At 32.3% G+C, this 51,087-nt stretch overlaps 5 protein-coding genes and 1 non-coding gene across 11 annotated transcripts; 4 read left to right on the top strand and 2 right to left on the bottom strand.

The window, feature by feature from the left end:
- The first annotated feature begins 19,369 nt into the window (after positions 1 to 19,369).
- LOC133705452 (U-box domain-containing protein 6-like) lies at positions 19,370 to 24,188 on the top strand. Of its 2 annotated transcripts, none has more exons than XM_062130662.1 (6): positions 19,370 to 19,566; positions 20,377 to 20,471; positions 20,902 to 21,087; positions 21,211 to 21,318; positions 21,665 to 22,857; positions 23,205 to 24,188. In XM_062130662.1, exons 2-6 carry the CDS (start codon positions 20,421 to 20,423, stop codon positions 23,992 to 23,994), a joined length of 2,328 nt encoding a protein of 775 aa, XP_061986646.1. In that variant the 5' UTR covers positions 19,370 to 19,566; positions 20,377 to 20,420; the 3' UTR covers positions 23,995 to 24,188. The 2 variants fall into 2 exon arrangements, with proteins under 2 accessions (XP_061986646.1, XP_061986647.1); XM_062130663.1 differs by lacking the exon at positions 19,370 to 19,566 and adding an exon at positions 19,582 to 20,224.
- Positions 24,189 to 26,080: 1,892 nt separating this feature from the next.
- Positions 26,081 to 26,153, top strand: TRNAK-CUU (transfer RNA lysine (anticodon CUU)). Its single transcript has one exon. It is a non-coding gene; the product is annotated as a tRNA-Lys (tRNA).
- A 274-nt stretch (positions 26,154 to 26,427) lies between these two features.
- LOC133705211 (AAA-ATPase At2g18190-like) lies at positions 26,428 to 33,044 on the bottom strand. Its single transcript, XM_062130345.1, has 5 exons — positions 33,039 to 33,044; positions 31,813 to 32,876; positions 31,644 to 31,697; positions 27,169 to 28,264; positions 26,428 to 27,085 (listed from the first exon to the last, which is right to left on the bottom strand). The coding sequence occupies exons 1-5, from the start codon at positions 33,042 to 33,044 to the stop codon at positions 26,567 to 26,569; spliced, it is 2,739 nt and encodes a 912-aa protein (XP_061986329.1). The 3' UTR covers positions 26,428 to 26,566.
- Positions 33,045 to 34,465: 1,421 nt separating this feature from the next.
- Positions 34,466 to 37,637, top strand: LOC133705426 (OVARIAN TUMOR DOMAIN-containing deubiquitinating enzyme 4-like). Of its 2 annotated transcripts, none has more exons than XM_062130621.1 (6): positions 34,466 to 34,643; positions 35,468 to 35,589; positions 35,984 to 36,024; positions 36,336 to 36,434; positions 36,842 to 37,006; positions 37,489 to 37,637. In XM_062130621.1, exons 1-6 carry the CDS (start codon positions 34,595 to 34,597, stop codon positions 37,502 to 37,504), a joined length of 492 nt encoding a protein of 163 aa, XP_061986605.1. In that variant the 5' UTR covers positions 34,466 to 34,594; the 3' UTR covers positions 37,505 to 37,637. The 2 variants fall into 2 exon arrangements, with proteins under 2 accessions (XP_061986605.1, XP_061986606.1); XM_062130622.1 differs by lacking the exon at positions 34,466 to 34,643 and adding an exon at positions 34,652 to 34,901.
- A 1,033-nt stretch (positions 37,638 to 38,670) lies between these two features.
- On the bottom strand, positions 38,671 to 45,419 carry LOC133705425 (uncharacterized). Of its 4 annotated transcripts, none has more exons than XM_062130620.1 (9): positions 44,849 to 45,419; positions 43,295 to 44,051; positions 41,749 to 42,950; positions 41,193 to 41,406; positions 40,839 to 41,045; positions 40,224 to 40,397; positions 39,499 to 39,693; positions 39,266 to 39,379; positions 38,671 to 39,154 (listed from the first exon to the last, which is right to left on the bottom strand). In XM_062130620.1, exons 2-9 carry the CDS (start codon positions 43,970 to 43,972, stop codon positions 38,825 to 38,827), a joined length of 3,114 nt encoding a protein of 1,037 aa, XP_061986604.1. In that variant the 5' UTR covers positions 43,973 to 44,051; positions 44,849 to 45,419; the 3' UTR covers positions 38,671 to 38,824. The 4 variants fall into 4 exon arrangements, with proteins under 4 accessions (XP_061986604.1, XP_061986601.1, XP_061986603.1 ...); XM_062130617.1 differs by having other exon boundaries at positions 41,145 to 41,406; positions 44,849 to 45,418; XM_062130619.1 differs by lacking the exon at positions 44,849 to 45,419 and adding an exon at positions 44,636 to 44,793 and having other exon boundaries at positions 41,145 to 41,406.
- A 3,334-nt stretch (positions 45,420 to 48,753) lies between these two features.
- On the top strand, positions 48,754 to 50,811 carry LOC133704768 (GDP-mannose transporter GONST3-like). Its single transcript, XM_062129734.1, has 2 exons — positions 48,754 to 48,895; positions 49,307 to 50,811. The coding sequence occupies exon 2, from the start codon at positions 49,318 to 49,320 to the stop codon at positions 50,416 to 50,418; it is 1,101 nt and encodes a 366-aa protein (XP_061985718.1). The 5' UTR covers positions 48,754 to 48,895; positions 49,307 to 49,317; the 3' UTR covers positions 50,419 to 50,811.
- The last annotated feature ends 276 nt before the right edge of the window (positions 50,812 to 51,087 follow it).

The raw sequence follows: 51,087 nt of genomic DNA, 5'->3' as shown, positions 1-51,087 counted from the left end.
CCGTTCCATTTTTTATTAAGTTTCACTCCACCAAATTATAAAACTCTTCCATTTTTGTTGCAACTTCCATTTATCTTTAAAGTAATTTATTAAAATTTATTTGTAGAATTTTTAGTTTGCATGTATGTTTAAGTGTTTTACTTGTTTTATGATGATAATTTTGTTGTTTTAATATATAATTTGTATTTTAAGATTTGTTTGTGATTTGGAGGAAGTAAATTTATTTTTTTAAGTGTATGTTAAAATTGAAAAAATAATAAGTGAGTTAATTTTTGTAAATGTACTAATTATTTTTTGTTAATTTTATGGTTATGTTGGAAATATGAGGAAAATTGATTTGATATGGAATTAATACTAATTAAAAGAAATTAATTTATGATTAAAAAAGAATTGATAATTAGTTGGATCACAATTAATTTTAGTCGGTCATAAATTTTGTAGAAAATTTATAAAAAAAAAATTAATATATAATTGACAGCAATTAGATATATATCATTACTAGTTCATGAAATTAGGCCCCGTTTGTTTGCAGGAAAGTAGTTTTTTTTTGGAAAGTGAATTCCGGGAAAGTATTTTTCGATGTTTGGTAGTGTAATGGAAAATAAGTTGGAAAATATTTTCCAGTGTTTGGTTATGTTATGGAAAATGAGCTGGAAAATAACTTATTAATGTTTTATTTTTTTAAATTTATTAAAATAATGAGGAACAAATCTTACAAATTAAAAAGTTGAATGAGAATGAAATTGAAAAAAAATATAATTTCATAAATTATCTCAAATAAAATAAATAATAATCAAAATAATAGAGATCAAATCTAAAAAATTAAAAAAAATGAAAGGTGAAGAAATTAAAATAATAATAATTAACATTTCATAAATTATTTCAAATAAAATAAGTAAAAATCAAAAGAATGAGGACCAAATTTGATAGATAAAAATTTCAATAAAAAAATGATAAGAAAAAAGCAAATAGCAATTATAAAAATAAGGACCAAAATTAATATAAAAATTAAATTTTAAGAGATGAAATTGAAAAATAAATATTCAAAACAAATTATATATAGCAATCAAAAGTTTGAGGATCAAATTTAATATAATCAGTAAATAATGACATTTCTAAATTTTTCACAACTTCCAGAAAGTGTTTTCCGCCCAAATTTTTCAGGAAAACACTTTCCTGAAAACCAAGCCAAATTTTCCTTTAACTAGAAAGTTTTTTCCGTTGACCAACTTTTTCAATGGCAAACAAACACAGGAAAGTTTGGAAAGCGGTTTCCCGGAAACCACTTTCCGGAAAACAAACACAGCCAAAAGGAAAAACACTTTCCTAGAAATCAAACCAAATTTTTCTTTGACTGGAAAGTGTTTTCTGTTGACCGAAAAGTGTTTCCGTTGACCAGAAAGTGTTTTCTATTGACCGGAAAGTGTTTTTCGTTGACCAACTTTCCTAATGGCAAACAAACACAAAAAAGTTTAGAAAGTGATTTCCTAAAAAATAAATTTCGAGAAACAAACATGGCCTTAGAGTGAAAGAAGAATGATTTAAAGAGCCACCACAAAATGAATGTGCCCCTGTACATGTGGGGAAACCCAAGGGGATTAGCATGATAGTAAATTAAACTTTTAACTTGGTGTGGACAAGGGCGAAAAGAACCTTCATTGCTTATGGTCACAATGAAGTGGGGAAACTGCTGGCTCTACGGCGAAGGGAGGCTAAAAAAACATGTTTTATTTTTATTATTTTGATTTTAATTTTTTTAGGATTTTCATTTAAAAGAACTACCATAATCTAGTATCTTTGTGCTAGGTCAAGTGATAAATCCGAGTATATATAGATCTAATAAATTATCAAATAATATATTTTTGGACCAGCTAAATGTTAAGCCAAATTATAAATAGATTTGATGAACTACCAAACTTGATACCATTGAGCTCAAACAAGCGTTGAGTCAACACGCGTATAAATATATTTTTTCTTTTATAAAATCAGAGATATTTTTATTTATGATGAAATCAAAGATATTTTTTCTTTTATAAAATCAGAGATATTTTTCTCTTTAAAAAAAATTAAATGCTATTGGAGAAAGAAGATTTTTTAGTCAACTTTCAATAAAAAAAAATAAGAAGAACGGTTTATTAAGACTCATTAGATCCTTAAAAAAATAAGTTATTAATTTTGATTTTCGACTACATATTTATTTTCTTACTTGAGTATTGAAGAGTCTTTAAATTCACTAAAAAAAACCTTTTACAGATACAAGTCGCTGGCCACTTCAGCTATTTATTGTTAAACTGACTAGCTTGGGGGTTTAAAGAAGATCAGTTCAATAGCCAAAGCAGACCAGAAAAGATTAGTTTAGTGACCCAGACCAAAAGCTGACCTGGGCAGGAAACTGCCTAGCGTCTTGTCGCGTGAATGGTGTCTTAAATCAGACATGAATTTTCATAGTTGCTTGTTTGACAAGTTACTCTTTCTAAAAGCCGTGAAGTGATCTAAATTTTTTCAAAATCAACGAATTAGATTATTAAAACTAAAAAATTAACTAATTATTCAAAATATAAATCCTATCTTCGAGTAACTTTGCATTCTATAAGAAATCGTAAGAAGTGATTGGCTGATTGCTTTTAAATGATGAATTTAAAACACTATCGATTGTTAACCCAAAACCCTTTCTTTTATCGCACTAGACAGTGTACTCTTACAATCGCCCCCCCCCCCCGAAACATATGGAGCTCCATGCATAAAACTAGACAATATAAAAAACTAACCATGTTTGGGTGTGTTAGGGAATTTCAACACCCCATGGCGGACCGGTGGTGTACTGATAGTTGCTCAGAAAGGAGAGGAAGCACATTGACACAATATTTTACATGGTTCGGCAAAACGCCTACATCCACGGGAGAGAGTCCATATTATTTAGGGATAGAGAAAGGATACAATAAATACATGAAGGATGATCACTCAACTCCCAGCTCACACACTCTGCTGCATATGGCAGCAGGGCTGCTGCCCATGGCAGCAGCTCCTCTTTCTCTTCACTTCACGTTTTTCCCTCACTCTCACAACTCTCACAATTTACTCTTCACAAGACATGCCTATTTATAGGCAAGTATGGTGGCTCCTCTTCTTCAACAATAGCAGCTGCACATGAGTTGATATATTTGTCAATGATAGGTGCAACTACCATTGATAATGGCAACTCTCTCTTCTTAGGGTAGGCTGCATGAGTCATTGCCTATTAATTGCAAATCCCAACAGGGTGTGCATGATTTGAAACATATGCAGAATTTGAGGCCGGAGAAGATTACAATATTGGAGAAAGCATTGGAGCTCCGAAAATGCAGAATTTATTAAAAGAAAAAAATATATTATTAGAAATACCGAACAGAATATTTCATTAATAATGAAATTATTCAATGTCAACAGAATTGCCAGCAAAATAAAAAAAATCTCAACGAATAAATTTGCAATGACAATACCATTCTGTTGTCTATTCCATCGATATTAAAAAATACCACGAAATCTTCATCACTATATTGAAGAAATATTATGTTGATATCTTCCAATTCTCCAGGTGGATAAGGAGAATTAAAATTAGCAAAGCATACAGATTATTAATAACGACAAAAAAGTGTCAATTTTTTAAAAAATAATAAAGAATTTTAATTTAATATTTTTAAAAAATAAACACATTCTCAAGGCACAATTGAAATCGCGATACATACATGCTTTTATTAGGTTTGGGGACGAGAAAAAGTGGGAGCAGACAAGTTTACATGCAAAAGAACCCCTCGTCTCAACTTTAAAATTAAAGCAGTCAACGCACCTCCTAACCCTATTAACGATGTCGGGCGAGGAAGGAGGGATCTGCATGAGCACCATGCATCACTTAAAATGATACGACGTCTCTTTTATCATTTAATTCCCCTTTTCCTCTCTAATTAACTCCATCATCATTACCGGTTGGTGGTGGTTCTTGATCGCCGACTAAAAAGGTTTTTCACATGTCCTTGTGCTCTCGACTCCAATTTTTTTATATATTAATTTCTACAAGTGGCTTGTCTATATATATATATATATATATATATATATATATATATATATATATATATATAGACAAGCCACTTGTGATAATTCTTATAAATAAAAAAATATATTGGGGTGACAATAAATTAAAAAAAATGACTTATTAATTATCCTAATTAGTGGCATCGTCAAAATCAATATAAATCCCCAAACAATATACTTAAAAAAACATCTTCAAAGTTTTAAGAAAAAAATAAATATCGGGAATTTATCCAAATTTATCTGGGGTTAGTAAGTTTGAATTTGCATTGCTTGATAATACACACAGATCTATGTTATTCTGCAGGAAGAATTTATTAGATACACACTCTTGACATAATACTCCCTTTCTCGAAGAACAATTAATTGCACTAGAAAAAACCTATATATTGCCATTGGCTTTTAGGTTAAAAAATTGTATTCCTTCTAGATATGCATGTAATTGGGGTTAGCTTTGATTATGATATTTGCTCTGTAAATCTAATGTGTGTTTGTATTGGACTAGCGAGTAAGAATATTTATTTTATCATCACAAAAGCATGTTAAATAAAAAATATTCAACAAAAACATGAAGTTTATACGTGTTTAAAATTATAAAGATGAAAAAATTAACATGATTGATGACAAACATTAATTAATTAACATGATTAATGAAAAACATTAATTTCAACACAGAAATAATAATAAAATACTAGAATGCATACTAAGCATATATTCATACTTGTAATTAATATAGAACAAGAAACTTTAGCATGCATACTAATTAATACTAAAATTAATCATGCTTAAATTAAAATAAAAATGATACTTACTTAATAAAAAGTTTTAAAATAATAAATTTTTTGTTGCTGTCAAATATAAATATGAAATGAGGTGAGAAAGAGGATACAAAATCTGAAAAATTCAAATCAGAGAAACCATTCCTTTACCCTCTTTTCTTAATGAATTTTAGAAGTTTGAAGAATTAATAAAAATTAACTATCATTATTATCTATTTTTAATTAGTTATCCTAAATCAAGAATTAAATCTATAAAAAAAATAAGGATACTTTACCTAGAAAACTGATTTAATCAAAAACAAATTTCCAGCACATGCCTGGTATGAACATGAAACTAGTCGCGAGGAACATAATTAATTAATCAGATCATAAGCATAATTTCAAGATCATGAGTGTGGATGCCATTGATTGCTTTAAAATATGAATTAGGAACTTGGCTAAACGAGAGAGTGGTTCGAAAGTGTAGGGCCAGCATCATGTACATGACCGAAAGCTGAGACCATGTCTTGGTTCCAGGGAGCATGGATAGCGAATGCATTAGTCTTCGAATCAAAATTGAATTTGCGTCTTTAAGTATCTAATTAACGTGCAGCTCCATAATTCCACGCACGATGCTTGGAGGGGCTCAAAAGCATTGACCAAATAAAGCACATAATTTGCGTTCGGAAGGGAAGACTCGCTCATTATTATTTGAGCTCGAGATAGGAAGTTTTTGGAAAGGGAGATGGATAAATATGATACCATAAAAGCTCCTTCTCCTCCAAGCTTAATTAGCTCGGATGATGGAAATGCTTTCCGCATATCATTTTAGATTCGAGTATAATGATAAAATTGTGAAAAAGTTTATCAGTGCAAATAACCTGGCTAGTCAAGATCAAATCGAATGAAGATTTATATATCCTTACGTTAAATTAAGAAGAAGAAAAACTACTAACCCCTCGTTGTTTCTTTCTTCTGGTTGCGTGGTGTGTGTGTGTAACTTGAAAACAAGGTTTTAAATGTTTGATACTTGTTAATCTCGTGGTTTTGTTAATCTAATTTATTTTTTTATTCAATGTAGCTGGTGATTATGTTTGCAAAAAAATTCTCTTCGGTGAATTTAGAGGCTTTCTAATATTTAAATAAATATATTTTCAAGAGAATAATATAATGACATTTCAAAGAGAGACTATAAAAATAAATATATAATGAAGATTGAAAACCTCTTTTCCAAGGATTTCAATGGGTTTTTATAACTCATCCTCTCTTTTGTAAAAGAAAAACAATATACCTGACTTGATCAGAGAAAAAATATATATGACTTGATCAAAGAGAAAAATCTATGTACAACTAGGCTCAACGTACGGCTGAACCTAGAAGAGTTGGGTCTGGCAAATCACCAAACTCGTACATGATTGAGCTCAACGCTTGGCCGAGCCCAAGAAAATTGGGTTTCACAAATCACTAGACCCATGTATGACTAGGCTCGGCACTTGACTAAGTTAAGGAAAGTTAGACCTGACAAATCACGATACACATTCATGCTTAAACCCAACGCTTACCTAAACCCATGAGACAGTTATAGACAAGATATTTAATCTTGTAATATGAGACATTTAACTGGTTATGTTTGCTAAATTTTGTTTATTACAATATTTTTTTTACTTAATCAAACAATAATAGAAATAGACAAACACATTAAATTGATTGCATAAAATAAAAGGAAAAAAAATATTATGCAATGCTACACGTATTGAAAATATTATATGAAAATAAACATTTTTATTTTAAAAAATATAGTTCATCTATACAAAAGATTAAAAAAAAATTATTAATGACTCAGAAAATTTTCTTTAAAAATTAAATGCATAACAAAAAAATAATTTTCATTTAAATGATACTCTCCAAACAAAATAAAAGAGAGAATGGGTAATAATCTAAATATAAATTATTTTTTTTTGATAAAATATAAAAAGAACCATTCATTTAAAAAAAATAAAAAATAAAAGGAAAACAAAAAAGACACGTCTGGCAAGCTAGACCAACCCTCTTGATCCATTTTGTTAGGGCTCGCATAACTAGGCCTTTTTTTTGTTGCACCTGGGGTGGACAATATCTTGTCCGCCCCAATTCTTTTTGAAAAACAACATTTGACGACGCGTCGTCTACTCTCGTCTAAATTTTGATTATTACGGTGCCCAGAAAATTAAAGCTCAAGTTTTTTTTACCTAAAAACCTCATTTGCAACCCATTTTAACCCAAAACAGCTTAAAAATCATGATAAATATATCAATAGCCTAAAAAAACCGATTAAATTAAAATTAAATCGATTAAATCATGAACTAGAGGTGAGCAAAAAAATTAAAAAATCGATTAAATCGAGAAAACTGGAAAAAAAATAATTGAAAAAACCGAATCGTGAAAAAAACTGATGTCGACCAGCCCAGAAACACTAGTAAGGACCCATTACATGTTCCAAATGGTCCAATGACTCGGTCCAAAACAAAAGCATTGAAAGAGGCATTGAATGTATTGGTTTTGAATGTTTCAACAAAGTCAGAATTGAAAGGTCCATTAGAGTATCAAGAGGAGACCCTAGTACATCTTATCCATGTGCAAGAGAGGTCGAACACAACCTTATTTGTGCCATGAGGTGAGGACAGGAAAGGAAACAAAAGAATCCTTCTACAACTTGGAAACAATATGGGTGGCTACCTTTTCCTTTTGTTTCTAGGATTAAGGGGCTACATGGAAGGTTATAAATAAGCCTTGAATCAGTTCTATAATATTTTACTTCCTTCTCTTCTTCTCATGACAGAACATGAATTTAATATCATTGGCTTTGTTTTGTTCTGTTAGCTACAACCCAAGGCTTGTTTGGATTAAGTTATGGCTTTCCAATTTAGGGTTTTGGGTTAGTTTTGAGTGGATCTCATTTAAGTCCACATAAGGGGTCCATTAGGGTTAATTTTTCAAGAACTATTTAAACTCATGTAAGCCAAAATTTCGGCAGCTTTGATGATAATTACTTTGAAATTTTTCAGTTTTAACGTGTGGGAGTGATTCTTACATTCTTCAGTTCTTGAACGAACTGAATCTGACTTATCGAAGATTAATTAGCTTTGTGGCGTCATTTTACTCAATCCAATAGTGTTGGTGCCTTGGGGCAGGTTTTCATTGTGTCACATTCCTATCAGACCTATTTCGGCTTTCCGAGATCAAATCTCAATCTTGATTGTGGGTTGCGTGATCACGAGGTTCGCATCAAAAACCGATAAGAATTTTAAAAAAACCAACCGGTTCGGTTTGGTTTTGGTTTTATAAGCTTGAAACTGAAAAAACTGAACCCAAACAAAAAAAAAAGCGAGTCAGACCGAGAAAACCGAGTCAAACTGATTTGAATCGTTTTTTGTTCTAAAAAAACAAAATAGATCAGTTTGAACCAGTTTTAGTTTTGTTTTTTTTTTAATTCGGTTTGGTTACTTTTTTTTTATAAAAACCGAACTAAAACAAAAAAGATTACCCCTACTATGAACTTTCCTCATAAAAGAAACAATTTGATACAAGTATCATTTGTTTTGGTGGCCTAAATTGATGTCAACAACATGTTTCTTTCTCTACCGTCGAAATTCAACGACCTTTCTTTCTTCCTTGTTAATCAGGGACTAAAAATAACAAAAATAAACTTTTATACCAAAATTAAATTTGAAAAATATGGAGGTACCAAAATTATATAATCCGTGTTATTTTTTAAGTTCAATGATCAAAGTGTATCTTTTACAAAACTTATAGCGCATCACCTATGTTCGATACCATTTTCATTCAAGTCACTTTTTTTTTAGTTTCAAACTTTTATAAGAGATTAAAATCAAATGGTTTTTAATTAGAACTAAATCATAAAAAAAAAATTATAGCGCATCAAAAATTATTTAATCCGTGTTATTTTTTAAGTTCAATGATCAAAGTGTATTTTTTATAAAACTTATAGCGCATCATCTATGTTCGATATCATTTTCATTCAAGTCACTTTTTTTTTTAGTTTCAAACTTTTATAAGAGATTAAAATCAAATGGTTTTTAATTAGAAAAAAAAATTAAAGATCAAATTTTAAAAGTAAAATTTTGTTGCATAATACATCTATAAAAATATATAAAAGGATGAATAGTAATATTATGCATGTTCTTCCGCCAGGGAAGGAAAAAGGTTAATTTATAATTGCGAAAGCACAAGTTTTTCGCAAAATAAAAAAAAAATAGTGATTAATGGAGAGCAAAAGAAATCTAATTTGTACCATCCAAATCCTTTTTTTCAATTTAGTAACGTGTTAACCTCTAACGTTCCTCCGCCATGGATATACGCGAGATCTGATGGCCCCCTCCATGATTTTCTTTTTTGGAGGCGAGATGAGTGCTCGACGACTCGAGGCAATGACATAAGTCAAAGTTTGTGGGCTGTAGTGTTGACTCGGGCCTCTCTGTTATTGCTGGCTGGCCGGGATTTTTTAGATTAATTTTTTTTATTGATTTGATGTTTTGATATAAAAATAAATTAAAAAAATATTATTATAATATAATTTAAAAAAATCCCCAACAATATCAAAGACTTCCTGAAAGCGGCACATTGTTATGTTAGGCAAGAGTGGCAAGTATGGATCCACTTCTTTACCGGAAAAAAAGGTATCAATGGATTTCTTTTGGTAGAAATAATTGAGTGTGCCCTGAAAGTTTTTTTTATTTAAAAAGTCTTTGAGGTTAAATAATAATTATTTTTTAAAGTATTTTTTATATGAAAATATATTAAAATAATAATATTTTATTTTAAAAAAATTATTTTTGATATTTGAATTAAGAGTTTATACCGTAAGATTTATCTTATCTTATCAATTATTAGAATTTTTTATCTTGAATAAATCATGAATTATTCTAAGATATTATTTAAAATTTTATTGAAAAGTTACACCAGCTTGATATCAACCTATTAAAATAATATAAAAAATAAAAAAAATAAAAATTCAAAAATTTTAAAAACATTTCAAAACACACACGGAAGCAAACTTACCATTCCCATTACTCGTTAATCGGGACAAAAATATCCTCATGTCAACGACAGATGTCGTGCTCCAAGAGAGAGCCAGGCATGGCATTCAATTTTTCCCCCGATCGTGCTGAATTAAGCGGGCGTGGAGCATAGAATCAATTGCTAGCCGTGTGTAGTCAAAAGGAGTGATGTGAAGGAGACCCGATCGATGTAAGCGAGGCCAGTGATCCTCAGCCAGCAGAAGACTTATTTACAATCACAGGTCTTGCATGGAAGGTAAAGATGCAAAAGGCTGCCACTCGATTGGTTGTTAGATGCCTGGCTTCAGAGGTAAGATGGAACAAAATCTATCCCTTATCCATGTGACTCGAATTAGGATATTTAGAATTGTGGTTGTGATTATAATTATTTTTTAAAAAAATTAATTTAAAAATATATAAAAATATTAATTTTAAGTAAAAAAAATAAAAAAAATAATTTTTTTAAAAAATACTTTTAAAATAAAAAACAAACAGGATCTAATAGACTCAATGATAAGAAGTTGCTTAGGGGAAAAAAATCACAATTCTTGGCGGTAATTGTTTTTAAAATGTTTAATAATTATATTAGAATAGATTTATGTAGAAATAGCATTAAAAAACAAGTGATATTTAAAAAAAGCCAGATTTGATATAGATTTAAATTTATAAACATGCAAGATAAAAATTTATAACAAATATGTTTTTAACACAAATACAATAATAAAATCTTAATAGATGTGATTTGTGTGTGCCTGTATATATTTTAAATTTATAATTGATATCAATTTTAATAAAAATATTTAAGTTTAAATTAAACAAAGAAGGATAGAATTAAAACATTAAAGAAAAAAAACACTAAAAAAAAGGCAAGTGTATACATAAAAAAATAAATCATGAAAAACTCTTTGTTCCTCATTTTTTTATAATTAATTTTTAAAATTAAAAGGTTAGATAATTAATTATGATAATAATCAAAATTAATTTTTATTATTATAAATTTTTAATTAAATAACACAAATCAAGAATTAAATATCAACTGGCCATCGTGGAGCGAAATCTTTTTTTTTTTTTTGGAAACAAAAAAAAAATCTAGATCGTTTATTGAAATCAAGAAAAAGACACATCACTTATTATGAGTTGACGCAAATTTTGTACTAAAAAACAAATAAAAAAAATTGTCAGCGGGGATCATGCAATCGGATAACAAATTCTCAGTTGAATATCCTTTTATATATGGTAAAAGTTTTTAGCTGCTTGGTTTTGTACTGATGTGGTAATTGGTTTTTGTTTGGTTCGGTTTTTTAAGATAAAATCAGTTTAAATTGGTTTGGGTTGGTTTTTTTTGGTTTGGTTTAATTTTTTCCGGTTTTATTTCAGTTTAGGTTCAGTTCGGTTTTTTCAGTTTTAATATTATAAAACCAAAACCAAACCAAATCAGTTAATTTTTTTAAAATTTTCATCAATTTTTTATCGCGATTTGATTTTTCAATTTTTATTTTATTTTCTCAATTTAATCAGTTTTTTTATTTTTTTTACTCACCTCTAGTTTTGCTTTTGCATGGAGACTCAAAACTCTCTATTCAAATCTTAATTATAAAAAAATTATAATTTATAAGTTTTTTAAAATTATATATTTTTTTAAACTACAATATCAAAAACTATCACAAAATTAAATAGACACTTGCCCTTGTTTTTATGCCCTCTGTAACATCATTTAGAGTTTCAATCGTATGAAATAATTATTTCTTTTACAAATTTTTTAGCAAGAGCTAAAATTATATAAAAAAATAGCTTGTTTATATAAATATTATCTTATATGCTTGCGTTGTGCTGCATGCGACATAAATTATTTTAAACATAAAAAAATATACAAATCTTGTAAAATACAGTTGTTTCGAGTCTTTTTCAATGAAAAATAAATCTTTGTATTATTAGTGTATCATCTGTTTATCTTAATTAGTATAATGCTTTTATCTAGAATTATTTTTTATGTTTTTTAGAAAATATAATTATTAAAACAAGTTAACAAAAGAACATCAAAATAATATATTTATATTTTGTGCGATAGAAAGTTAAACAAAATTATAAATATAATAAAATTATATTTGGAATATATTTAAAAAAATTAATAATAAACACTCATTTCAACTGAATTTTCATGAATAATGTTTTTTGTTATTATTATTACTACTTTCAGATTATATACATAATAAATTCAAAAAAATTATTAATATTAAAAAAAAAACTACAATGGCATCTAAAAACCATATAAAAGCTGACGAGTAAGTAAATCTATTAAATATTCTTTTGGTGTGTAAAAAAACAAAGAAAAAAAACAGAGAAAAGAAAAGCAAAGGGTCAAGCCTCGCGCAACATCCACTTTTAGCAAACCATAAATCAAGTATGGGTATCAGCACAAAATAAATGTATTAAAATGATTTTTTTTATTTTAAAATATATTAAAATAATATATTTTTTATTTTTTAAAAATTATTTTTGATATTAGTGTAATAAAAAATATTAAAAAACAAAAAATATATTAATTTGAAGTAAAAAAAATCAAATGAGACATTAAAATATATTTTTATGAGGTTAGGAGGTGTTTAGAGTTGTTTTTTAAGTGTATTTTATTTTAAAATATATTAATATATATTTTTTATTTTTTAAAATATATTTTTAACATTATCACATTAAAATGATATAAAAAAAATCAGAAAAATAAATTTAATTTTAAAATAAATAAATTTTTAAAAAACTTAATTGAAACTTGTCCTAAATGAATACGGAGTGTTTTCCAAACGAGACATTTGAGGCTGGGATGGAGGAAATTATATTCCTAATTTCTCGTGGTATTTTCATTTTCTATTGAAAATGCTTACATCCAGAATAAATATTTTCAGCTCACTATGACAATCGGGACAAATATTTTGTTGTCTGGTAACCAATTTGGATCCAGAACATGAAATATTTAATTAACGACCAATCAAAAGTCGGTCTGCCAAGCAAAAAAAAAAAAGGCAGACAAGCAGGAATCTGGCGCGTTCAATGTGATCGTTCCTGACAAAAAGGCGTCGTGTCTGTTTTTGTTTTTTAACGGCGAGTGGAGTACGTAATGGATTTTGAGGAATCCCGTTTAAATAATGTTATACAACTAATTTTATTTTTCTTGTCAATACTTAAAAAAAAATACATTTAAAGGTAACTAGTAGGATTTTATTAATTATTATCAGGGTCTATTTTAAATAAAAAAATTAAATATAACTAGGAGAAAAAAATTCTAAATGGAGATGCATATACTATTTTTCACAGATCATGAGCTTTATATTTTTTATTGTCAATGTTCAGACCCTTTGGTCAATTATAAGAATATAATTTCTTACAAGTCTTTTTTTATTATTATTAACGTGACAAGTCTTCCAGTCCTTGATACTGTAACTTTGACTGGTCAAGAGTAAAAGAATCAAGGCTATTCAGCCCTACAGTTATATACTTGCGTGTCTAGTTGAATCTCTATTTCTGGAAAATATTAAATTAATATTTTTTATATTATAAAACAAAAAAAAAACGTGTTTTTTCCTGTAATCAACATTTACCTGTTTTTCATGAGGTTGCGTGCTTTTTTTTCTTAAAAAATAAAATTACCGTAGATTTTTACTTTGGGAGTTGGATTAACAGTCACTTATTAACTCTGTGAGTCCAGCAAAACCAAAGGAAGTCTTGGTCACGGTTTATGGAAAGATAACACGAGCGCATCGCCTTACTATATATATAAAAAAGTCATCTAAATACTAACTGATTTTTTTTGTTAATTAAAAATATACAGTGCCATTTATTCGGTATTATAAAAATCCAGGTCATTTTTTTTAACATGCACGTCCATGTCATTAAATACAGCTGTCATTCCACGTATCATTTTTTAGCATGCACGTCCATGTCATTAAATACAGCTGTCATTCCACGTGAGTTAAAATAAACCGCATCAAGGTGATTTAAAAAAAAAAAAAAAAACAGCCAATGAGGAGACGAATGCTTCCAAGAAGCAATTTATTTTATTTCGTGCTGTGGGCAAGATTTGAAGTTTGTCTCTTTGGTATTTTGTTTCTCGGTGCCACTCTTAGATGGCATTTCTAGTAAATTCTTAATTTATAAGTTAAAAGAGTTATTTTTTTAATCTGAAATATCAACATTATTTTTTATAAATAAATAATAATACTATCATTTCAAAAATAAAAAAGGGCAGCTTGCATAAGAGCGTGTTTGGCAGTGTGGTTGCGGGTGCTTTTCAAATAACTTTTCATGCCAAAATGCATGCCAACGATATTTTTCATTTTTTAAAAATTATTTTTGACATCAGCACATCAAAACGATCCAAAACGTACAAATCATATTAAATTTTAACAAAAAAAAAATTCAAATTTTTTAGGAACGCGGCCGCGTTCCCAAACGGTGCCTAAAGAAGTCAGTGGGAGTGTCGTTAGTAACCAGATGAGTGGCAATAGCAGCGCCCGTCGTGAGATATTTTTCACCGTTGATTAGGGAGAAAACTACAAAGAATTCCCTGAAATGCGGGTATGGGTGGCGAGGAGTTATTAGCTTGTTGGAATCGATGGTGGAAAACATGGCCACGGTGGTGGGCCCCGCAATTTTCACAACTTTCTGATTCCGTGCTTCTGTGATGGAGACATCCGCTGACAAGTGCCAATCAAGTTAGAGGATTGTTATCTACGAGAATACCCCCTCCCTCCTCCTTTCTATTTTTCAAGCCTTTCCCTCTCGCAAGCTAAATTGTCCTCGCCGGATTAGGAGGCAAACCGTCGCCTCTCCTCTTGCCAGCACCGAGCCAGGAAACTAGTGGTGGAGGAGTTGAGATTTGAGCATGTGAACTAGGATCTGGGTGGGCACATTGTTAGAAGACAAAACCAGTCAGATTCGTTGCCTCAGTGGCACAATGGACTCTGTCCGTCTGTCGTTACAATTATTGACTGGTGAAGCGGGCATGGACAATCTGTGTCCATAAAATGAGCATATGCAATTTTTGTAATTTGGTAACCAGATTCTGTGTTGAAGTCACCTCTTGTCGGTGCTTGAATTTGATAGCTAAGGTTTCATGTGATGTCATGTTTTTTCCCGTTTTTGTTCGTTTTAGCTAAGGTTGATTCCTTCTATAACAGAGAAAAATAGTGGATATATACAACGCTTAGGTGGCGCTTCCTTAATGTCCAGAATTGAAAAGAAACGGATAATAAAGACAAAAATATATTTAGTTAAAAAAATAAATATAAAAATAGGAGAACAAATATGTTTTTTTTGATAATTTTAAAATAAATTTTTATATTTTTAAAATAAGAGGCATAGGAAGACATGTCTCTCTAATTTCTAAATAATATTTTTATATTTTTTATTCTTAAAATATTATTGTAAAAAACTCTGGGTTCCAAAATTATTCAACTAGAATATATAAAAATAAAAATAATTATTAATATGGTTTTAAAACCCAACTCAATGGTCGATTCAGAGCAAAGTTCGGGTCTCTGGTTAAGGTCATGGTCATTGGACAAGTTGACATAAGTTAGCGTGATAATAAAAATGATCATTGTTATAGCTTTAAAACTCAGTTTAGGGGTTAATCCAGTGCAAGGCCCAAGTCACGAGCGAGGTTGATTGTTGACCCAAGTCAATGTAAAGATAAAAGTGGTTATTATCATATTTTTAAAATCCAACTCGTGGGTTGACCTGGTGCAAGGCACGAGTTACGTGCCAGGAGGGTCAACATGAAATAAAAATGGTTATTATCATGGTTTTAAAATTTGATTCGAGAATTAACCGGGGCAACGGATCAGGAGGGTTAACCCATATTAAAACGAGCCAATATAAAGATAAAAATGATTGTTATCATGATTTTAAAACCCGACTCGAGAATTAACCCGAGGAAAGGTTCATGTCACGGGTCAGAAGGATCAACCTAGCTGACCCGAAAAAAAACCATAGCAGCCTAGTTTTAATCATTTTTTTTCAAAAAAATTCAATGCATTTTTTACCTGTGTTTGGTCGGGTTATGTCGAGTCAATTCTTACTTTATTGTTTTTTTAAACTCAGACCAGTTTAGGGCCCGGGTTAACCAATCAAGTAAGTTCTGGCTTTATAATTAGTATTATCATGATATTATTAATTTCAACACTCGATATAAATTAAAGCAAAAAAAATATCTTATTATTTTTTAAAAATATATAAGTCTGACAACAATACATATTACGAGTAAAATAAACTTTTCATATTTTATTATGTCTTGTCTATTATAACCAAATAAAATATATAAACAATCACTTTGTTTTATGTATTGTTACCACACATAATTTTATCTGTCTTTTTTCAGTCTTGTCTCATTTGTTTCCACAATCTCTATCTTTTTTGTCCCGGTATAGGAAATAAACGCTTTTTTATTGTATATTTTGTATTGTGAAGTATTTTGCTTTTTAAAAATATTTTTCATTTAAAAATATTTAAAAATATATTTTCTAAATTTTTTATATTAAAATCATTAAAAAAACATTGTAAAAAATATATTAATTTGATTTTTTTAAGAAAAATATAATTTTAAAAAGCAACTAAAAATAAAAGATGTGATGCTTCTAAACGATACCTTACTCGTATAATTTGATTTGAATGACCATGTAAAACGATTATTCGTGTCGTTGCTGAAGAATAGCTTGCTTTAGAAAAATCTATTTAAGTTAATGTTTAATCTTAGAGGTCAATTGCCTAGAAACCATGGGACTTGTTCAAGTGGTGTTGTAAGAATCTTTTTCTAACCTTGAATGTTCAAATTTTCAAAAAAATTTATATATTATATATGAAAAAAAAAGAGTATTTCAAACTTAATCAATTTCGTAGATGACAAGATAAAAGGATAATATAAATTATCTTATTATAAACAAAATTCAGGGCCGGTTGGAATTATGTTCCAAGCAGTTTTTCTAGAATATTAAAATTTTTGTTTTGCTTATAATTAATTTTTTATGTTTTTTTATTTTAATGTTTTGATATAAAAAATACATTTTTTAAAAATAATCTCTACAACATTCTAAAAAATCCTAAAATATGTAATTTGAAATGCAGTCAAGTGCAAGTAATTTGTTTTTTGGCCATCACTCATAAACTTTTTAAAATTTACATGACAGTTTGCATCCAAATCGAGAATTTATCAAGTCAAATACTTTCAACATTATGAAATTTACACATGACACTTATTGTGTATTTGGTAATGTGTTATATGTTTTTTTTTTTTAAATATATTTAAATATTTTTTATATTAATATATTTAAGTAAATGTTTAATCTTAAATGATAGTCACTTGTTTGTTTAAACAACAATATAAATTATATAATGGAAACTCACATAACAATTTAAGTTATTAGATTAAGATGGTTCTTTAACATGATACTAGAGTCTTGATAATCAAATGATTATGGGTTCAAATCTCATTGTCCTTATTTATTTGATAAAAATTAAACATAAGGTAAAATGAATATATGTAAATTTCAAGTCTAAATAGCTTTCACTTGAAAGAATGTGTTAGAGAATAATATAAAATATATTTTAAAATTTTAAGTAATAGTTTAAGTTATTTGATTGAGATGATTTTTTTTTTTAAAAAAATTATTTTACTTATAAACCATGGGACTTGTTCAAATGGTGTTGTCAGAACCTTCTCCCAACCTTGGATATTTTGCTTCCTAACGAGTGATGATACTTAGAGCATGTTTGATAGTGTAGTAGTGGTTGCTTTTCAAATAGCTTTTTATGCTGAAATACATGTCAATGTTGTTTTTTTATTTTTTAAAAATTATTTTTGACATCAGCACATCAAAACGATCCAAAAAGTACAAACCGCACTCAATTTTAACAAAAACAAAAAAAAATTGAAATTTAGTTAAATATAGATTCAACCGCATAGTCAAACAGGCTTTTATAGTGAGATATTATTAAATGTCATTTTCTTTTATCTTCCATGTACGAGAAAAAAAAAGTATTTTCAAATTTAATCAATTTCATACATGACAAGGCAATAGGATCATATAAATTATTTTATTATAAATAAAATTTAAGGGTTGTTTGGAATTGTATTTGTTTTATAAAAATTTATTTATTTTTGTTTATAATTATAATTTTTTATATTTTTAATATGTTGATATAAAAAATAATTTTTATAAAATAATAAAAAATATTATTTTAATATGTTTTTAAATAAAAAATATTTTAATCAATAAAGAGTAGCTTCGCAATTTTTATTAAAAAAAGCTACAGCGACAATTAATGAGTGGAAAAAGATTAATTAAGTTTAGCTTAGTTTCGTTATTGGTTGTCAGTGACGATAAGCAATCTCAATAAGACACGTGTTGGCCAATGAAGACAAATAATCAAATACAAGCATAGTACAGGGGAAGACAGCTGTGCCAATGAGACGTGTCTTATTGATTACCACCAATCATTCAAAACTAAAGTTCACCCTGCAGTGAACAATTTGAATAATGTCGATACTGTACGGCATAAATGAGATATTTGCAAATTTACTAGCTTCATGGTCTGCGCAGATTTATCCCAGTAAATTCAGATTTATATTTGTTCCGAGATTTTTTTTTAAAAGTTCAAATTAAATTCTTTTTATTATTTAAAAAAATTAATCTATATTTTGATCAAATTAATTAAAATTATAACGGATATAATTAAATAAACTATCACTTTACAACTACTATAATTAAATAAACTTTAAATTTAAAAAGTAACTGCAAATATTGATCAAAGTTTTTTTTAAAAAATTAATTTTTATATTTAAAAATTATTTTAATATGTTGATGTTAAAAATAAAAAATATTATATTAATATATTTTTAAATAAAAAATATTTAAAAAATAACTTTCACCGCAATCTCAATAATTTCTATCCATGCTATCACCTTTTCAAAATCTTACTATTTTCTTACCCTTACGAAAGACCGACTTCTCATTGCGAAATGTTTCTGAGCCTCAGGATTGAAAAGGTAAAAAGAAAAAATAAGAAATCGATTGATGAATAGTAAACGACAGTCGGTAGCTGCCTGTGGCTGTTGAAGGAAGGAAAGCACCCAAGGGGGAGGGAGTGATGCGTAATTGCATACAAGAAATAGTCGTAAGAAAAAAAAAAGGACAATATGGTAATCCGAAGCATTTATGACAGATCTGCTAACCGACAAACAAGGAGGTCGGCAGTTGTCGGCCGGCGAACGTGGGAGTCGACATAATGAGCGGCGAAAATTCAAACCACACCCCTCCATTTTTCCCTTCCCCAATTTCAAAAACAAAATTAACTAACTTTAATCTAATTTATCTCACTTAATTATTATTAATACTGTTAACCATTAAGTATTATTTTTCATAGTCACAGACAGTTACTATTTTATTTTATCACATTAGTACATTATTATTTATTTCTTTACCATTGACGCCCTCTAGAACCAGAATATAAAATTAAAAAATCGTTTCATTTCCTTCATCTACCCTTCATAACACAACCGATTTGAGCTCCAACTCTAACGAGATGGGATTGTATAGATCATCATAGAAACTCTACCGATAACCTTCTGTCCCGTTACTTGTTTTTTTTGTAAATGCTCTTTTATAAGGCCTCCCTGACTCGCCCAGATTCTCCCGGTATGCATCTTCATCTTTTTGTTTTTTAAACCAAACCCTTAGTTTGAGCTGTTTGTTAGTTGCTATTACTTCCCTTTTTGGATTTCTTCTGGTTTGTGCAAATCGTGTTTCAATAAGTTGTTTTGTCGTTGCTACAATTGGTGGGTGTTTTTTTTTTATTGCCTTTTTTAGAAAATGAAAAGAGATTATGATGTTCATTCTGTGTTTCTTATCCTGGTAAAGGATCTCAGAGTCATTCTCGACACCAACCTTTCTTTTCTTTTTAATTTTTTCGATTCCGATTTCATGTAATTTGGAGGCAACGTTTTTGTTTTCTCCTTTAGCTTCTCTATGCAATAATGTCTAAATCAATTTATGTTTGTTCTTTCTAAATTCTCTTCTTCTGCTTTATAACTTTTTTTTCCCTGTTTTTGAGGTTTGGTGAAATGTGTTAATCAAATGGCGTCGTTAGTTTTTTCCCTTTATAGAATGATGCTAGATGCGTCAATTATTATTATTATTATTATTTGTTTTTTTTTTTACAAAAATTGAATGTTCTCTTCTGTTCATTTTCATAATGCTGTGTTTTCGTGTTTGGTTGCTGAGCGGTGTTGAGATTAGAAGAAAATCTATTCGAATTTTGCAATTAGTTGGCATTTTATTGTCTTCAAGCTAGATGGTATTTTTTTGGCATTTTTTTCTTTCCCAAAAAAATAGGAGCATAAGTTTTGGCTTCTTATTCTATTTAATGAAGCTTAATTGAGTTTGTTTGATTTGGAAAATTAGGAGGCTTTGTTTTGTGTTCACTAATGTGTTTTGTTCATGTTTCAGTTGATATAAATTTGTACTGTAATTTTCCACGGTGGATGTGAATTATGGATATTACCGAGGTTGAAGAAAATTTGTTTGCAGCAAGTGAAGCCAAGGTACGAATTTGGTATTCTCTCGTAAGAAAGTATTTGGATTTGGTGTTTTTGTGTACTAAGCTTTAGAAATCCCCAATACCATCTAGGCTAGGCAGCCTATTTATCTGTTTCTTTATAAATTTTTTTCGATTCCAATCATTTTCTGATATGCATATGAAAAGTGAATGCCTGTTGCCTGATTGGCTAGTAGACTTGGGTTTGGAGTTGATGTGCTTCTGGTGCTTGCTATTTCTCTCATTTTGCTGAAAGTTATTTTCTTTGATATTTTTTTCCCGGTCATTTGGGGTGTCTTTTTTACTACATAAATATTTAAAATGTTCATATTCCTAACTGTTTTTTAGCCCATGAAAGCAGGTTTGCTTTAAGGTCTTCAAAGGCTAGCGTATTCACGAACAGTAACTAAATTGATGATATCTCTATCTGTTTTCAGCTTCATGGAGAAATGTGCAAGGAACTCTCTGTAGTTTATTGCAAAATCTCTTCCATTTTCCCTTCCTTGGAAGCGGCAAGACCTAGGAGTAAATCTGGCATTCAAGCATTATGTTTGTTGCATATAGCCCTTGAGAAAGCCAAGAACGTTCTCAAGCATTGCTCAGAATGCAGTAAACTTTACCTGGTAAGATAGCCCTTTTTTATAGATGCACTGAAATTTGCTTGCCTTCTCCATTTTTGTTTTTCTGGTTTTATTTATTGGTTTTTGTGATATCTTTTTTCTGATGGAATTGATTTTATGATACAGGCTATAACTGGGGATTCCGTCCTTTTAAAATTTGAAAAGGCAAGATCTGCTCTTGTAGATAGTCTTAGGCGTGTTGAAGATATTGTTCCACAATCAATTGGATGCCAGGTAGTAATTTCCTTCTGAAGTCTATTTTTGATAAGCCAATGTGAAAATGATATCATCAATAAATTGGCATGTCTAAACAAATTGAAAACAGAAATGAAGTATCAGAAGTGTGATTGCAGAAACTTCTTATATTCGTATCCTTGCTGTATATAAAAAAGAAGTCGATCATTTCTATATATTAACATGTCATCTGTAATGATTATATTAACATATCATGGCGCAATTATATTGAATTAACCAAAATGTAACCTGGCATTATTTTGTGGCCTTTTTCTTCCCTTGTTTCTTGTGCCTGCATAGTTTAGAAGCATTTTTTGATCCCCTTTGTTATTTGAAATCTTGTCAGATTTTGGAGATTGTGAGCGAGCTTGAGGGTACTGAATTCTCACTTGATCCATTGGAGAAGCAAGTGGGTGATGAGATAATTGCATTGCTTCAGCAGGGGAGAAAATTTGATGATAGTAATGACAATAACGAGCTAGAATCATTTCATCAGGCTGCTACTAAACTTGGTATTACCTCTTCTAGAGCAGCTCTTACAGAGAGAAGGGCTCTTAAAAAACTCATAGAAAGAGCTCGTGTGGAGGAAGACAAGCGAAAAGAGTCAATTGTGGCCTATCTCTTACATCTCATGAAAAAATACTCCAAGTTATTTAGAAGTGAACTTACAGATGACAATGATTCACAGGGTTCAGCACCTTGTTCGCCAACTGTTCAGGGTTCTCTTGAAGATGGAGGCCCTGGTGGCAATGGCCATGCCTTTGAGCGACAGCTATCAAAGCTTAGTTCGTTCAATTTCAAACCAACCTATAGGAAATCTGGGCAAATGCCTCTTCCACCCGAAGAATTGAGGTGTCCTATATCATTGCACCTGATGTATGATCCAGTCATCATTGCTTCTGGACAAACGTATGAAAGGATCTGCATTGAGAAATGGTTCAGTGATGGGCATGAAACCTGTCCAAAGACTCAACAAAAGCTTTCTCATCGCTGCTTGACTCCTAATTATTGTGTAAAGGGTCTCGTTGCTAGTTGGTGTGAACAGAATGGAGTCCCAGCACCTGATGGTCCCCCTGAGTCTCTTGACCTCAACTATTGGAGGCTGGCAATGTCCCAGTTTGACTCGTCCAATTCAAGAAGATCAGTGGAGAGTGTCAGATCTGGAAAGTTGAAAGGGGTCAAGGTAGTTCCTCTGGAGGAAAGTGGTCCCATTGAGGAGGCTGAAGAAAAAAATGAAAAATTGTCATCGCAACAGGAAGATTCCATGCCAGAAGATGCCTTCGGGGACAATATATTTGAAATATATAAGAATTTCCTGGCCATTTTGAATGGTGATGAAGAGTTGAAGAAGAAGTGCAAGATAGTAGAACAAGTGAGGCTTCTGTTGAAGGATGATGAGGAGGCCAGGATTTTTATGGGGGCCAACGGGTTTGTCGAAGCACTATTGCAGTTTCTAGAGTCAGCTGTGCGTGCCAGGAGTCCAATGGCCGAGGAAGCTGGAGCGATGGCTCTTTTCAACCTTACTGTCAACAATAACAGGTGTGTGGATTCTCTAAATATCAAATTAACATGTAATAGTAGTGGTAGTACTATGAAATATTCAATTCATTTAGGTGTTAGAATCATTATTAGAAACAAGAGGTGTTAGAAATTTAGAATGCTTATCTTTTATAAAACTGACTGGAATGGAGTTTAGGATGTAGAGATAAAGTGAGTGACACATGCTTTGTCTCAATGGAACTGTTATGGATCTTCTTGTTGATGGAGGAAATCCTGCTAGAAAGAAGAAGTTAGGTTCTTGAATCATTTTCCATAGATCTGTGAAGTGTGAAGATGTGCCAAGAACTTTAGCATAACTGATTTCCTTTTCAACTATTCCATTCCAGAAATAATGAAATGATGTTGGCTGCTGGTGCTATCCCATTGTTGGAGGTTATGATTTCCAACCCTGACTCTGATGGATCAGCAACAGCCCTCTATCTAAATCTCTCCTGCCTTGATGAAGCGAAGTCCATTATTGGCTCAAGTCAGGCCGTCCCTTTTTTAGTCCAAATCCTTAAAGGTGAAACTGGAGTCCAATGCAAGCTCGATGCCCTTCATGCTCTCTATAACCTCTCCTCCCGATCCACCAATATTTCGAATCTCCTCACAGCTGGCATCATCAGTGGCCTCCAATCCCTTCTTGCAGTACCTGGTGATCATGCATGGATAGAAAAATCCATAGCAGTTTTGATAAACTTAGCTTCTAGTCAATCAGCAAAAGATGAAATGCTATCTGCCCCTGGCCTTATTAGTGGGCTGGCAACGATTTTAGACACTGTTGAACCCATAGAGCAGGAGCAAGCTGTTGCTTGCCTTTACCTTCTTTGCAATGGAAGTGAGAAGGGTAGTGAATTGGTCCTACAAGAAGGAGTGATACCTGCGCTGGTCTCAATCTCAGTGAATGGGACCACAAGAGGGAAAGAGAAAGCACAGAAACTTCTGATGCTGTTTCGGGAGCAGCGGCAGCGAGATCAACCATCTGCTGAGGTGTGCTTTCAGCGAACCGAAAGTAGTTCCAAGTCCATGCCGGCTCCTGAATCAAAGCCGCAATGTAAACCTGTCTCAAGAAGAAAGATGGGGAAAGCTATAAGCTTCTTTTGGAAGAGCAAGAGCTACTCAGTTTACCAGTGTTAAGTTGGTGTTGTAAATTTCTGCTGTATCTTGTCTTTCTTTTGTCCCTGGGGCGTTCTTTGTTTTTGTTTTCATAGAGAAGAAGAGATGTACATGCCCTTGTAAGCTGTGGGTTTTGTTTTTTCATTCGCCATCCTCTTCTCTTTGGAATTCATGTACCATATATGGAAATTATAGTGGAAGCCTTGCTAGATTAACCTTGCAGTAAAACAACTTGTGGTTTTTTTTTTTTTTTTTAAATGTTAGAAAGTGTTATAGCAACTATAAAGTGTTTTTTATTCAAAAATAATTTAAATAATATTTTTTTATAATTTATTTTTAATATTAACATATTAAAACAATTTAAAAATAAAAAAATATATTTTTTTTAAATTCCATTTTTAGCTCGGGAGGCTTCATGCCTTTAATTTTTGAAAGGCAAAAAAAAATCGCATATCACCTACATTATTTAATATTATAGGACATGTGAACTAAATAATTCTACCAGTTCACCGTATTTCATCAGAGGAAGGTTCAAACTAGTATAGTAGCTAGTCTTTCACTGCGTGTTAGATTATACATTTTTTTAAACTAAAGAGAATATTAAGGGTATAAATATTTTTTCTGAAATATTATTAAATTTAATCAAACAGTTTAGTTTTAAAACTTGTTGATTTGGCTTTTACTTAACTTAAATTTTGAATTAAACTATATAGAAGTTGATTCAAAATAAATAATTAAATTTAATAGATTAAATAACTAGTAGAAACATGATATAGCTTTTAAATAATTTTTAAGAGGAATTTTTTTAAATATTAAAATGAAATCAAATTGAATCGACTTCGACCACCTTGTAACCTAGATCATGAATTTTAATGATTTTAATAACTTTGTTATTTTTGTAAATTATTTTTACTTAATTTTATGATAAAATTAGATGCTTGCAAAATCGAGTACCACCTAAAAAAATGTTTATTTGAGATTACGATAACCCTGTAAAAATAAAAAAAAAATAATCACGAATTCTATTTCCTAAGCAATTCAATATTGAAAAAGAATGGAATGAAATAAAAAAAACAATAAGAAAAATTAAAGGACCACAAACTAAAAAAACAAACATATATATGTTTGATGGATAAACCGACTAAATCCGTGAATCACGTAACCCGGATCAGCACAAAAAACTTGCAAATTGGGTAACAAACTACATTGGGATTAATAACTTTTTTTTTCTAAACTATTTTTTATTTAAATATATGATAACAAAAATAGATGATTGCAAAATCGAGCGTCACACCAATACTGAGACATTTTCTATAACTATGATAACCTCATAAAGAGAAATAAAGCAAATTATGAAACTCAATTCTTAATCAGCCCAATATCAAAAGATAAAATCAAAAAAAATAAATTTTTAAAAAAGTTAAACTCGTTAAACCTGTCAACAGGCCCATAGACTTTCTAAAATTTAATAATATGTTTTTTTTTCTAGAACTATTTTTTTCACTATATGATAAAAAGATAAATAGACGATCACATAATCGAGTTTAATTAGTAAAAGAAAAACCACCTCTAAACTTGCGAATCGAGACAATTAGAGTTATTTTGCCAAACTTGTAAATCGGGTTATTGGCTTCATAAAGTTTAATATCCTAGTTTTTTTTTAAAAAATATTTTTTATTTAACTACTTTTTTTAAAAATAAATCATACCGTGATATTAAGATATTTTTCTGATACCAACCCGATAATAAGATTTTTTGATACTATGGTAACCATATAAAAAAAAAACTAAAATAAATTATTAAATCTAAATTCATATAAACACATCATATTAAGGACTAAATTTAAAAAAAGTCAAAATACACAAATAAAAATAATTAAAAAAACACTATAAATTATAATCTACAGCTAATAAATATATAAATATAAAAATCAATATTTTTCCACACCTTTTAGCTTTATACTTAATTAATATACTTAATAAGAATTCCTTCTGGTCACTCATCAAAGTTAAAAAGTCTCGAGCAAATTAATGTTGGATTTTTTTATATCAAGTTTATTTTAATAATATATATATTACATTAGTATTTCCGACCTTGACAACAACGAGCCCGTCTAGCTCAGTTGGTAGAGCGCAAGGCTCTTAACCTTGTGGTCGTGGGTTCGAGCCCCACGGTGGGCGTTTTAACTTTTATCCCCTCATCTTTTCCTCTTTTGCTGCTTCTGCATTAATTGTACATCATTTTCCAACCCTCTCCACGTCCTTTCCAACCAATCCTCGTATTTTTGCAGATGACTTGGACTTGAACTAAACTCTCTTTCAGCTTAAGCTCTCAGTCACACAGATACACGCCATAAACCACATATTACTGGGTCAATGTTCTATATATATTCGCAGTTTGGCACCTTCAAGATCAAGAAACTTCTTGGTGAACCGAGGCTTGAAAAGAAATCAATGGAGGGAAAATTGTTTCATACTTTTTATTAATATATTTGAGAATATGCACTTCATACAGTAAGCTATTCAAGAACAAGAGACGCAATAGGATTTATTTTACTTCATAGAATCAAGATAGAACACCTTTAAGTTATCCTCTATTGCTTTCTCCCTTTCGCTCTTCTAGCCATCTTCCTCTTATTTCTCTTGACTTTCCTCTTCTCACACTTCTCCTCCATTTCCTGGCTTTCATTTTTCTTGTCATTTTCTTCCTGATTTTCATCCCCTACCTTTTGTTCTTCGACACCAGATTGTTTTCTTTTCATTCCTTTTTTACTTTCTAGAAATCCAATGATCCCTGTAAGCGCAGTATCAACATCTTCATTCTTCATGAGCTCCTCTGCAACTTCTGCTGGAGTCACTTCCACTTCCATTATCAACTCCTCAATCTGACTGAAAAGGCTGTGGTTCTTAACGTTGAGGTAGTTAGAAGCAAGAATCTTGAATCCACAAGGAGTGCAGTAGGACATGTGGATGTGCATGTCCATACGGCCTGGTCTCAGCAGTGCAGGATCTAGTTTGTCTTTGTAGTTGGTTGTGAACACAATTATCCTCTCATCTCCACAGCTTGACCATAAACCATCGACGAAGTTAAGCAGTCCAGACAAAGTTAATTGCTACAAGAGAAAAATTCTTAAGGACCACCAACAATATGCTAAATAATTTTAGCGTAGAAGAGAAGCAAACATAATGAACTCACCTGGCTCTCACCCTGGATGTACGCTCCATGTTGTCGGTCCTGGAACTCAATACTACAATCAATGTCCTCAATAACAATTATCGATCGATTTGTTGTACTAGTTAGCAATGACCTCAGATCTGAATTGCCACGCAAACTTGCAAGTTCCAGGTCGTAGATATCAAACTTGAGGTAGTTAGCCATGGCTGCTATCAAGCTGGACTTGCCAGTGCCAGGAGGACCATACAACAAGTATCCACGTTTCCATGGTTTTCCTACTCTTAGGTAAAAATCCTTTCGCTTCACAAATCTGTCAAGGTCATCCATTATCTCCTTCTTGAGTACCGGGTCCATTGCTAATGTGTCGAAAGTGGACGGATGGCGAAGGCTGACACCTTGGTAATTTCCAAGTGCTTGCAGCTTGAGCAACCTGTTCTCATTCTTAATGGCTTTGGATCTTTCGAGTACATAGGGGAGGAAAGTGTTCAAAACCTTTTCGTTGTGATTCTTGTGGAAGCTCAGCAGTATTGTTTTATGCTCCGTTTTTTCTGCTGATTGGGACCAGGTTTCAACATCTACAACCGTTTGTTGGGTTTCAGTAGACGCGAATTCCCAAGCTAGCTCAACTCCTTCGAATGTGTCGTTAATCTGTTGGCCTTTGTTGATCGTGACAGAAAGGCCTTTGTTCCCTGGATCCTTGAAAACCTTAAGCTGTCCGATAGAGCGAGTGACTCTTGTGCTCAAGTAGACCTCAGAAGCCTCGTACATTTCATTGATGGAGAAACCATTGTATTCATTGACGATGAGAGTCAAACGAGAAGAGTCATCTCCAAAAAGGCGTCCGAGACTTGATGATATTCTTTCTTGCAGTTTTTGGGGGATTAATTGGTTAATCACGGCCTGAACTTCATTGAACACAGACCGGACAAGCATTGCAGACGCAGCAAAAGCAGTGTATGTTGATAAAACTGATGTTGTTGAAGGCATGCTTGGTAGAGAGTACATGTTTGATATCAAAGAAATTACTGCAAGTCGGTGACTTGGGATGAATGGAGATTTCTTGGCATCGGTTTTTATACTGCAAAAATGAGTGAATATAGCTTCTAGTTGAAGCCGCCTGATGAGAAGAAAAGGTCCAAATTAAATCTTTAATAATAGAAAGCTTGCACCGAAATTTTCACAAAAAAAGGAAAGAAATTCAGTCACAGCAAAATCGTATATCATACAATCTCCAGTCTATGGTCAGTGTCCGAAAAGGTCACATCAAATACATTGAGAGGCAATCTTCTCGAGCAATTCTTACAGAGTGGGTGAGCTGTCTGGCGGTCAATGACTTGGACCGTTCAAGTCATGGAAAGGAAGTTATTTGTTTTGAAAAAGTGGTTATTTTTTAAAATAATTTTGTTTGGAAATATATTAATATAATATATTTTATTTATTTTTTAAATTTTATTTTTCATATTATTTTAAAAAATTAAAAATACAAAGAATTAATAATTTAAAAGTATTTTTTTTAAACACATTCACACCACATAAATAAAAGCTGCAGTGGCTCTTTGGTCGAACGATCTGTTTCATCACAGAAATTCAGCTGGAATAATTAATGGGAACATCTCTTTGGACGTGGTTGTGAATCAAACTTTGTTGACTTTAAAGGTATTTTTATTTTTTTGTGTTTTAAAAATATTTAATTTTTTTAAAAAATTAATATTTATTTAATGTTTTCAATTTATTTTGATATGTAATTTTAAAAATATTTTTTAAAAATAAAATAATATTATTTTGATATATTATAAAAAATACTTTAAAAAATAACCTTTATATACTCTTAAACATTCTATAAATAAGCACTGAGTAATTAACTTCGGTCAAGTGACCATTGCTATTATAAAAAAAATTAATCAAAACAGACTATATGGTTCGGAGGATTTTTTTTTTTGATTTGTTTGAAAAGCAATTTTAAAAAGAATTATTTTATTATTTATTTTTTCACTTTAAATTATTTTTTTAATTTTCATATCATTTTAATGTTCTAATATTAAAAATAAATTTTAAAAAATAAAAAAATTATTTTATCATTAAAATAAATTTTCAAGATCTTAATTATTTTCATATCATTTTGATATATTAATGTTTAAAATAAATTTTAAAAAATAAAAAATATTATTTTAATATTTTTATAAAAAAAACTTTTAAATTAAATATTAAATAGATTACAAATATTAAAAAAAAGAAAATCCATGGAGATAGTTAGGTTATATTCAATTTTGGTTAAGTCAATCACATAATCGATTGATTTGCTTAGTCATTAAAATTTAATTGGATTAATATAAAAATCAGGTTAAAAGAAAACCTCACCTCAACTATATTCTAGATTGACGCGTTATTAAATCTAATGTAAAGTTGAGCGGCTTTAATAATTATGTAATGAATGGGAAATGTATATGTAATTTCTATGAAAATGTTATACAAATTTTCATATTGTTTCTCACACTATTACCCTAAATGCCTGTTTGTTTACGCAATAATTTTTGCTTTTAAAATAAATCGCACATGTTGAATGTTTAGTAATGATAAAAAATACATTTTACTATTCATATGGGACCTATACAAATTGTTTTTAAACTGTAAGTTTACATAAAGCTGCTTTTCACAAATATGCGGACAATAAAAAGTGAAACTCTACTGTTCACGTGAACAATAGAGTTACTCTTTATTGTTATGGTCGGATCGGGTCCTGTTCAAAGCTAAATGCATTGAATCGGGTCTGACTCAGTTAAAAAAAATTCAATTTTTATTTTTAATTGTGTTTTATTCGAAAAATTAGAAAGAGATCATTTGATGACGTAACATTTGTAGAATTTGATCGCAATTTCAATTTTGTTATTGATGATATTTTACCTGATGTTGTGCGTTTACGAAACCAAGAAAACTGTAGTCATTGACTGATGGATTTCGTACGTGATGAAATTGTAGATAGTTTAATGGAACAATAAAAAATATTTGATATAAATATTACTTATTTCATGATATAATAGCAGTAGTTAAATCTAAAATATTTAAATTAAAAACTATTAATATATATATAAAACATCAATTTAAAAAACATTCTTTTAACAAAACACATTAAACTACTTTTTATTCAACCTCAATTTCAACCACAGTTTTAACCCAGCATATATAAATACCAAACCAACCTCAATTAAAAGTATTTTTTGTAAAATAATTTTTTTCAAACCACACCATAAAAACTACCGCAATACCAAAAACACTAGAGGGTTTGGGAGTGTGACTGTTGTTGCTTTTCAAATAATTTTTCGTGTCGAAATGTATTAAAATGATGTTTTTTTTTTATTTTTTTAAAATTATTTTTAAGATGAGCACGTCAAAACGATCCAAAACATACAAAAAAAAAATAATTTTTTTTAATTTTTTTTTAATTTTTTAAGAACGCCAAACAGACTATAACTCTTGGTGCACACTTCTGGTAGAGGTACTTGCACTCATTATTAAAATTTTCATCATGGATTCCCCAGAACACCTATTCATTTCAAAGCCAAAGCCAAAACTCAAGTGCAAAACAAGGTATTAAAAATCCAAATAACTTAGAAATATAATTTTTTTCTTGAATAACAATTAATTAATAAGTTTTAATAATATTATTTATTTTTTAAAGTTAAGTTAAGATAATTAATAACTTGTATTTTATTTTTTATAAATTAAAATAACTTGTAATTAGTATCTACAAAAAATTTCATTTGGTGGAGTTATGCCAAGCCCAGGCTCGAGGTCATGACAGTGTGTTAAGCCTAATCACTCGGAAGCTTGACAGTGTGTTAAACCCAGTCATGCAGGAGTTTAAATCACTCATGGCTCATAATTTTTTTTGTTAGATAAAATGAGTGAAATATAATTCATAGTATAATTTAAAATATCACAACGAGAAAGTTGCTCTTTAATTTTTTTTCTTTATAAAAAGACAAAACTCATGAATTATAAATAAACCATGAGACCTTTAAAATAAAGGTTTACAATCTTCATTCTCTATTATTGCATATATATTTTCAGAGTATATCTCTTTAAAATATTATTGTATTTTTTTTCTATAAAAAATACTAATTTAAATATTAGAGAATCCTTATTTATATATAAGAAAATTTGTTGCAAGTATACTAGACGCAAGCTATTTTAACTTACAAAAAATCAAATACAAGTTATTAATCACTTTGATTAAAAATAAATAAATGAGATTGTTAGAATTAATAATTAATAATTGAATCACTAATTATTCAACCCAAAAATCTTATTCCTACGATATTTAAATTTTTGGGACTTCATGAAATACAATGCCCCGAAGTCCTGCACTCTAATAGACCACAAACTCATCGTCTCATCCGCAATTTATCATGTACAAAAATATACTGCAGCTTTTACGATAGCCTAGCACAGGGCAGAACCTACAAATAACAAAATATATGCAGCATTCATGAACGAACTTTAATGCTGACTCTTCAGCAATGTCCTCAGACCAAGAGATTGAAATTCCCCACCTTTTCATATTCAATTGGCTCAAATGGAAAATTACATAAGCTTCCTTTACCATTGGTATGAAGTAGAACATTTACAGCAGCTTTCGTTGCCGTTTTCTCTAGATTTTATATGTGCCAAGCAGATTCGAATAGTGCTAAAATTGGATCTTCCTTGCTGATGCTTGTCAGCTTTTTATTTGCCAGCAAACTGATTAGATTACCTTCAATGACCGCAGTATTATCCCCTCCTTCTCCAGCTGCTTCCTTGCTAGCCCTCGCTTCTTCTGTCTCCTCCTCAGCAATACATTCTTTCTGTTTCATGCTCTCATTTGTCTCACCTTTAGTGCTAGTTTCTTCACCGCTAACAGTGGATTGGATCATCTGCTTTGTACTACTAGTTTCTTCACTGCTAATAGTGGATTGGATCATCTGCTTTGTGCTCTCGTCTGAGTTCTGTATGCTTTCTCCTGTCCCCTTCTCTAGTGCATCCTTATTTGTGGATTTCACAACTTTTTCCAGTGCATCCTTGTATGTGCATCTCACAACTTTCGGACTACCTGTCTGAGATTCCGATCCTGATGTTGCAGATATGGGACAGAAACATACCTTTGTTTCATTTCCATCGTGATTTTGGAACTCTATTGCGTTACTATCTTCTTCTTGAACAATTGTCTGTTCAATACTGTTGTTGTTACAGTTTATATCGACCACGATCTCCTTTTCTTTTGTAGTTTCTGATCCCCAATGAGTCAGGATAGATAACCAAAAGTTCAGCCAACAGATAGCACATGACAGTGCCCAATCTAGAAATGGAATTTGGTGGATTAATATGGGAAACTTGTTAACAGCAGTATCAAATTTTGCTGGAAGGGTTTCTACAATTTGGACGAGCTTGTCAACCTTGTTGAACACATATCTTGATGGTGGGAAAATACCCTCAGCCTTTCTTTCAAGGGCTAATATTATATGATCGTCCACAAAAGAGAGGATTGCCAGGAAGAAACACTCATACCGCAGGACACATTCAAGAAGGGAAGCAAACGAAGCTAACCTGATCAACTTCTTTGTCACTAAACCTAACGGTCCATTAATTTCTTTGGCTTCTCTGTAAGCTTTTCGAGTGATTTCCATGAAAGAAACTCCACATGCATGCAACGGGCGACGCTTCCCACTCATTCTGCAGGTTCCTGCTGTTGATTCCTGATAAATTCAACCCAAACATGTCAAAAGGTTTGGTTTCTTAATTTCAGCAATGCCATTAGATCTAGCTAAATTTTAATAATCCAGATAAACATTTTTTGTAGGAAATATATTTCCCTTGATAGTTTCAAGAATTAGAGTTGAAAAAAACCCATCGGATACCTCCATTTTTGCAGGAAATGATAGAGAACAGAAACCGTCTAATCGATAATATCATCGAATTGTAGTATCCAGTTTATCACCCAGAAAAGCTTAATGCATGCATGGCTAATTATCTGTACAATCCTTATGAGAATAAGGATGAAATCACAATTGAAATTAACACTAATAATTAACTTACCATCAACAAGAACTCCTTGGGGAACCACCTTGCAACTACTTTAACCAATGAATAAATTGAAGTTAAAACACAAATTAAGACATTGAAAGCTAATTAATTATAGAACTAATAAAACTGATGCCGAGGAAGAGAACGCTGGAAATGAGATCCGTACGTTTATTCTATAATTAGCTGGGGGTACTGCACAGTTGCTATTTATTCTAGCACCGTTCTAGGAACTTCGTATTTTAGGCCTAGAATTTAGAAACAGCTTTGAATTTTATTTATTTATTTTGAAAAAAGCTCTATACTTATTTATTTTGCAGGGGCTAAGATTTAGTGGTTGTGACTCGGTGACTGATCTTGGACTAAGGGATTAAAAAAATAAAATATAATTTAACGTAAAATATCATTAATTATTTTCTGTTCATCAGGTAAATTAGAGGGAGTAATATAAAATGAAAGTTAATAATTAAAAGGAAATAAAAAAGAACGAAAAAAGAGCTCAGGTACCAAGTTTTTCTTATGATTTCTTGAAAAAAATATTAAGAATAAAAAATATTAAGATTTTGTACCGAGTAGGGGAGAGAGTTTAGACCGCGGGAATTATAAAAAATAAAAAATAAAAGATTTGCTACCACCGACCGCGTCCATCAGCTGACATGAAACTGTTCTAGCTTGATTAAGATCCTTGGTTCGAGGTTTGAGAATGCAGCTACGTTAAATACTTTAGAAGGGAGAGCCTGAGTAATTTCCTACGTTAAAAATTACTATTTATATAAGTAATAATAAAACCCAGAAATTTTCTTTAAAAAAAAGAGACTGCAAAATTATAATGTAAGTGAATATCAGCGTCCAGGCGAACCAAGAAAGATTGCACCAGGGCTTGTAGCCCAGTGGCAGAGACAAGGTTTTCCTTACCTTTGTCATCTAGGTTTGAGTTCTAGTGTACACGCCTGTCATTCCCGCGGTGTTTTATATGTTTACTGGGCTTGCAGGATGTTCAGTGGATCCAGAAATTAGTTGTGGTGCGCGTAAGCTGATCCGGACACCCCGAGTTATAAAAAAAAAAAAAAAAAAAAGATTCTTGTGAAAGAGGGAAACCAAAATACGGTCGCGCATTGGAAGCATGAACAGCTAAAGCATGGAATTCGATTCTGTGATTGATTCTTCGCGCACACACCACAGCACTTAAAAAAAAGGACCGCTGTCCCTCTCTTATCACTCATTTTCAAGTTCACTCTCCTTCTCTGGTAATCAATAATTTTATTCATTTCGTTTCTATCTAATCGAATCGAATCAACAACACGAAACCAAACCAGTGGCATGTCAAAAATGCTTTTAAAATTTTCTGCTTACTAAGTAAATAGAACAGGAGGTCTGGTCCTCTCCTGTTTAGATGCGTTTCTTTCCTACTCGCAAAATGCCGAGACCAGAAACTGCCCTCGGTAACTCTTGTATCATTCAATTTTCTACTAATCTTGTGTTTCTTTGAAGAAAAGATTAAAGGGAAACTGAGCCTTGAGGAATTAAACGAATGCTTTTTTTTTTCTTTGCTCTCAAGTTTGGTTTGAATTCTATTCTTGACTTGCGATTTATGCTTTTCTCTTGCTTAATTTGGTGGTTTCCATGCTTTCTTATTTTGGGAATTGTTTTTTTAAAACATCCTCAGAGTAGGTTTTGAATTGATATGGATTATGGCTTAGGTACACTTTGTCTTTATAATTTCTTATATTTTGCTTGAATTCTGTAGAGCCCTTATTCTTCGCAAGGTAGAAAGCGAGTAGCTTTTTTCATTATATGTCGGGAACTCATGGAAAATGCGGACAGTTTTTTTTTTTAAAAAAAAAAATTTAAATGGTGCCAGCCTTGTATATTGGCTTTAGTTTGAATTCTTTCTCTAATTTTTGTTTTTATTGTTCTATTTAAGCCAATGAAGCGAGAAGGATGGTTCTTGAAGAAAATTGACTAATAAAGTTTACAATTTGAGCTGTCTTAACGATTGTTTTTTGTTTGCTACAATATTGATGGGCTAAAGGAGACAAGAAACATGTTTTCCATGTTGGCTATAGTCGTTAAATTTGATTAGTGATGTTTTATAGCATTTCATCATTCGCAGAAATGGCATGAATGGGTGTGAAATCAACTTAAATTCGTAAGATATGCAGTGGACAACGTAAAAATAAGCAGCATGTGTTTATAAATACACCAGTATGTCCGTCCTTTAACTTGCTCCGTGACAGATTGATGTGCTTATGTTTGATCCGTGCAGGCATACCTGGAGATGGAAGATGTTTGTTTCGGTCTGTGGTTCATGGTGCTTGCCTTAGGACTGGGAAACCATCTCCAAATGAAAGCCTTGAGAAAGAACTAGCAGATGAGCTTAGAGATAAAGTACGAAGTGAACTTAATTTTTCTTTTTCATTCTTAGCATTGTGTCATTGGTTGCTGCACTGTTTAATATGGTTAAGAAATGTTTTGCTTTAAGAATTGCAACTGTAGAGTATGATTTTTGCATGTATTTCCATTTACTGCATACCTCATTACAGTGTAGACTATGCCCATACCATTTTCCCAAATTTGAGGAGAGCAAAATTTGCTTTCAAATCGGCTCTCTTATTCATTTTTTATATGTACATGTTCCGAACCCTTTTTTGTGCTTGTGTTGTTTTTATGTGCATACATCAGAACAGTTTTCTATATTATTTACACTATTAATTTCTTAGTTTCTCATTTCTGATATAGTGTTCTGGCCCTCTTACTGAAATTCTTAGGATCATTTCTGCAGGTTGCAGATGAATTTATTAAGAGGCGGAGGGAAACTGAATGGTAAATTTGCTTGAGGATCCTTGGATTTTTTTCTTATGAAATCTTGCATCATTTCGCAGTATGGTTTTGCAGAAACATCATCTAGCAGGTCTGATTATTTCAAGGTTGTTGACAAGGATAGCCAACTTTATGCACAACTAACAGCTATGCATTCAGCATGACTATTTTTTTTTTGGTTTATTTATTTATTTATAAATGAACCAATCTCAATGATTGGCAGTGACCTTTTCTTTTTCTTGCCATTCAGCAATCCTGATGACTATCTACCTACTCATTCTCTAGCAACAAGTTGAAAGTTTGTGCATTGGCAGGTTTATTGAAGATGATTTTGATACTTATGTTGTCAAGATGAGACAGCCCCATGTTTGGGGAGGAGAGCCTGAGCTGCTCATGTCCTCACATGTCCTGAAGTAAGCTGCCCCGCTCCCACTCTATGAGACATTAAAAGCTAAAATTTTATGTTGTTCATATAATTGTAATTACATGATTTATTCATGTTCAACTAGGCAATTTACCTTTGTTTTGAATTATTAAGGCTTGGACTTAATGCCACTGAACTGAAATGTCCTTGATAAATGTTTTTGCAAGGCAGCTGTACTGCTACTTTTCACAAACTATATTTGTCATGAACTCAAAATTATAATTTATTTGCTATGTAAAATTGAAGAATCTAATAAATGTGACCCTCTTCTTTTCAAAATCTGTTGAAATGCTTGGGATTGTGTTTAGTTTTAATTTCCTACTTTTAGTTAGCCATGTTTAGTTGAAGTAGTTTAAAACATTTTCGTTTGATGTCTTACACCATTTTCTTTTCTAGGATGCCAATCACTGTATACATGCGAGATAGAAGTTCTGGTAGCCTTAAAATTATAGCTGAATATGGTCAAGAATATGGTAATGAGAATCCTGTGCGTGTCCTGTATCACGGTTATGGGCACTATGATGCATTGCCCGGTCTGATTGGTGGTGCACAATCCAAGCAGTAAGATCTCTTCCCTATTACTTTCATTTCTGACAGAATGCAAGCACTTCATCAGCATTCTCCTTAAAAGGTTTAAGATGGTTGGTGTGTTTGCTTGTGAGGATATATTTTCAAAGGATTTTGTGCATCTAGGAATTAAAGTTTTAAGAAAAAGGTTCAACTTATGTGTCAATAGATTTCGAGCTTTGTTGGGATCTTTTTTAACTTAGATGTATTGTCAAATCTGGCATGCAAGACTTATTCAGACTCAAAAACTTGTTCTTGTAGAAACTGGATTATCTAATTTGTCAATTTAGATGACTACATTTTGCCTCTAATTTTGCTTCTCACCCTGACAACTTTGGTGTGCAAATTTGATAAATATTCTGCATTTCTATTCTTTGCTGAATTTTCCTCATCCTTGTAAAATTCAAAATTTCCTCATCTCTGTCAAGTTACAAACTGTTAATGCTAATGGGAATGTCTTCTGGGATTCTTGGCAGGTTCAAGAAAAGATGAAGAAATCACAAGATGGGATGTAATGCTTTCTTGTCGGAAGATTTCTCTTTGGTACTTGAAATTATCTTATTTCTTCATGGACTTGAAGTTATTCAATATGAATCTCACATACAGGAATTTGATGGGATCACAAGATGCAATTGCCCCTAATTAACTTGGCCAAATTTTCATTAAGAAAAAAATGTGATGGAAAGAATCTGATGAACTGGTTAGATAATTACGCCTGTGCACTGTGGTTTTTAACATTGCACCTTACGATTCTTCTACCTTTTCCAAGTGGTTTTTCCTCTTGGAGCTATTTTAATTCTAGTCAGGCTTATAAAAAAAGGGGATGCCTTAAAATAAGTCATAATCAAATATATCTGAATTCTTGAACGTCATGTGATCACTGATTAGATTTTGCTGCGTCCCAGTTAATGGTTTGATCCGTTTAATTCTTTGAGATATACGGATCAATATATTTACTGCTTCATCCTTTTGCGTTAGACTGGTGTTGAATGCTGGATTTGTGCACGGGTATGTCTACAATTACTATACAAGTTCTCAAAATAGTTCCCTTTTTTCCCTTTCTGCGGACTGGGGTGAAAAAAATCTTGTATTGCATGGGATCCGCAATGCTATTGCCAAAGCAAACGCCAAATGATCTGGATAAAAAAATCCTGTGAGCAAATAGCGATGCCTATTTTAAGCCATCATGGATTCCTGAAGGCCATCACGACTGCCAGGCAGCAGCAATAATGGACCTGCCCCTCCCCGGCACTCTGCCTAACTTTTCAAATCCCTGCCTACGATCCATCATCGCACGCTTAAAAATGGTTGGACTCAATAAATTGGAGCAGGCTTGGAACCAAAATCCCTTTGACTGCTATCAAGCTAAATTAAAACCAGGAAAAATCCTGAAAGGTACATGCTGCTGGATGGCAGGCAGGCAGGTTTGCACATACAGTATCGTTTGGATACTCGAATTAATATTGGGTAATCGATGAATGGAAAATGATGCATGATTTTGTTGTCGCTGATTGATATCTTTCATAAAAAAAATTCTGTGAGACTCGAATGTAGTTGAAAGTTTTTGTTCACAAGTAAATTGTCTGAGGCTTCCAACTTTTGAGATGCCAGGCTTATATCCTGTAGAAATGTGACTGGCTTGAAACTCACACTTGTAGTGAAAACTCAAAAGATAATCAGGTCATATAATAATCGATTATTGTATGCTCTAATGAAATCAAAATACAAAATGCACGGGTGTTAAAATTAAACCAACCTACACAAAATCCATACATGTATATACATATGCATGTGAAAGAGAAATGAATAAGACTATTCACCATCCTTCCATACCTCCCGGAGGAGTTGATATCTAACAACTTTCCGGCCTGCCTTTCCCTTTTGCATCCAATTCCATGCTGTAGATGTAGGAGAAACCTTGGAGTTGTCAATGATGGAAGTCATGGGTGAATCCAGCTCATCAAGCTCATCATCACTAGCGTATGACTTTCTAAGCATTGCTGATCTGCTCCTCTGCAGAGTTTGGCCTCCCACCTCTCCTATTATATTTGTTAGTGATGCTGCAGGAGGTGGTGAGTAGATTGTGGGAGCTGCAATACATGGGAAGTTTGTGATAGACTCCTCCCCAGAATCAGCAAGATCCTAAATCAAGATGAAACCAAAAAATTATCAAGTGACTTTGTTGCATGTTGAAGAAATATGAAAGCAAATATTCTTTTTCAAAAAAGTAATGGCTTTTCAGGGTGGAATAACCTCAGAATCCAAGGCCTCAAGAATCGTCTCTGGGACAGGGTCAGGGTTGAATTCGTCTGGGACAAAATTGTCAAGAACCATCTTGATTATTGGCACGCCAAATGTAGGGCATACCTTCAGGAAAATATATTTAAACAGCGAATATGGAGAAAGTCATTTCTAGAGAAGAAAAAATGTAACAAGAGGGCAGGGAGGATAGCAGGGACATATCACTGAAAATATTTAGGATTTACCTCTTTTCTAGTTGACCTATCTCCGAGCATTTCAAATGGAAGCATCATGAGATCACTCAAGGCATTCAGGAGTTGGAAAGCCTTGAAGGATGTCTCACATTCACGCCTGTTGCTATCAAGTTCATCCTTCTCTTCTGGAGAGTCATTATCATCAATACCGAATAAATCTGTGAGCCATCTGGACCAATTTCCAACCTAGTGGGATGAAGACAGAGGGCAAGATCCTTTCATCAACGAGAGAAAAAGAAACGGTTCCATTGTAACTAATACAGTTGATGTAATTCACTTAGCATCAGTAAAAGTCTTCTATGTTGCAAATATTTAGTGAATGCTTAAAGAAGTGATCTTAAATTCGAAAGAAGCATATATTTTTGTAGGATGTATTTAGCAGATTTCTTACTGCTTTCACTGGCTACTAATCTGTGTGGAATACTTTTCGGAAATATGTATTTTGAACATCATCTTGATGAACATTTTGACTAATTCTCCTTGAAGGAGCACGCAAGTACACAGTGTTATCCAAATGAACAAGTCCAAGGGGTGAGTGATAAGATCAATTATCCAGAGTTAAATTCGTTCGACTATTTTCTCGGTGGTGAACTATGTGAAGTTTTTGTAGGAAAATTGGTTAAAAGCGTTGCACACACTGAGCATGTAATCATATCGCAAAAATCAATTTCAATGAATGCATGCAGCCTGAGGCAACGATTGTGTCTACTACTCACAGCATTTTTCAATTGTGCACCAGCCCCAAAGCTTGAATTTCCAGCTGGGATTGGAAGAACCTTAGGATCACTGATTGGGTCAGAAACAGGATCTGTTGGCATCTCTTCAGCTGATTCCCGAAGTATAGCATTGAACATGGCCACATCTAGTCTACCCACCAACTGTTCCATTACCTAGAAACAGAGCTGCAAACTGTCACCTTTCTACGGTTCTACAGAAAGCTTCCGAAAGTATCATAATGCCAAAATAAATTACATATAATATAAAATGGTCCACATATATTCAAGATGAAGAGCATGGAACTATTATTTCTTAAAAAAAGAAAAGAAAAAATGTGACTGGATATCAAGTAATTGATAAGAAAATAAGATAATCAAGAGCCAGCGTGGGATCTTCTTTGTAGGAAAATGATTATTATTTCATTAAAAGGATTGGAGGCATCATGCAAATAGTACGATGGATTTATGCCTGCGAGGACAACTTGTACATGGATTATATCCCTTGGGATGCACGAAGCCAGAAACTTTAATTCCACTGGGAAAAAAAGCAACGAATCATGTAAGATATTTCACTGTAATATATATTAACGAGATCGCTGTCTAACAATAACATACCAATCTAGACAGCACAGGCAAGCAACCACATTCATGCCCCCCAGCTCGAACCGGACAAAGCCTTTCACATGCATCCCTGAAAGCCTTCTTCCATAAATCAATAGCAAAATTGTCCTGTTCGTGATCACCCAATCCATGCCTCCTAGCATTGGTCTTCCTTGAGTGTGAGCTCTTCACAGCTGTGGACTGCATATGTGGTGTCAGAGTCTGAAATGCATAAAACAGAGACCGATGAAAGGGCATTCAGTTATACTACAATCTTCATAATTGAGAACCTTAATTTCTCAGTAATGAAGAAGTAGGGACCTGCCACCAAACTGACTCAACAATTCGGGAGAAGATCCAAGCTTCGACCTTCTTTAATGCTGCTATACATGGCTGAGGTTCTGCCCACTCGTCAGAACTTTCTGTTCGATCAGTTTTCTCTACTTCACTAGGAGAGGATTCATGCCTGCCCTTTGGACCACCATTGTTAATGATGGATGGTACCGAAGCAAGCTGCAACTTCTCAACATCCTGGGTTACAATTGCTCTTAGCACAATTGAATTTGACAACCAGAAAGTTAACCTGGTGGGATGTTCAACATAACGTCCAAATAAACACAAAGCTTTTGATAAATCCTGGGAAAAGCTAAGGAGAATGATAACATTATTTATCAAGCGGAAAGATGAAAGCTTCCTAAATGGCATCCATTCAACGGTCAAATTAAGTTATTTCACAACATACCCTGGCATGAACAATTTCCACCACTCAAAGGAACATAGACAACATAACTGGTTTGATGTCACTAGTTATCGGTGCCTCTACTATCTATTTTGTAAATCATGACCAGTATTTCCATCCATAATGGTTATTGTTAACAAAAATCAGTTGACATTAACTGGCAAGGTTTGTGCAATGAGACATTACCTTGGAACATCATTTCCACATGCTTTAGAAACCAAAATTAATCCTGAGATAATAGCTCTAGCTGAATTTGCCCTCTTGACCCAGGAAATTGCCTTGCAAGCATGAAGATAGAACCTTGAAAGGCGCCTTGCTGGAGCTAGGACCTTGTTTATAGAACTTCCATGCTCGGCAACAACTGAGTAAAGGCCAACCTCAACAGTCGCAGCTTCCATCAGTTCTTCCTCAAGCATTTCAACTTTCAACTGCAGTTCAACTTTGTTTCCAGAAAAGTTGCTTTCTGTTTGTTCTTCCTTTTTACTTGGTGTATAACTCATGTCAACTTTATTTAAATTTTCAGGAAGATCAATTTTCTTTTCCTTCTCCATTAGCTGGAACTTTTTTGTGGAGTTTCCTTGCTCAGCAAGATCATCCTCAGCAGCAGCTCCACTTAACTCTTCCTCAAGTATTTCAACTTCAGAATTTGATTCAACTTCATTGTCAGAGAAGCCTTTTCTTGATTTTTCCCTTTCACTGTGTTCATAACCCTTGACCCCTTTATTAACATTTTCAGAAACATTAATCTTCTTTGGCTTCTCTATCAATTTTCTATTGATGAAGGGATCATCGTCTTCAACTGAGTGAAACTGTAATTGAACAGACTTCAGGTGCTTCAGTTTATTTCTACGGGTACCCTGCAATCCAATCGCTGTTCTGTTGAGTGCAAGAGTATTGCTCCTTAATTTGGCTTGCTTTTTTGACGCATCTTCAGGTAATTGACCAGGTAATTTTTCCTCCAGAGAAGGTTTCTCTACCTCTAAAATAACTGAACCCCGTTCCTTGTCATCCAGCTCATTTTTCTCTTTCCCATCCATAAGATCACCATTTAAATTATTAGTTGTAGGATTCTCTGGTCCACTTGTTTCATGTCTCCAGGCTTTTCTATCAGCACCTTGCTTAGAATGAGACTCTTCCAAGCTTACACAATTTGAGTCCTTCACCTGACTACAGTCATCTGACAACATATTAGTTTCTGCAAGATTATTTACAGGATTTAGCAGATTAGCAGGCATGTCTGTAGGCAATGAAGGAGAAGCTGCTCCATTCGGATGTTTAAATCCTTGAGATGCTGAGTTCACATCTGGGTTTGAAGGTGCTACACCTGAGGGTAATGCAGGCTCCTCATCGATCCTTCTTGTGCCACTGTTTGCTGTCCGTGATCCCTTCTGCAATTTAAGGCAACTCGTAACTAAGCTTACAAAGAATAGCAAAGCTTGATGCAGGCAAATGGTGCTTCTGGCAATATGTGAAACAGGACAGAAAATACACTTCACAATTATGGATAATGTGAAAATACATGTATAGAATGAATTATAAATTGATTAACAACACCAAAAGCTACGAATAAAGATGACTCATTGAAATTGAATCCATTTCAAGCTGCATAAAGCTACCTTCAACGGTTAGAAAATGAGGATATGCCATTGGAATGAGAATGCACATGGAGCTTGATAGTGTACAATACATTATCAACAACAACAACCAAGAATAAAATGGCATTAAAGAGTACCTTGTGAGATTGACCTGGAGAACCTCCAATAGACTCTAATGCAGAAGAGGATACAGTCAGTGATGAATGTGAGGAAACATCGTCATCATCAGTGAATGAGGCAATCTCAACTTCATTGTCATTCCCTTCATTTGCCACTTCTGAAACAGTTTCACTTCCATCCTTGTCCAGTGACACTTCTTTTGACAAGGTGGACTTATCTCTGTCAAATGGCTGAATATATACATAAAGAACTGCCGGCACCGTGCTCCTAGAAGATTTCTTGAAATTAATTGGGGCATTTATGGTTACAGCATCCATGATGATTCCATAATCTGCAAGGTTTATGACTGCAGATCCCAGGAGTTGACCTTTCATTGCCTTGTCCTTTCGAGATTCATAAAAGTTAAACTCTAAGTAGTTCTTCAGGAAACTGTCTCGAGCAGTGCCTTTTCTGGACACTTCCTTACATAAAGTAGCCGAAAGCCTAAAAGACTCGATAAATTCAACTTTCCCATCTCCAACATTAGAAGTGAAAGAACCAGAACTCTGATCACCATTTTCCCATTGAAGCAACAAGGACTGAACAGATTTAAGAGACTGTGATGGGGGCCAAGGCTTGATTTCTTGTACATGAATGGTGTAATCAACCTGCACTGAGGTACCTTTTCGGTTCTTTGATCTAAGCCCGAGAACCATTTTTTTTTTATGGAGAACACTGTTTTATCTCTTAGCGAGTCTAATTTACATGCCTGTAAATTGATCAAACCTTATGCAACTACAATTCAACACAAAAAAGATCCAGAATTCAGCATACATACTCAAAATGTGCAGGAAAACAGAAACAGAAAATCAAAAGGCCAATTAACGTCTAATTTCAAATAATCATGCAATGCATAAGAGTGAAGTTGAATTTTTTTTTAAGAAAAAAAAAACAGAGAAAATGGTGTTGACACGAAAGGAAGGGAGAAAGGCAGAGAGAAAATGGGTAGGTCTTAACATTACAAATTAGAATCAGAGAATATGTGATGCACTCAAAATAAAAATATACTATTCCATGTCCGCCTCCACAAATAATAACATCTATTATAGCCAATTAATGAAGAAAAATCTCCCATTTCATTTCAAGAGAGAAAGAGAGAGTCAAAGGGAAAGAAACCAGAACAGTGCTTCAAATCTTAAGAAGAGAGTTGGTTGATGAAAATGCAATATTCAACACAAGTGAGGGAAGAATGGAAAGAAAAATGAAGATGATGATAATAAATATTACTAGAAACCATTGAAAGGCAAGCAAGCAAGCATCAAGAGAGAGAGAGAGAGAGAGAGGGAATCCGAGACAATAATAAAGACAAAACCACTCACTTCATCGAAACATTAAAGTAATAAAATACTGATCATGTCTAAGTCATCATCAGATCCAGATAAAAGCAACCCAGAACAAGATCAAGACAATGCAATCAGAAAACAAGAACCAGAGTACTAAAGACCAGAGTTATGTAACAAAATGAGCAATATATATATACACACACGCACACACTCGACGTGAGGACTGACAGCGCTAGATATTACCACTACCTTCCTTTCAGTACGTGAGGCTGAATGTAGAGGTTGTTGGGTGCAGGTGCAAAGGACCAAGAAACACAGACAAAATATATAGTAGTAGTAGCAGCAACTGTACAAAAGAGATGATGAAAGCTAATAATAAAGTTTCTTCGTCAAAGATGGATGAGTTGAGGTTTCTTTTTCGGTAGTTAGCGAGTCAGAGTCAAATGTGAAAGTTACAGGAACCGTAGGAAAGCAGAGCTCGAAAAATCAGGGAAGGACGCATATCCAAGCAGCTGCGCAAAAAACAACCAAGCCTCGCCAACCGCGGACATCCAATGGCTAACTCAAGCTATCTTCTCTTCCCTTGTTGGGGGCCAGTTGCTTTTCACTAGTGAAGCCCTAGCTAGCTGAGTGCACAGTGTTTGAACCAAAAAAGAAAGAAAAGAACTGGGAGATTTTTCTTCAATAATTCTCAGATACTGGAACTCTTTTAAGAAAATAAAATCATCATATGTAAATAATACCAAATCATATCTGATAGAAGTGGACGAAAGAAATGAGGGCAACATGAGTTTTCAATCTGTGTGCGCCCGTGATGGTGTTCATCGGCAGGCTGTCATCATTATACCATACAAAATATTCTCCTATCATTGGTAGCAGGTAGGTTGACGACGACGAGTCGCACATGCCATGCTGCTGCTACTTTTAAATTTAGTGTTTGTTTGTTTTTTATTTTTAAAGTTTTTTTAAAAAATAAAAATTATTTTTTTATATATTTTCAGATTATAAATCTTATTTAAATTAAAAAACTAAAAATAAATACCTCTACTCTTGATTAATAAAATCAGCTAATCCACATAATTAAATATCATTACTGTAAAAATAGATTTGAATTCATATGAAATAAAAAAAATATGTTCATAAATGAATTTTCATGTTGATATACTAATATTAAAAATAAATTTTAAAAGATAAAAAATAATTTAAATTAATTTAAGATTGTAATAACAATTATTTTTCAAAGTATTTTTTATTTAAAGATATACCAAAAGAATTTTTTTATTAAAAAATTAATTTTATATCAGTACATCAAAACAATTTAAAATTATAAAAAATAATTAATTTAGAACAAAAAATAATTATTTTTTTAAAATACTTTTTGAATGTAAAAAAAATATAAATCTATAATCCAGACTTATTCCATCATTAACTGAAAATAGCGTGTGGATGGTAAATCATTAAAATTAATTATCAGAATTACCCCAATTTTACACACCGCATCTCTTTTCACTTTCATTGATTATATTTTACATTTTAGGTTTAAGAAACAAAAATTTTATAAATTTAACCTATACTTTAAGAATTTTTTATTTTATTTTATTGATTATTTTTTTTCTATTAGAGTATTTGTATTTGAAAGTTTCAAAATGTGCATTGAGAAAAAATCAAAATAAATAAATAAATAAAATGAAACTCAACATTTACACATCTTGAAAATAAAATTAAATCCACAGTGTAGTTTGACATTAAATTTTATTTTCATAATTTTTTTGTTGAAACTCGATTATCATATCTCAAATAAATAAAATTAAAGATGAGTCGATAAATATAAAAATAATAAGATATAGACATTAAATATATAATTTTATCTTTCACAATTTTTTTTATCGGGGGCCACTTTTTTGCACGAGCACTTAAAAGAACTAAAGTAAAAACGAATAGTAAAGATTAGAAATATACTAAAACTGCTCAGCCTTTCACTGTAGCAATATACAGTAAAAGGCAAAGTTGTTTTTTTTAAGCTTTTTTTTAGCTATTTTTCTTTATTGTTTTTTTTTATTATTATTTTTTTGATACCTTTAGCTTTTTTTTCTTTCTTTGTTGCTTTTCTTTTAATAAATTTTGTTTTGTCTAATTTAGTTTGTTAATGTTAATATTTTTTTAATTTAGTTATCAAACTTTTATGACGTTGATCTCGAGTTTAACAGGTTAACTTGATTTCACGAGTTAACCCGAATTTTTTTCTTTTTAATTAATTTTTTTCGTCTACTTTAGTTTGATAATGTTAAATTTCTTTCTATTTAGTTATCAGACTTTCATGACACATATCTCAAGTTTCACGGGTTAATTTGGTTTCACGGGTTAACCCAGTTAATTCTAGATTAACCCGTCTATATTTGTTTGTTTTTTTATTTTGTTAATGTTAATTTTTTTATTTAGTTATCAGACTTTCATGATAAGGATCCCAAGTTTAATAGGTTAATCTGGTTTGACGAGTTAACCTGGAGTTTTTTTTTGTTTATTTTTTTTTAATTAATTTTTTTCGTTTTTTTTAGTTTGTTAATGTTAAATTTCTTTCTATTTAGTTATCAGACTTTCATGACACATATCTCAAGTCTGACGGGTTAACCTGGTTTATTCTAGGTTGACCCATCCATTTTTATTTGTTTTTTTCTTTTGTTAATGTTAAATTTTTTTATTTAGTTATCAGACTTTTATGACATGGATCCCGGGTTTAACGGGTTAACTTGTTTCGACAAGGTAACCCGAAGTTTTTTTTCTTTTTAATTAATTTTTTTGTTTAATTTAGTTTATTAATGTTAAATTTCTTTCTATTTAATTATTAGACTTTCATGACACATATCCCAAGTTTAACTGGTTAACCTGGTTTCACGGGTTAACTGAGTTAATTCTTGGTTAACCCATCAACTTTTTTTTTCTATTTAGTTATCAAACTTTCATGATATGAATCCCAAGTTTGATGGGTTAACCTGGTTTGAAGGGTTAACCCAGTTAATTCATATTTTTTTCTTTTTCTTCATTAATGTTTTTCTTCATGTTGGTTTTTTTCTTTGTTTTTTCTTTTTAATTAATATATTTAATTATCATATTTTTAAGACACAATCTTGCAACCAAACCCACATCCAAGGCTCTTGGATCTGGTGTTGCAGTCAGACTCACTTAAACTTGAGTCACGTAAGTTTAATATTATTATTATTATTATAAATATTACTCTTGGGTCAAACGTTGCAGTTAGACCCAAGGTTTTTGGGTATATCTTTGCAGAAAGACCTAGCACTCTTAGATCTTAGCCTTTTTTATATTTTTTATGCAAGAAAAAAAAAATTAACCCGTGGGTAAGCTTTTGTTTTTTTCCCTTTTCTTTTCCTTTTTAAGTTTTTTATTGTGGACTGCACAATGCAGTCCACAGTGAAAAAGCTGATGTTTTTAGTTTTTTTCTGGCTTTTTTCTTTTTAATTATTTTTTTTAATTTACTTTCTTAATATTAAATTTTTTCTATTTAATTATCAGACTTTTATGACACGAATCCCGGGTTTGACGGGTTAGCCCAGTTAATTTTGGGGTAACCCGTCAATTTTTTTTCTTCTATTTAGTTATCAAACTTTTATGACACAAATCCAATGTTTGACGGGTTAACCTAGTTTGAAGAGTTAACCCAATTAATTCAGATTTTTTTCTTTTTCTTCATTAGTTATTTTCTTCGTATTAGTTTTTTTTCTATGTTTTTTTCTTTTTACTTAATCTATTTAATTATCACACTTTTATGATACGATCTTGGAGCCATACCCACATCCAAGGTTATTGGGTCTGGTATTGCAACCAAACCCACTTAAACTTGGGTCATGCAAGTTTAATGTTATTACTAATATTATAAATATTATTCTTGGGTCAGACGTTGCAGTTAAACCCAAGATTCTTGGATATAGTTTTGCAGAAAGACCTAACATTTTTAAATTTTTTAAATCTTAGCTTTTTTAATATTTTTTATGCAAAAGCATCGCGGCGTCATCTAACTAGTAATGTACTAAAACGAAAGAAAATAAAAGGTTGGGGTCAAATATATAGTTTCTTCATTAATTTTTTATACAGCAATAAAGTTGGAGCAGCGTTTCAAGTGACCCCATATTGGGCCCAGCGAAAACTTCCATTTATAAAAATCTCAACGAGTTAAACGTTGCCGATTCAACAGTTTCCTTCTCGGTGTCTGCTTCAGCTGCTGCTGCCTGCAACACATCTGAACGCATAGTCTCTGCTCACAGATTGCAAGATCCACAGGTATCGAAATCGTTTCTTCTCCTTCTTTGATCTGATCATGCAAGCCAACACCCCCGCCCCTTTCTCTCCTGCTTTGTTGCCGGGAAAATGTGGGTTTAGAACTTTGCTTTAATTCTCTGTCTGCTTATTGAAGGCTGGGTATAACGCTCCCTCTCAATTCATTGCATTAATTATGTTGATGGTGATAGTTGACTTTGATTTGGTATGTAACTTGGGTTACACACATGAAGAAAAATAAACTTTTTGGAGTTGTATTTTGTGTGTTTTATTGGCTCAATCCGAGTAATTTAACCGAGTCCGTTTCGCTGGTGGGTCTGTATGGAGGTTAAAACGCCTCCGGGATAAAGTTTCTGAATTGGAATGGAAATTTGTACACTAACTTTATGATATGTTCTCCACTTGCTTTATCAGATTTCTATCAGATGTCCGGTGAGTTGGAGAATCCTAAAGCTGGTGGAGAGGAACAGAGAGGTACTGGAGCCTCCTCTTCTGCTGATGAAATCAAGGAAACCTGGTATAGTGGCTTACTCAAGCTAACGTCCATTTATGGCGTAGCTGCTGGATATTGCATCTCAGCATCCCTGCTCTCCATTATCAACAAGTGGGCAGTCATGAAATTCCCTTACCCTGGAGCACTAACGGCATTACAGTATTTCACTAGCGCCGCAGGTGTACTTGTTTGTGGGTGGTTCAGGGTTGTAGAGCATGACTCGCTTGACCTGTTGACAATGTGGCGGTTCCTACCTGCGGCTGTTATGTTCTATCTGTCACTCTTTACCAACAGTGAGCTCTTACTCCATGCTAATGTGGATACATTCATTGTCTTCCGCTCGTTAGTCCCCATCTTTGTTGCAATAGGAGAGACCTTGTTCCTACACCAGCCATGGCCATCATTGAAGACATGGTTGTCACTTGCCACCATCTTTGGTGGAAGTGTGCTATATGTGTTAACAGATTACAAGTTCACGGTCATGGCTTATAGTTGGGCTGTAGCTTACTTGGTAAGCATGACTATAGATTTTGTCTATATCAAGCATGTTGTCATGACCATTGGTTTAAATACATGGGGTCTCGTGTTGTACAACAATCTCGAGGCCCTCCTACTCTTTCCCCTGGAATTGCTCATAATGGGGGAGCTTAAGAAAATAAAGCATGAAATTTCAGATGAGTCGGATTGGCACTCTTTTGGGGTGGTTTTGCCAGTTGGTTTATCTTGTTTGTTTGGTTTAGCCATCTCTTTCTTTGGGTTTTCTTGCCGGAGAGCAATCTCCGCTACAGGGTATACTGTTCTTGGTGTGGTGAACAAGTTGTTGACGGTTGTAATCAATCTGGTTGTTTGGGACAAGCATTCAACATTCATTGGGACAGTGGGTCTTCTTATTTGTATGCTAGGTGGCATTATGTATCAACAGTCCACAAGCAAGCCCAAGGCTGTGCCTGAAGTAAAAGCAGAGCAAACTGATGAAGAACAACAAAAGCTACTAGAAATGCAAAGCAACAATAATGAGAAGGAAGTTACTTAGTCACATCAGGGTAAATGAGATAGATGTTTTGTTGTTATCCGAATAGTAACAACATAGAAAGCACCCTATCTGTAGAATTTAACCTGGAAAAACAGATTGGGTGGTATGCTTCATTCTTGTTAGAATACCTCCAGTTATCCAAATAGTCACAGCAGTAGTGTTCTGAAAGTCCAGATTCCTGCCACCGCCTGAAATTCATCCGATGAAGTATGCACAGTTATATTGATTGGTGAGCATGAATATCTTTTTTACTCCATTCTTTTGCAAATGTTAGTACTTTTGTCAAAGCTGCCGGGCCCTGGCATCTGCCTCCACCAGCATTACGATTGCCTGAAGGCGTCATTACCTGTATTTCTTGTCTTGTATTTAATAATAACCTCACTTCAAGCCCCCTTTGCTTTTAAAAAACAAACCTTAGGCCTTTAATGGCAAATATCCGAATTCAGTATTCAAACCTGCACGCTCACACATACTCTTAAAAAAAATGAAAAAAGAAATAAACAAATAAATGGTTCCTAACTGAAACAGAAAACTAAAACACCTATCCAAGGCAATATATAAGTTCCAAGAACTCAAAACACCGCGAAAAAGAGAACCGGCTCAACTTTCTCTTTTTCAAGGACCTCATGATTATTTTCCTTCTGTAATGCTCGAGCACATCTTCCCTGT

Source organism: Populus nigra, chromosome 10 (genome assembly GCF_951802175.1).
Source record: "Populus nigra chromosome 10, ddPopNigr1.1, whole genome shotgun sequence".
NCBI lineage: Eukaryota > Viridiplantae > Streptophyta > Magnoliopsida > Malpighiales > Salicaceae > Populus > Populus nigra.
Note: the sequence above shows the minus strand (reverse complement) of the source record. Positions and strands in the feature narration are given on the sequence as shown.

Coding starts and splice junctions, on each gene's coding strand:
- LOC133705425 (XM_062130617.1), bottom strand. CDS start 43,972: ATGGTTCTCGGGCTTAGATCAAAGAACCGAAAAGGTACCTCAGTGCAG. Junction 42,951..43,294: donor CTCCAGGTCAATCTCACAAG/GTACTCTTTAAT, acceptor CTTAAATTGCAG/AAGGGATCACGGACAGCAAA. Junction 39,694..40,223: donor GTGCACAATTGAAAAATGCT/GTGAGTAGTAGA, acceptor TCATCCCACTAG/GTTGGAAATTGGTCCAGATG.
- LOC133704768 (XM_062129734.1), top strand. CDS start 49,318: ATGTCCGGTGAGTTGGAGAATCCTAAAGCTGGTGGAGAGGAACAGAGA.
- LOC133705426 (XM_062130621.1), top strand. CDS start 34,595: ATGCGTTTCTTTCCTACTCGCAAAATGCCGAGACCAGAAACTGCCCTC. Junction 34,644..35,467: donor GAGACCAGAAACTGCCCTCG/GTAACTCTTGTA, acceptor TGATCCGTGCAG/GCATACCTGGAGATGGAAGA. Junction 36,435..36,841: donor ATGTCCTCACATGTCCTGAA/GTAAGCTGCCCC, acceptor TTTCTTTTCTAG/GATGCCAATCACTGTATACA.
- LOC133705452 (XM_062130662.1), top strand. CDS start 20,421: ATGGATATTACCGAGGTTGAAGAAAATTTGTTTGCAGCAAGTGAAGCC. Junction 20,472..20,901: donor TTGCAGCAAGTGAAGCCAAG/GTACGAATTTGG, acceptor ATCTGTTTTCAG/CTTCATGGAGAAATGTGCAA. Junction 21,319..21,664: donor CACAATCAATTGGATGCCAG/GTAGTAATTTCC, acceptor AAATCTTGTCAG/ATTTTGGAGATTGTGAGCGA.
- LOC133705211 (XM_062130345.1), bottom strand. Junction 28,265..31,643: donor GCTGAAGAGTCAGCATTAAA/GTTCGTTCATGA, acceptor TCTTCTCATCAG/GCGGCTTCAACTAGAAGCTA. Junction 27,086..27,168: donor ACATCCAGGGTGAGAGCCAG/GTGAGTTCATTA, acceptor TTTCTCTTGTAG/CAATTAACTTTGTCTGGACT.